The sequence below is a fragment of the Cherax quadricarinatus genome, unplaced genomic scaffold (assembly GCF_038502225.1).
Source record: "Cherax quadricarinatus isolate ZL_2023a unplaced genomic scaffold, ASM3850222v1 Contig1866, whole genome shotgun sequence".
Taxonomy (NCBI): domain Eukaryota; kingdom Metazoa; phylum Arthropoda; class Malacostraca; order Decapoda; family Parastacidae; genus Cherax; species Cherax quadricarinatus.
Window position 1 is genome coordinate 13,908 of NW_027196892.1, and position 61,079 is coordinate 74,986.

The 61,079-nt window shown below is 42.5% G+C and overlaps 1 protein-coding gene across 1 annotated transcript; it reads left to right on the forward strand.

Annotated features, from left to right (window-relative positions):
• Positions 1 to 29,020: 29,020 nt before the first annotated feature.
• LOC138851737 (uncharacterized) lies at positions 29,021 to 59,068 on the forward strand (the record flags this gene model as incomplete). Its single annotated transcript, XM_070081164.1, has 3 exons — positions 29,021 to 29,042; positions 47,256 to 47,405; positions 58,796 to 59,068. Coding segments are annotated over exons 2-3 (423 nt in total), but the record flags the coding sequence as incomplete, so codon positions are not given.
• Positions 59,069 to 61,079: the final 2,011 nt, after the last annotated feature.

Sequence of the window (61,079 nt, forward strand, 5' to 3'; positions counted from 1 at the left end):
TGTAACATTGTCCATTGACCTGCCAGGTAATAAAATAGTCCGTGTAACATTGTCCATTGACCAGCCAGGTAATAAAATAGTCCGTGTAACATTGTCCATTGACCTGCCAGGTAATAAAATAGTCCGTGTAACATTGTCCATTGACCTGCCAGGTAATAAAATAGTCCGTGTAACATTGTCCATTGACCTGCCAGGTAATAAAATAGTCCGTGTAACATTGTCCATTGACCAGCCAGGTAATGAAATAGTCCGTGTAACATTGTCCATTGACCTGCCAGGTAATAAAATAGTCCGTGTAACATTGTCCATTGACCAGCCAGGTAATGAAATAGTCCGTGTAACATTGTCCATTGATCTGCCAGGTAATAAAATAGTCCGTGTAACATTGTCCATTGACCAGCCAGGTAATAAAATAGTCCGTGTAACATTGTCCATTGACCTGCCAGGTAATAAAATAGTCCGTGTAACATTGTCCATTGACCAGCCAGGTAATGAAATAGTCCGTGTAACATTGTCCATTGACCTGCCAGGTAATGAAATAGTCCGTGTAACATTGTCCATTGACCTGCCAGGTAATAAAATAGTCCGTGTAACATTGTCCATTGACCTGCCAGGTAATAAAATAGTCCGTGTAACATTGTCCATTGACCTGCCAGGTAATAAAATAGTCCGTGTAACATTGTCCATTGACCTGCCAGGTAATAAAATAGTCCGTGTAACATTGTCCATTGACCTGCCAGGTAATGAAATAGTCCGTGTAACATTGTCCATTGACTTGCCAGGTAATAAAATAGTCCGTGTAACATTGTCCATTGACCTGCCAGGTAATGAAATAGTCCGTGTAACATTGTCCATTGACCAGCCAGGTAATAAAATAGTCCGTGTAACATTGTCCATTGACCAGCCAGTTGATTGTCCATTGACCTGCTAGGTAATAAAATAGTCCGTGTAACATTGTCCATTGACCTGCCAGGTAATAAAATAGTCCGTGTAACATTGTCCATTGACCTGCCAGGTAATAAAATAGTCCGTGTAACATTGTCCATTGACCAGCCAGGTAATAAAATAGTCCGTGTAACATTGTCCATTGATTGACCTGCCAGGTAATAAAATAGTCCGTGTAACATTGTCCATTGACCTGCCAGGTAATAAAATAGTCCCATTGTCCATTGACCAGCCAGGTAATCAAATAGTCCGTGTAACATTGTCCACTGACCAGCCAGGTAATAAAATAGTCCGTGTAACATTGTCCACTGACCAGCCAGGTAATGAAATAGTCCGTGTGTAACATTGTCCATTGACCAGCCAGGTAATAAAATAGTCCGTGTAACATTGTCCAGTCCGTGACATTGACCTGCCAGGTAATGAAATAGTCCGTGTAACATTGTCCATTGACCTGCCAGGTAATGAAATAGTCCGTGTAACATTGTCCATTGACCTGCCAGGTAATGAAATAGTCCGTGTAACATTGTCCATTGACCTGCCAGGTAATGAAATAGTCCGTGTAACATTGTCCATTGACCTGCCAGGTAATAAAATAGTCCGTGTAACATTGTCCATTGACCTGCCAGGTAATAAAATAGTCCGTGTAACATTGTCCATTGACCTGCCAGGTAATGAAATAGTCCGTGTAACATTGTCCATTGACCTGCCAGGTAATGAAATAGTCCGTGTAACATTGTCCATTGACCTGCCAGGTAATAAAATAGTCCGTGTAACATTGTCCATTGACCTGCCAGGTAATGAAATAGTCCGTGTAACATTGTCCATTGACCTGCCAGGTAATGAAATAGTCCGTGTAACATTGTCCATTGACCTGCCAGGTAATGAAATAGTCCGTGTAACATTGTCCATTGACCTGCCAGGTAATGAAATAGTCCGTGTAACATTGTCCATTGACCTGCCAGGTAATGAAATAGTCCGTGTAACATTGTCCATTGACCTGCCAGGTAATAAAATAGTCCGTGTAACATTGTCCATTGACCTGCCAGGTAATGAAATAGTCCGTGTAACATTGTCCATTGACCTGCCAGGTAATGAAATAGTCCGTGTAACATTGTCCATTGACTTGCCAGGTAATAAAATAGTCCGTGTAACATTGTCCACTGACTTGCCAGGTAATAAAATAGTCCGTGTAACATTGTCCACTGACCAACCAGGTAATGAAATAGTCCGTGTAACATTGTCCACTGACCTGCCAGGTAATAAAATAGTCCGTGTAACATTGTCCATTGACCAGCCAGGTAATAAAATAGTCCGTGTAACATTGTCCATTGACCAACCAGGTAATAAAATAGTCCGTGTAACATTGTCCATTGACCTGCCAGGTAATAAAATAGTCCGTGTAACATTGTCCACTGACTTGCCAGGTAATAAAATAGTCCGTGTAACATTGTCCACTGACTTGCCAGGTAATGAAATAGTCCGTGTAACATTGTCCACTGACTTGCCAGGTAATCAAATAGTCCGTGTAACATTGTCCACTGACTTGCCAGGTAATCAAATAGTCCGTGTAACATTGTCCACTGACTTGCCAGGTAATCAAATAGTCTGTGCAACATTGTCCATTGACTAACCAGGTAATCAAACAGTCCGTGTAACATTGACCATTAACTAGTCAGGTAATGAAACAGCACCGTGAATCTCGCCCCAGACACACTGGCTCCAGCGTTAAAAATTTCCAGCTAATCAATTAAGACAAACTTCACTTATAAATTAAAATTATGGAGAAAGAAATTTTTTATTAGAAAAGTTCTGAAAATAAGGAAGCGCTGTCTCGTAAAATTTAAAACCCCACTAAATCTGAGAAATATTTTTCATGTATTTTTTTATATTTATTAATTTGGTTTTAAGAAAATTAGCAAATTACCAGCCATACTGGTCGAAATTAGTGTAAAAATACTTCCAATTAATATATAACAGTGTTTAGGGTTTGAAGTCGATCAGCAGAGCCATTCTCTAGTTATTACATGGAAAGCAATTTAATAAAATTAGCAAATTTAAATTTACACAGCTCAAAGTTAACGCCAAGTTATCTTTTAATAAAGTAAAACAACGGTCAAAGTTTCAAGTCTATCAGAAAAGAAATTCTCCAGTGTCTGACTTCAACAATACCAAACTTTTTTAAGCTTTTTTTAATCATTTCAGTAAAATTTCAACGTTACAGCACACATTCATACAGCAGCGTCGTAATTAATATTTTGATCACACTGTATAACAGTGTGATCTGTGTATCTCTTTTGATATTGTGTACAACAGTGTGATCTTTGCAATTGTTGGTATTGTGTACCTTTATCTGTTGTGTACAACGGTGTGATCTCTGTGTTTTATTGTGTATAACAGTGTGATCTTTCTATCTCTGTTATTTTGTATTCTAGTGTGATCTTTCTATTGTGTACATCAGTGTGATATTTCTGTTATTGTGTACACTAGTATGATATTTCTGTTGTATAAATCAGTGTGATATTTCTGTTAGGTTACTGTGTACACTAGTCTGATCTGTGTATCTTTGTTGGTATTGTGTATAACAGCGTGACATTTGCATTTGAGGTGTTGCTGTGTATATCAATGTGATCTTTGTATCTGTTGTTGCAGTGAATAACAATGTGATATATGTGTGATATATATATATATATATATATATATATATATATATATATATATATATATATATATATATATATATATATATATATATATATATATATATATATATATAGTATAAAAAGGCTTCAAGGAAGTATATTTGGATTTCTTCCTGAAGCCATTTGAATATTCCACTTCCCCTACCACCCCATCTTTTAAACTATTTTTTTTTACCAATAGGAATATTTTATTACATAATATGGTACAGAAGATTTAAGAGATACATTGTTGATATAAAGGTGGCATATACGGTACATGTTGTTACGTGTGTATCACCGATTATAAGGCGAAAATCTCATCCAGCTCCTCAGAGCTGGGGCGTGTGCCCAAAATGCAGCATGCATTACCCCTTTGAACAGCCGCACTGAGCCGCTGGAACAGAAAACTAGCTGCCCTGGGATCCCTAGTTACCCTGATGAGTCTTTTTCCCAGCTCCTTAAGGAAATTAGATGCACTCTTTCCCCATGAGCCAAGGGTCTCTGAGCCTATGGGAACAAACATATAATGATGGGCAAGTTCTCCATATTTTCTAGACTTTTGGGACTCCCTAAAGCTGGCAGCTGCCCCTCCTTCCTCCCTGGTGTATTGGAGATAGGTATCAGCCAAGGTAGATGCACATGTATAGTCCCACACCACCTGCTTCCCATCTGTCCAGGCTTGAAGGGTGATACCATCTGGACGCTTCTGGCTGCCATCAGATCTGCATAGTTGGGGTGGCTCCCTTACTGCTGGGCATCCAGCTGTTGTGAGGCTCCTCTTGATAATGTTATTAACCTCCTCATGTCTTGCAATCTTTCCCTCGGATTTACGGCACACAAGACCATGGTACCCGAATCGGTCTGCTGCTTCACTGCCACAAATACACCTGTGTTCGGCGAGAATAGGGGCGGCAAGTCGAAGGGCAACACCGATGCGGATGGTCTGTGGGTCGAGGCGTGTGCCAAGGCTGGAGTTGGGAACAGCCAACAGAAAGTCCCCAGCATGAGGGGCTCTCACTGCCAGCAGGCGGGCTCTATCCTTCCCTGACACACTCTGAAGCATCGTTGAGGCTATATTTTCCACTATTGGACCATCCCAGTGCGATTGTTTGTAGTTGTTGGGGGGAGCAGGTCTGGTTTCTGAGCCCGTTAGATTATCCCAGATCATTGCTCCGTCAATGAATTTTTGGTCCTGGACTCCAATCTTGTCCCTAAGATGTTCAGGGAGAATCGCTGCTACAAGCTCTCTGGATGCAATACACGAGGACAGAAAAGCAGGTAACGCAATCTGTGATGACTTGCGGACACCAATGCCTCCTAGTCTGACTGGAAGTGTAGCTTGGTTCCACTGCCCGTCTTCTAGAGTAAGGTTAAGTACTTTCGTAAAAATCTGCCTCAGAATACTGTCATATTCGTGCAGTATAGGGTTATCATATGAAGGTGCACATCTTAGGAAATATGTCAACCTGGGCAGACTCAAGCACTTTGTGAGAAGGTACAAGGCATCGTGGGTGTCCAGATTGCCTATTCGTTGTTCCATTCTCCTTAACTCTTCCAATTTCTTCCTGAGAATTGTGTCAATGGCATTGCTTCCCAGAGGTGCTCCTAGCAAGACACTATTTGTGGGGGCAATGACTGCTGCTCCTGGTAGTTTTGATCTCACTGCATTTATCACTTGTTGACTGACTGAGATGATTTCACATTTGGATGGATTCAGGATGAGACCCATTTCCTGTCCCCGTGTCATTACCTGTGTAAGGTCATGTAGGAGGGACTCTTTTGTACCTGCTAGTGTGCCATCATCTAGGAACCAGATGTTTAGCTCGCTGGTCAGTCTGACTGTGATTTCCCTAACTGCTATACAGAAGAGAAATGGTGCAAGAGGATCTCCTTGTTGGACACCCTCCGATGATGTGATTTCATGCTCTCCAAAGAGAAGCATTGATTCCTTGCTATACCCAGCTGAAACAAAAGGGAAGAGACCAGGGAAATGTTCTTGTACTGCTGCTAATACCACGTCTCTTTTCAGGAGATTGAACGCATTCTTGAAATCTAATTTTACCACTGCATTGTCCTCAGGCAGGTTGTTGATATATGCCCTTGTTGCATGAACCGCTGCTTCACTTCCTTGAGAGACCCCAAAGCCAAGCTGGTTTGGTTGAAGCATCATGGCTGCCTGTGCACGAATACTTCGGACAGCAGCTTTGGATACGAGGCGGCGTAAGGTGTTGCCTACTGCAATTGGCCGAATTCCTCCATCCTTCTTTTTAAGTGCACAAAGTGTTGCACCAAAAAAGAAAGGTCTAATTTCATCAGGAATCAGACCAGCCAAGGAATTGTTGACGAACCTTGTGATCTCTGAAAGCAGTGTCTCTGCAATTTCCCCAATAACTGGATTAACCATTTCCTTTAAATGCTGTGGCCTTATTCCAGTGTAACCCCCAGCAGAGCCAGATGGGAACGACATTATTGCTTTGTAAATGTCTGAGTCTTCCACAATCAATGGTTCCATAGTGGGGACAGAGGTGTTGGAACTGTTGGTGCCACTGGTTTCCCTGGCAGGGTGCTTTCCTGTAAGTGCTTCAGCCGTGTCAGCATCCCTGGGAGCAACTGTATCTTCACTGGTAATAATTCTGATTGCCCCCACTGTGTTGCCCTCTTCAATTTTCTTGCTCACCTGGACTCTGACTTTTTCACTATCAGTAGAGTGAGTGGGGGTTCTGCCTCTCCCTTTTTTGTGTTGACGGGGAAGGTGAATGAGGTTATCAACTCTAGGAAAATCTCTTAAGGATTTAATTATCATTGAGGCTAGCCTCTTTCCCCTTCTTTCCGGCACAGCTAAGCAGACATTGCCAAAAAGTAGCAAGTTGTGCCATGCCTTGATGGTTGGTGGAGCATTTAAGATAGTGGAACCATCGTTTACTTTTTTCAGGAGGTCTGTAAGTTTCCCAGCTGCGTGTGGACGGGCTGCTTTGGGAATATGTGTGAGTGTCCTCGTACCTGTTGCTTTAATTGCTTCCAAGAGATTGTCTGATGAGATAAAATCTGTTGGAGTAGGTTCAGGTACCTCAGGTGGCTCTGGATCATCACTTTCCACAGGAGGACATCCTGAACCAGGGCAACTACCGTGTTTGCGGAGGAAACCATTAGAGTTGAGACAACGAAGCTGTAAGCATGACCGACACTTGCCTCTCCTAGTATTGCCAGCCGTGCCATTTCCCTGGCTGCTTGCTTCCTCCTGGTTGGCATCCATCTGCTAGACTAGACAATAGGAGTGGAATATGACATGCTGGGTGGGTATGGTGCGTGGAAGGTAGTGAACTTGACCGTGGTGGCCTGGTGGAGTTTGGTTCTCCCTTACCATGAAAACTTGGTTGATATGCCTTCTCTTCTTAAGACTTTTAATATTAAAGTTGTATTCAAAAATCTTGATACAGTAAAAAAACTTTTGATTAAGAATTCCCCCCAAAATGCTGATGGATGTGTCTATAAGATTCCTTGTAAAATTTGCGATAAAGTTTATTACGGTCAAACTGGTAAAAATCTCGAACTAAGATTAAAACAACATAAATATAGCATTAGAACTGGACAAGATTCCAATGCTCTATTTATTCATGTAAGAGATTTTAACCATCCAATTGATTTTCAAAAAGTTGAGAAAGTAGTATCAAGCAAGTCCATGGTCGACAGGAATATAATTGAATCTTGTTTCATAAAAAGCAGTTTTGACAATAATATGAATATTTCCTTTGGTTTATATAAATTAGATCCATTTATAATTAATAGAATTTGGATAGAATTTAATAATACACTGGGCAAATAAATAGCTTGGGGGTGAGTTTTGCAAAGGACCTGTCCAAGTTGGCTCGCCGCGCGTCACGTGTTTAACCGTTGTGGGATCTGATAGTGAGGTGCTGGCCGACCACTTATATAGCTTCCTTGGATGCTTCACTTTCATAGTTCCTTGATAATGTGAGTAGTCACGAAAGCGCTTGGAATTTCTCTATTCTTTCAGAGTGGTTGTTTTGCATATATATATATTATTTTTTTTTTTATTATCACACCGGCCATTTCCCACCAAGGCAGGGTGGCCCGAAAAAGAAAAACTTTCACCATCATTCACTCCATCACTGTCTTGCCAGAAGGGTGCTTTACACTACAGTTTTTAAACTGCAACATTAACACCCCTCCTTCAGAGTGCAGGCACTGTACTTCCCATCTCCAGGACTCAAGTCCGGCCTGCCGGTTTCCCTGAATCCCTTCATAAATGTTACTTTGCTCACACTCCAACAGCACGTCAAGTATTAAAAACCATTTGTCTCCATTCACTCCTATCAAACACGCTCACGCATGCCTGCTGGAAGTCCAAGCCCCTCGCACACAAAACCTCCTTTACCCCCTCCCTCCAACCCTTCCTAGGCCGACCCCTACCCCGCCTTCCTTCCACTACAGACTGATACACTCTTGATGTCATTCTGTTTCGCTCCATTCTCTCTACATGTCCGAACCACCTCAACAACCCTTCCTCAGTGAATAATAATGTGATACATGGATCTCTGTTGTTACAGTGAATTACAACGCTATTTTTACAGTGAATATTTTTTTTATTAACACCAAGGCAGGGTGGCCCGAAAAAGAAAAACTTTCACCATCATTCACTCCATCATTGTCTTGCCAGAAGGGTGCTTTACACTACAGTTTTTAAACTGCAACATTAACACCCCTCCTTCAGAGTGCAGGCACTGTACTTCCCATCTCCAGGACTCAAGTCCGGCCTGCCGGTTTCCCTGAACCCCTTCATAAATGTTACTTTGCTCACACTCCAACAGCACGTCAAGTATTAAAAACCATTTGTCTCCATTCACTCCTATCAAACACGCTCACGCATGCCTGCTGGAAGTCCAAGCCCCTCGCACACAAAGCCTCCTTTACCCCCTCCCTCCAACCTTTCCTAGGCCGACCCCTACCCCGCCTTCCTTCCACTACAGACTGATACACTCTTGAAGTCATTCTGTTTCGCTCCATTCTCTCTACATGTCCGAACCACCTCAACAACCCTTCCTCAGCCCTCTGGACAACAGTTTTGGTAATCCCGCACCTCCTCCTAACTTCCAAACTACGAATTCTCTGCATTATATTCACACCACACATTGCCCTCAGACATGACATCTCCACTGCCTCCAGCCTTCTCCTTGCTGCAACATTCATCACCCATGCTTCACACCCATATAAGAGCGTTGGTAAAACTATACTCTCATACATTCCCCTCTTTGCCTCCAAGGACAAAGTTCTTTGTCTCCACAGACTCCTAAGTGCACCGCTCACCCTTTTCCCCTCATCAATTCTATGATTCACCTCATCTTTCATAGACCCATCCGCTGACACGTCCACTCCCAAATATCTGAATACATTCACCTCCTCCATACTCTCTCCCTCCAATCTGATATCCAATCTTTCATCACCTAATCTTTTTGTTATCCTCATAACCTTACTCTTTCCTGTATTCACTTTTAATTTTCTTCTTTTGCATACCCTACCAAATTCATCCACCAAACTCTGCAACTTCTCTTCAGAATCTCCCAAGAGCACAGTGTCATCAGCAAAGAGCAACTGTGACAACTCCCACTTTATGTGTGATTCTTTATCTTTTAACTCCACACCTCTTGCCAAGACCCTCGCATTTACTTCTCTTACAACCCCATCTATAAATATATTAAACAACCACGGTGACATCACACATCCTTGTCTAAGGCCTACTTTTACTGGGAAATAATCTCCCTCTTTCCTACATACTCTAACTTGAGCCTCACTATCCTCGTAAAAACTCTTCACTGCTTTCAGTAACCTACCTCCTACACCATACACCTGCAACATCTGCCACATTGCCCCCCTATCCACCCTGTCATACGCCTTTTCCAAATCCATAAATGCCACAAAAACCTCTTTAGCCTTATCTAAATACTGTTCAATTATATGTTTCACTGTAAACACCTGGTCCACACACCCCCTACCTTTCCTAAAGCCTCCTTGTTCATCTGCTATCCTATTCTCCGTCTTACTCTTAATTCTTTCAATAATAACTCTACCATACACTTTACCAAGTATACTCAACAGACTTATCCCCCTATAATTTTTGCACTCTCTTTTGCCTTTATACAAAGGAACTATGCATGCTCTCTGCCAATCCCTAGGTACCTTACCCTCTTCCATACATTTATTAAATAATTGCACCAACCACTCCAAAACTATATCCCCACCTGCTTTTAACATTTCTATCTTTATCCCATCAATCCCGGCTGCCTTACCCCCTTTCATTTTACCTACTGCCTCACGAACTTCCCCCACACTCACAACTGGCTCTTCCTCACTCCTACAAGATATTATTCTTCCTTGCCCTATACACGAAATCACAGCTTCCCTATCTTCATCAACATTTAACAATTCCTCAAAATATTCCTTCCATCTTCCCAATACCTCTAACTCTCCATTTAATAACTCTCCTCTCCTATTTTTAACTGACAAATCCATTTGTTCTCTAGGCTTCCTTAACTTGTTAATCTCACTTCAAAACTTTTTCTTATTTTCAACAAAATTTGTTGATAACATCTCACCCACTCTCTCATTTGCTCTCTTTTTACATTGCTTCACCACTCTCTTAACCTCTCTCTTTTTCTCCATATACTCTTCCCTCCTTGCATCACTTCTACTTTGTAAAAACTTCTCATATGCTAACTTTTTCTCCCTTACTACTCTCTTTACATCATCATTCCACCAATCGCTCCTCTTCCCTCCTGCACCCACTTTCCTGTAACCACAAACTTCTGCTGAACACTCTAACACTACATTTTTAAACCTACCCCATACCTCTTCGACCCCATTGCCTATGCTCTCATCAGCCCATCTATCGTTCAGTAGCTGTTTATATCTTACCCTAACTGCCTCCTCTTTTAGGTTATAAACCTTCACCTCTCTCTTCCCTGATGCTTCTATTCTCCTTGTATCCCATCTACCTTTTACTCTCAGTGTAGCTACAACTAGAAAGTGATCTGATATATCTGTGGCCCCTCTATAAACATGTACATCCTGAAGTCTACTCAACAGTCTTTTATCTACCAATACATAATCCAACAAACTACTGTCATTTCGGCCTACATCATATCTTGTATACTGTAATTTAAAAGTTATGAACTCTGTATTTAAACACTCTGAACACTGTTATTTAGACACTGTCAATACTGTTTTTTAAACAATCTGAATACTTGTTTTTATACATTCTGACCACTGTTCGTTAGATATTGTGAACACTGTTATTTAAACACTCTGAACACTGTTATTTAAACACTCTGAACACTGTTATTTAAACACTCTGAACACTGTTATTTAAACACTCTGAACACTGTTATTTAAACACTCTGAACACTGTTATTTAAACACTCTGAACACTGTTATTTAAACACTCTGAACACTGTTATTTAAACACTCTGAACACTGTTATTTAAACACTCTGAACACTGTTATTTAAACACTCTGAACACTGTTATTTAAACACTCTGAACACTGTTTTTTTAAATCATGTTAAAGTCCGACAACTCTATGGAAATCATCGTCTGTATCTCGCTCGCGCGCGTGTACACATGTATACACACACACAAACACACACACACACACACACACACACACACACACACACACACACACACACACACACACACACAGCAACAAAGGGACACAGTTGGAAGTTAAAGACACAGATGAATGACAGGGATGTTAGGAAGTATTTCTTCAGCCACAGAGTAGTCAGGAAGTGGAATAGTTTGGGAAGCGATGTAGTGGAGGCAGGATCCATACATAGCTTTAAGCAAAGGTATGATAAAGCTCACGGTTCAGGAAGAGTGACCTAGTAGCGACCAGTGAAGAGGCTTGGCCAGGAGCTTGGACTCGACCCTTGCAACCTCAACTAGGTGAGTACAACTTGTTGAGTACATACACACACACACACACTCATACACACACTCACACACACACTCACACACACACACACAGGCTGCAGACCTGGTCCAGCAATTGGCTCCTGGAGTTCAATCCCACCAAGTGCAAAGTCATGAAGATTGGGAAAGGGCAAAGAAGACCGCAGACGGAGTACAGTCTAGGGGCCAGAGACTACAAACCTCACTCAAGGAAAAAGATCTTGGGGTGAGTATAACACCAGGCACATCTCCTGAAGCGCACATCAACCAAATAACTGCTGCAGCATATGGGCGCCTAGCAAACCTCAGAACAGCATTCCGACATCTTAATAAGGAATCGTTCAGGACCCTGTACACCGTGTACGTTAGGCCCGTATTGGAGTATGCGGTTGAAGAAGTTGAAGACACAGATGAATCACAGGGATGTTAAGAAGTATTTCTTCAGCCACAGAGTAGTCAGTAAGTGGAATAGTTTGGGAAGCGATGTAGTGGAGGCAGGATCCATACATAGCTTTAAGCAGAGGTATAATAAATCTCACGGTTCAGGGAGAGTGACCTAGTAGCGATCAGTGAAGAGGCGGGGCCAGGAGCTCGGACTCGACCCCCTCAACCTCAACTAGGTGAGTACAACTAGGTGAGTACACACACACACACACACACACACAGTACCACACAAGAGATTAGTGCAAAAACTGGAGGACAAAGCAGGGATAACAGGGAAGGCACTACAATGGATCAGGGAATACTTGTCAGGAAGACAGCAGCGAGTAATGGTACGTGGCGAGGTGTCAGAGTGGGCACCTGTGACCAGCGGGGTCCCACAGGGGTCAGTCCCAGGACCAGTGCTGTTTCTGGTATTTGTGAACATGACGGAAGGGATAAACTCCGAGGTGTCCCTGTTTGCAGATGACGTGAAGTTGATGAGAAGAATTCATTCGATCGAAGACCAGGCAGAACTACAAAGGGATCTGGACAGGCTGCAGACCTGGTCCAGCAATTGGCTCCTGGAGTTCAATCCCGCCAAGTGCAAAGTCATGAAGATTGGGGATGGGCAAAGAAGACCGCAGACGGAGTACAGTCTAGGGGGCCAGAAACTACAAACGTCACTCAAGGAAAAAGATCTTGGGGTGAGTATAACACCATGCACATCTGAAGCTCACATCACCCAAATAACTGCTGCAGCATATGGGCGCCTGGCAAACCTCAGAACAGCATTCCGATATCTTAGTAAGGAATCGTTCAGGACCCTGTACACCGTGTACGTTAGGCCCATATTGGAGTATGCGGCACTAGTTTGGAACCCACACCTAGCCAAGCATGTAAAGAAACTAGAGAAAGTGCAAAGGTTTGCAACAAGACTAGTCCCAGAGCTAAGAGGTATGTCCTACGAGGAGAGGTTAAGGGAAATCAACCTGATGACACTGGAGGACAGGAGAGATAGGGGGGACATGATAACGACATACAAAATACTGAGGGGAATTGACAAGGTGGACAAAGACAGGACGTTCCAGAGACTGGACACAACAACACGGGGACACAGTTGGAAGCTGAAGACACAGATGAATCACAGGGATGTTAGGAAGTATTTCTCCAGCCACAGAGTAGTCAGGAAGTGGAATAGTTTGGGAAGCGATGTAGTGGAGGCAGGATTCATACATAGCTTTAAGCAGAGGTACGATAAAGCTCATGGTTCAGGGAGAGTGACCTAGTAGCGACCAGTGAATAGGCGGGGCCAGGAGCTTGGAGTCGACCCCTGCAACCTCAACTAGGTTAGTACAACTAGGCGAGTACACACACACACATACATACACACACAGTAATCCTAGTAGCGACAAGAAAAGAGGTGGGGCTAGGAGCTGTGACTCGACCCCTGCAACCACACACATACACATGTATATACACACACAAACATGTAATAAGATCACAGTAAATAGCTCCTCGGTAATGTGATAAATCAAGACAACGCTTGAAATTTCACAATTTTTCAGTGTATGTTCTGCATACACAACCAATTATACTTGCATAACATGAATACGTTTATGAATACATAAACATATGCGCTCATGCACAGGTACATACATAAGCTAACCAGCTCATACATGACGACATACATAATTATGTCTTTATTTAATAATAGTTAACTAGGGTTGAAAATTTTAAGCTGATCGAAAAGGGCGTTCTGAAGTGATAAATGAAAGCTTCAAGGAAGTTAACAACAACAACTGTAACAACAGTAACAATAACAACGGTAAAAACAACAATGGAAACAATGGTAAAAACAACAGTAACAATATCAACAGTAAAAACTACAACCATAACCATCACCCCAACAAGCACGACACTAAGAACGTCAACAACCATCATAAACCAGACCCAGCTAACTATCCAGGCTCGCTGCTACATCATTCCCAGAACGTCACTCATAGTGTCAAGTTAATTTAGAGGTGTGGTACGCGGACGGTATGTTAGAGATGAAATACTGACGAGTTCTCCGTCTCTCCAGGGAGGCTGCTGAGCCAACCAGTGTACACTGTGCATAGCGATCTCTCGTTAATGTGTGAGCCTGAAGGGAAGAGAGGAATTGTTTCAATGCTGCTATGGTTACTAGCTTTCAGTTTTTGCTGCAACCTCTTACAGGGTGAGGAAGTGCGTGGAGAGTAATATTACGAGAGTGGTGGAAGATGAGAAAAGGTGGTGCGTGGTATGCTGTGTGTTGTGGTGGTGTGTCTGCGTTGTGTGTATTGTGTGTTGTGGTGTGTCTGGTGTGTTCTCTGTGTTCTGTGTTGTGGTATATTGTGGTGGTGTGTTTTGGTATATTGTTGTGGTGTGCTTTGTGTTGTGCTGTGTCTTGTGGTGTGTTGTATGGTGTGTTGTAGTGTTATATTGCAGTGGTGTGTTGTGGTGTGTTGTGTGTTGTGGTGTCTAATGAGTTGTGGTGTGTAGTGTGTTGTGGTTTATGCCGTGTATTGCAGTGCTGTGGTGTGTTTGTATTGTGGTGGTGTGTTGGTACCCCCCAACTACCAAACTATCCATGCAATAGTTTTTCCTCCACTGACCTCTACATCTTTTCCAACAATGACATATTCATATTCAAAAAGCCATTTCTCAATAACCTCCAAGACAATGACCATTTTTGAGCTATGACAGAGACCGCTGATGATCTAATATTCATCTGCTAAGCAATGCTGAAACCTGAGGTAATTAATTACTGGATTCTTAAAATTAAAGTTTTGGTTAATCTGGGAACAGTGACTTTCCTGGTGTTGAGGAGGCACAAGATTATAGTTGCGGGAAATGTTTTAAATGCAACAAAAACCTGTTTTACGACATTAAATGGGAAAATCAACTAATCACACTTTCCATAATGGAACGTTTGTGTCTGAAACTACCTAGCAGACGTTCCATGCTGAAATTCATCGAGGGAACCACTTTCACCAACACGATTGTTGCAACCCCTGAATGGGCTGCAATGATTATTATGTATATATATAATTATTACCTTTTCATATAATTTTATACTGCTTATATTTGCGATAATAGCTAAATCGTAAATGTATTGCTTTATATTATTATTATTTGACTTAGCTTCTTTTGTTAGGTAGGATGTAACATATTATGTGCTCAGTTCAAGTCTTGATTGTCTAACTACTGTAATTATCGCTTGTGGCTCGTTAGACTGCCGGCTTCTGAGCTGCAGTTGTCCACGGTGCTATCACGTGATCGAGGGGGGGGGGTGTCCTCACCTCGCCTGAAGTATTCAGTCTGGTCTAGACTCTTTTGGTGGTCGGACAGATTGTCTGTCTCATTATTCTTGTTAGTTCTGTAGAACTCTGTTCACAGAACATTGTATAGACTTAGTGATTTTCGACGTTGTACTGAGGTTGTGTGTCACATAGACACTCGAAACATCTCAGGTCTTGAGCTGTAACTTCTCAGTTAACTTGTACTGGTATCTGTGTATTATCACAGTCGGTGATTTTCTTATGCTGAACTTAGATTCAGTTGTATGGGAGTTGTGTGACTCTTGTGGAGGATCTGCAGATGGTCCCTACTTAGTGTCGTTATATTATCTCCTTGTTCCTGATTCTGTGTCGCAGTTGCTTGTTATATTGCTATTGGGATTAGCATTCTTTTTTGTTCAAGCAGACTGTTCTGATTGCCAGTTGGTCAAGAAGTTAGTTTATTTGAGGACTTTGTCAGTCACTTGTTTAAGTCTAGTCGAGTCGTGAGACATAGCGAACTACTTAGAGCACTTACACACATACACACAAACTTACTTATACATATTTGTAATATCTTATTTAATGTTAATGTACCAGACGGTACTTAAGAATTATAAATGTGACATGTGCTTTCAGCACAATACTATTGTTTACGAGAGAAGTGATATTATTTTGATTACTGTGATTAATTTAATTTAATTTAATTTGATAATATACCTCAAGACTTAATAAATTTATTAAATTTTAATTTCTCTAGTTAGTAGCCTACCAGTTATAATCCTGAAGCACTATTGAATCATACTGAATTCTAATGGATAATTGTACAAGGATACTGACTACTTGTTACGAAAACCCAGTAACAGGCTGGATGCTAGAAGGGCAGTCCTTTCTAGTATTCACTGGAGATCTCTAAGCTTTTAGAATCGCGTTTTTTGTAACAACGAATCACCTGAGAACTTTTATGGGTCAAAACTCACACCCAAATGTTCCAGGGTGTGAGTTTTGCAACATAAACGTGAGATTATTCAGTCGGCGATGGTTCTCATAAAAATAGTCTTTAATTATTAAATTGATTTACCGAAGAATATTTGTCAAAAAATATACAGTTTTATTCTTACAAATGTAAATATAATTAGAAATATGCATGCATGTAATAATACAGGCAGAGAAACAGAAAGAAAACAGATACTGGAGCCTCAGGATAAAATACCTACCTGCAGTTCCTGGCACCACACATAAGCGTATTGTTTTCAACTCCTCCCGCTAATGCTTGCTCATCTTCACATTATGTAATCTCATTATTTGTGCCTCATTCAAATTTAATTAGGAGCAATCTAGGTTAAACGTTAAATAATGAATATATAATTCCTGGTATTGCTTGCGATCGTATAGAAACGGACTTGTAAACATGGTAGAAAACGATGTGAAGGAGAAAGCACCGACACAGTCTACGGATAACACCCGCCGCATTTCAATGCTCGGGAGAATTACGCTCACTGTTATTGTTGTCACTTGTCCTGTCTTTTTAAATTTTTTCTCCTCTGTCTCCAGTTGTCTTCTGATTTTCTTCCAGTTCTCTTGGTTCAGAGGTTCTTGGCATGATAATGGTTCAGAGGTTCTTGGCATGATAATGGTTCAGAAGTTCTTGGCATGATAATGGTTCAGAGGTTCTTGGCATGATAATGGTTCAGAGGTTCTTGGCATGATAATGGTTCAGAGGTTCTTGGCATGATAATGGTTCAGAGGTTCTTGGCATGATAATGGTTCAGAGGTTCTTCTCATGATAATGGTTCAGAGGTTCTTGGCATGATAATGGGTCAGAGGTTCTTGGCATGATAATGGTTCAAAGGTTCTTGGCATGATAATGGTTCAGAGGTTCTTGGCATGATAATGGTTCAGAGGTTCTTGGCATGATAATGGTATCAGAGGTTCTTGGCATGATAATGGTTCAGAGGTTCTAGGCATGATAATGGTTCAGAGGTTCTTGGCATGATAATGGTTCAGAGGTTCTTGGCATGATAATGGTTCAGAGGTTCTTGGCATGATAATGGTTCAGAGGTTCTTGGCATGATAATGGTTCAGAGGTTCTTGGCATGATAATGGTTCAGAGGTTCTTGGCATGATAATGGTTCAGAGGTTCTTGGCATGATAATGGTTCAGAGGTTCTTGGCATGATAATGGTTCAGAGGTTCTTGGCATGATAATGGTTCAGAGGTTCTTGGCATGATAATGGTTCAGAGGTTCTTGGCATGATAATGGTTCAGAGGTTCTTGGCATGATAATGGTTCAGAGGTTCTTGGCATGATAATGGTTCAGAGGTTCTTGGCATGATAATGGTTCAGAGGTTCTTGGCATGATAATGGTTCAGAGGTTCTTGGCATGATAATGGTTCAGAGGTTCTTGGCATGATAATGGTTCAGAGGTTCTTGGCATGATAATGGTTCAGAGGTTCTTGGCATGATAATGGTTCAGAGGTTCTTGGCATGATAATGGTTCAGAGGTTCTTGGCATGATAATGGTTCAGAGGTTCTTGGCATGATAATGGTTCAGAGGTTCTTGGCATGATAATGGTTCAGAGGTTCTTGGCATGATAATGGTTCAGAGGTTCTTGGCATGATAATGGTTCAGAGGTTCTTGGCATGATAATGGTTCAGAGGTTCTTGGCATGATAATGGTTCAGAGGTTCTTGGCATGATAATGGTTCAGAGGTTCTTGGCATGATAATGGTTCAGAGGTTCTTGGCATGATAATGGTTCAGAGGTTCTTGGCATGATAATGGTTCAGAGGTTCTTGGCATGATAATGGTTCAGAGGTTCTTGGCATGATAATGGTTCAGAGGTTCTTGGCATGATAATGGTTCAGAGGTTCTTGGCATGATAATGGTTCAGAGGTTCTTGGCATGATAATGGTTCAGAGGTTCTTGGCATGATAATGGTTCAGAGGTTCTTGGCATGATAATGGTTCAGAGGTTCTTGGCACGATAATGGTTCAGAGGTTCTTGGCACGATAATGGTTCAGAGATTCTTGGCACGATAATGGTTCAGAGGTTCTTGGCATGATAATGGTTCAGAGGTTCTTGGCATGATAATCGTTAAGAGATTCTTGGCACGATAATGGTTCAGAGGTTCTTGGCATGATAATGGTTCAGAGGTTCTTGGCATGATAATGGTTCAGAGGTTCTTGGCATGATAATGGTTCAGAGGTTCTTGGCATGATAATGGTTCAGAGGTTCTTGGCATGATAATGGTTCAGAGGTTCTTGGCATGATAATGGTTCAGAGGTTCTTGGCATGATAATGGTTCAGAGGTTCTTGGCATAATGGTTCAGAGGTTCTTGGCACGATAATGGTTCAGAGGTTCTTGGCATGATAATGGTTCAGAGGTTCTTGGCATGATAATGGTTCAGAGGTTCTTGGCATGATAATGGTTCAGAGGTTCTTGGCATGATAATGGTTCAGAGGTTCTTGGCATGATAATGGTTCAGAGGTTCTTGGCATGATAATGGTTCAGAGGTTCTTGGCATGATAATGGTTCAGAGGTTCTTGGCATGATAATGGTTCAGAGGTTCTTGGCATGATAATGGTTCAGAGGTTCTTGGCATGATAATGGTTCAGAGGTTCTTGGCATGATAATGGTTCAGAGGTTCTTGGCATGATAATGGTTCAGAGGTTCTTGGCATGATAATCAGAGGTTCTTGGCATGATAATGGTTCAGAGGTTCTTGGCATGATAATGGTTCAGAGGTTCTTGGCATGATAATGGTTCAGAGGTTCTTGGCATGATAATGGTTCAGAGGTTCTTGGCATGATAATGGTTCAGAGGTTCTTGGCATGATAATGGTTCAGAGGTTCTTGGCATGATAATGGTTCAGAGGTTCTTGGCATGATAATGGTTCAGAGGTTCTTGGCATGATAATGGTTCAGAGGTTCTCCCTCAAGTTGAATACAAATATGAACTGTCACGCTAAAGTGCTAAACAGACATTGAATTGTATCTTCACACCGTGTGGAGCTGCATAACCCACATGGGTTTAGCACTTCACGTGCCAGGACCTGAGTCTCGACCCCTGCAACCACAATCAGGTGAGTCAACTAGGTGAGTACACACACACACACACACACACACACACACACACACACACACACACATGCACACACAAACACACACAAACACACATAAACACACACACACACACACACACACACACACACACACACACACACACACACACACACACATACACACACACACACACACACACACACACACACATACACACACACACACACACACACACACACACACACACACACACACATACACACACACACACACACATACACACACACACACACACACACACACACACACACACACACACACACACATGTCAGGGACACTACCAGATTATTATTATTAAAATCAAGGGGAAAGCGCTAAACGCGGAGGATTATACAGCGCCTGGGGGGGGGGGATGTGGAAGGCATTCAGGCTTAATTCGGGGAACTGGAGCACAGATCCAATTTCCTAAATCAAGAGCCCCTCACCAACATCAAGGAACCTTCCTTGAGGGGAACACTACCAGAGAGAGAGGAGGATGAGCCAGCAAGACTGGATCTTGTGTTCACCCTGAGCAGTTCAAACATTGAGGACATCACTTACGAGAGGCCCCTTGGAGCTAGCGTTCACGTGGTTCTGAGTTTTGATTATATAGTAGAGTTACAAGTGGAGAAGGTAACAGGAATTGAATGGGAAAAGCCAAACTATAAAAGGGGGGGACTACACAGGAATGAGGAACTTCCTGCAGAAGGTTCAGTGGGACAGAGAACTGGTAGGAAAATCAGTAAACGAGATGATGGAATATGTAACAACAAAGTGCAAGGAGGCAGAGGAAAGGTTTGTTCCCAAGGGAAATAGAAATAATAGGAAGACCAAAGCGAGTCCTTGGTTTACCCGAAGGTGTAGGGAGGCAAAAACTAAGTGCACCAGAGAATGGAAAAGGTACAGAAGCAAAGGACTCAGGAAAATAAGGAGATTAGTAGAAGAGCCAGAAACGAATATGCACAGATAAGGAGGGAGGCCCAGCGACAGTACAAAAACGACATAGTATCGAAAGTGAAGCCTGACCAGAAACTGTTGTATAGCCACATTGGGAGGAAGACGACAGTCAAAGACCAGGTGATAAGGCTGAGGAAAGAAGGTGGTGAACTCACAAGAAACGATCAAGAAGTATGTGAGGAGCACAACATGAGATTTAAGGAAGTATTTACAATGGAGACAGGAAGGCCTCTGGGGGGACAGAACAGAGGGGGACACCAGCAAGGAATATACCAACAAGTGTTGGATGACATACATACAAATGAGAAGGAGGTGAAGAAGCTGCTAAGGGACAGTGATACCTCAAAGGCAATGGGACCGGACATCTCCCCGTGGGTCCTTAGAGAGGGAGTGGATATGCTGTGTGTGCCGCTTACCACAATCTTCAACACATCTCTGGAAACTGGGCAACTACTTAAGGTATGGAAGACGGCAAATGTAGTTCCCATTTTTAAAAAAGGAGACAGAAAAGAGGCACTAAACTATAGACTTGTGTCACTGACATGTATAGTATGCAAAGTTATGGAGAAGATTATCAGGAGGAGAGTGGTGGAGCACCTGGAACGGAACAAGAGTATAAACGCCAACCAGCACGGATTCATGGAAGGCAAATCCTGTGTCACAAACCTTCTGAAGTTTTATGATAAAGTAACAAAAGTAAGACACGAGGGAGAGGGGTGGGTTGGCTGCATCTTCTTGGACTGCAAGAAGGCCTTCGACACAGTTCCTCACAAGAGATTAGTGCAGAAGCTAGAGGATCAGGCTCGTATACCAGGAAGGGCACTGCAATGGATCAGAGAATACCTGACAGGCAGGCAACAACGAGTCATGGTACGTGATGAGGTATCACAGTGGGTACCTGTGACAAGCGGGGTCCCACAGGGGTCGGTGCTAGGACCAGTGCTATTTTTGGTATATGTGAACGACATGATGGAAGGGTTAGACTCAGAAGTGTCCCTGCTCGCAGATGATGTGAAGTTAATGTGGAGAATTTAATCAGATGAGGATCAGGCAGGACTTCAAAGAGACCTGGACAGACTGGACACCTGGTCCAGCAACTGGCTTTTCGAAATTAACCCCGCCAAATGCAAAGTCATTAAGATCGGGGAAGGGCACAGAAGACCGCAAACGGAGTATAGGCTAGGTGGCCAAAGACTGCAAACCTCGCTCAAGGAGAAAGATCTTGGGATGAGTATAACACCGAGCATGTCTCCGGAAGCACATATCAACCAGATAACTGCTGGAGCATATGGGCGCCTGGCAAACCTGAGAACAGCGTTCCGATACCTTAGTAAGGAATCGTTCAAGACACTGTACACCATGTACGTCAGGCCCATACTGGAGTATGCAGCACTAGTTTGGAACCCTCAAGCACTTGATCAAGCACGTGAAGAAATTAGAGAAAGTGCAAAGGTTTGCGACAAGATTAGTTGCTTAGTATAGAGCTAAGGGAAATGTCCTATGAAGAAAGGTTAAGGGAAATCGGCCTGACGACACTGGAGGACAGGAGGGTCATGGGAGACATGATAACAGCATATAAAATACTGCGCGGAATAGACAACGTGGACAAAGACAGGATGTTCCAGGGAGAGGACACAGAAACAAGAGGTCGCAATTGGAAGTTGAAGACTCAGATGAGTCAAAGGGATGTTAGGAAGTAGGGGGCAGTCATCCAATTTTCCGCGCGCCTAGAAATTTGAATACAAAATCCTTTTATAAGAATTTACGGTCGTTTTCATTATGAAACTCACATAAGAGTTTTGCCACATCTCCAAATATATTCATATATATTTGTATTCCTTGTGACACATAATTTATATAAATTAGAAGTATTATTGGGGCAAGTAAAGAACCACGTAACAAAGCCCCATGAAAGATATTTTTTTCTCTTATAATTGTTTGTATATTTCCTCTGAGGCAAATTTATTTTTTCGACAGTAATAATTTACCTTTATGGGAGGAGGAAGAGACAAAAAAATTTTTTTTATCCTTTTACCAATTTCAATGAAAATTTTATTGTGTTTGTAGACCTTTTGCCGAATAGATTGATAGAAAAAATAAATAATGCCCCATTTTATAGGACCTACAACTGGCTACACTTTGTAGAATTAGTAAGATGTACAATGAGATGAAAGATAAAGGTCTAAATAATTACGTAACAATACAACTTTGCAAAATGTCAGTAGATTGCAAAATAAAAAAAAATGTTGAAGTTATTTTTTTTGGGGGGGGAGGGGGTAAATTAATAACAAAGAAAACGGTAAGAAATATCGCAATTCCCTATTGCCATTCTGTAGAACCATCATTCCTCAATAATGTGTGCAACAATCAGTCCAGTAGATGTAACAAAATTTCACTTTAGTCGTGTTCCTGGGAAATAAGCATCATTTCCTAATTCTTTATAACTAAACAAAATTTAAAAAAAAAATAATCCTAGAACTTTGCTCTTGTGGTCAGGACACTTCTGGAACACTTTCAAGTAAAACTGATGTAAAACTATTATGTTCTAGGGTTTTGCTTGGCAAATATAAAAACAGGGGCTCACAAACCAGCATTCAGTTCAGCTCTGGCTACCTGAGAAGACACATCAGAAGAAGTGAAATGGCATCAAGAGGCTGCAATCATTCTCCAGATGCATTCTGCTACATATGTGGTCAATTCATTAAGACAAGAGCAAAGAAGTTCTCTGTAACAGCATCTAAAAAAATGTGTGAAGCTTACAAAGCATATTTTGGCATGCCAGTTGTGGACCAAGACAAGACCTGGGCGCCTCATGTTGCTTGTGAACATTGTAAGAAAACATTGGAAGGTAAGAAAGTCATTAGTTATATGAAGGGTAAAATCTTGAATAGGAACATTTTTAAATGAAATGTATGTAACAGAAACTAATTCTTTTGTTCTTTTACAGGATGGTATAGAGGAGAAAAAAGAGCCATGAAGTTTGGTGTTCGTAGAATATGACATGAACCCACTGATCACTAAACCAACTGCTACTTCTGCCTGGTAGATTCTTCCAAACACCGAACTGGGAAAAATGCATCTGCTGTTTCTTATCCAGACCTTCCCTCTTCTATTGCACCAGTACCACACAGTGCTCATCTTCCCCCAGAAAGATGTCAACCATCAGAAGAAGAAAGCAACAAATCAGAAAAGGAAGAGTACAGTGAACAATATTACGACCTCACAGATGCAACTGTTGGGAGGAATCCTTGCTACCCAAACCAAACAGACCTCAATGACCTTACCAGAAATCTTGGTTTGACAAAGTCAAATGCTGAGCTTTTGATTTCAAGGCTCAAGGAGTGGGACTTGGTGGATGAAAGTGTGCAAGTGACAAGCCAAAGAAAACGTCACCAACATTTCTCAAGCTTCTTCACTAATGAAGACAGGTTGTGCTACTGTAATGATGTATCAGGCCTGTTTGATGCAATTGGAATTGCATGCAATCCAGATGAGTGGAGACTCTTCATTAACAGCTCCTCCAGAAGCCTAAAAACTGTACTTCTGCACAATGGGAACAAGTATCTATCCCTTCCCTAGGCCCATTCAGTGCATCTTAAGGAGGACTACAACAGTGTCAAACTTCTACTGGAAGCTTTGAACTATGATAAGTATGGCTGGGAGGTTATTGGAGACTTCAAAATGGTGGCATTTTTGATGGGACTCCAAGGAGGTTTTACCAAGTTTCCCTGTTATCTCTGTCATTGGGATAGTAGAGACAGAGCAGCACATTACCAGAGGAAGCACTGGCCTCAAAGGACTGAGTTCTCAGTAGGAAGACATAATATCAAACATAAACCATTGGTGGATCCTCAAAAGGTTCTGTTCCCTCCATTACACATCAAACTAGGGCTAATGAAACAGTTTGTTACAGCTCTTGACAAAGAGTCTACTGCCTTCAAGTATCTTCAAGACTTCTTTCCCAAGCTATCAGAGGCAAAGGTGCATGCTGGCATCTTCACTGGACCACTAGTCAGGAAAATCATGGAGTGCTCAAAATATCCAAAGAAGCTCACAGAGAAGGAAAGAGAAGCCTGGGAGAGTTTTGTTGCTGTAGCACAGGGCTTTCTGGGCAACAACAAGGCTGACAAATATGTGGAACTTGTTGAGACCTTGGTAAAAAACTATGGTCAGATGGGCTGTAGGATGTCCCTTAAGGTCCATATCCTTGATGCTCATCTTGACAATTTCAAGGAGAATATGGGAGCATACTCAGAGGAGCAAGGGGAGCGCTTCCACCAAGATATAATGGACTTTAATGACAGATATCAGGGATCTTATAATGAAAACATGATGGGAGACTACATTTGGTTGCTTAAACGGGAAAGTGATTTGTTGCTGCTCACAAATCTAGAAAAACTGCTCATTTTTAACTTTGTAAATACGTTTCAGAAAGTTTAAAATAAAATTTGTGTAAATTTGATTTTATTTATGTAAATTTTATTATTTTATTATATGTTTTTGTTTTACATCCAAAACTAGCAAAAAATATTGAAATTTAGCCATTTTTTGTCAAAAATTCATCCTGTAAGCCACAAAAGCAAAGTTTAAAAGGAATAATGGGCATTTTCTATTGTTTTGCAATAAATGAAGTTGAAAAATAACACTTACCAGGAACAAAAATTTATATTGATCAGTTACTATCAGCGTTGACCTCTCTACTGTAGCCTTGAACGAGATATAATGATCAGTTACTATCAGCGTTGACCTCTCTACTGTAGCCTTGAACGAGATATATTGATCAGTTACTATCAGCGTTGACCTCTCTACTGTAGCCTTGAACGAGATATATTGATCAGTTACTATCAGCGTTGACCTCTCTACTGTAGCCTTGAACGAGATATATTGATCAGTTACTATCAGCGTTGACCTCTCTACTGTAGCCTTGAACGAGATATATTGATCAGTTACTATCAGCGTTGACCTCTCTACTGTAGCCTTGAACGAGATATATTGATCAGTTACTATCAGCGTTGACCTCTCTACTGTAGCCTTGAACGAGATATATTGATCAGTTACTATCAGCGTTGACCTCTCTACTGTAGCCTTGAACGAGATATATTGATCAGTTACTATCAGCGTTGACCTCTCTACTGTAGCCTTGAACGAGATATATTGATCAGTTACTATCAGCGTTGACCTCTCTACTGTAGCCTTGAACGAGATATATTGATCAGTTACTATCAGCGTTGACCTCTCTACTGTAGCCTTGAACGAGATATATTGATCAGTTACTATCAGCGTTGACCTCTCTACTGTAGCCTTGAACGAGATATATTGATCAGTTACTATCAGCGTTGACCTCTCTACTGTAGCCTTGAACGAGATATATTGATCAGTTACTATCAGCGTTGACCTCTGTACTGTAGCCTTGAACGAGATATATTGATCAGTTACTATCAGCGTTGACCTCTCTACTGTAGCCTTGAACGAGATATATTGATCAGTTACTATCAGCGTTGACCTCTCTACTGTAGCCTTGAACGAGATATATTGATCAGTTACTATCAGCGTTGACCTCTCTACTGTAGCCTTGAACGAGATATATTGATCAATTACTATCAGCATTGACCTCTCTACTGTAGCCTTGAACGAGATATATTGATCAGATACTATCAGCGTTGACCTCTCTACTGTAGCCTTGAACGAGATATATTGATCAGTTACTATCAGCGTTGACCTCTCTACTGTAGCCTTGAACGAGATATATTGATCAGTTACTATCAGCGTTGACCTCTCTACTGTAGCCTTGAAGGAGATATATTGATCAGTTACTATCAGCGTTGACCTCTCTACTGTAGCCTTGAACGAGATATATTGATCAATTACTATCAGCGTTGACCTCTCTACTGTAGCCTTGAACGAGATATATTGATCAGTTACTATCAGCGTTGACCTCTCTACAGCCTTGAACGAGATATATTGATCAGTTACTATCAGCGTTGACCTCTCTACTGTAGCCTTGAACGAGATATATTGATCAGTTACTATCAGCGTTGTTGACCTCAGTTCTACTGTAGCCTTGAACGAGATATATTGATCAGTTACTATCAGCGTTGACCTCTCTACTGTAGCCTTGAACGAGATATATTGATCAGTTACTATCAGCGTTGACCTCTCTACTGTAGCCTTGAACGAGATATATTGATCAGTTACTATCAGTGTTGACCTCTCTACTGTAGCCTTGAACGAGATATATTGATCAGTTACTATCAGCGTTGCCTTGAACGAGATATATTGATCAGTTACTATCAGTGTTGACCTCTCTACTGTAGCCTTGAACGAGATATATTGATCAATTACTATCAGCGTTGACCTCTCTACTGTAGCCTTGAACGAGATATATTGATCAGTTACTATCAGCGTTGACCTCTCTACTGTAGCCTTGAACGAGATATATTGATCAGTTACTATCAGCGTTGACCTCTCTACTGTAGCCTTGAACGAGATATATTGATCAGTTACTATCAGCGTTGACCTCTCTACTGTAGCCTTGAACGAGATATATTGATCAGTTACTATCAGCGTTGACCTCTCTACTGTAGCCTTGAACGAGATATATTGATCAGTTACTATCAGCGTTGACCTCTCTACTGTAGCCTTGAACGAGATATATTGATCAGTTACTATCAGCGTTGTCCTCTCTACTGTAGCCTTGAACGAGATATATTGATCAGTTACTATCAGCGTTGACCTCTCTACTGTAGCCTTGAACGAGATATATTGATCAGTTACTATCAGCGTTGACCTCTCTGTAGCCTTGAACGAGATATACTGACCTCTCTACTGTAGCCTTGAACGAGATATATTGATCAGTTACTATCAGCGTTGACCTCTCTACTGTAGCCTTGAACGAGATATATTGATCAGTTACTATCAGCGTTGACCTCTCTACTGTAGCCTTGAACGAGATATATTGATCAGTTACTATCAGCGTTGACCTCTCTACTGTAGCCTTGAACGAGATATATTGATCAGTTACTATCAGCGTTGACCTCTCTACTGTAGCCTTGAACGAGATATATTGATCAGTTACTATCAGCGTTGACCTCTCTACTGTAGCCTTGAACGAGATATATTGATCAGTTACTATCAGCGTTGACCTCTCTACTGTAGCCTTGAACGAGATATATTGATCAGTTACTATCAGCGTTGACCTCTCTACTGTAGCCTTGAACGAGATATATTGATCAGTTACTATCAGCGTTGACCTCTCTACTGTAGCCTTGAACGAGATATATTGATCAGTTACTATCAGCGTTGACCTCTCTACTGTAGCCTTGAACGAGATATATTGATCAGTTACTATCAGCGTTGACCTCTCTACTGTAGCCTTGAACGAGATATATTGATCAGTTACTATCAGCGTTGACCTCTCTACTGTAGCCTTGAACGAGATATATTGATCAGTTACTATCAACGTTGACCTCTCTACTGTAGCCTTGAACGAGATATATTGATCAGTTACTATCAGCGTTGACCTCTCTACTGTAGCCTTGAACGAGATATATTGATCAGTTACTATCAGCGTTGACCTCTCTACTGTAGCCTTGAACGAGATATATTGATCAGTTACTATCAGCGTTGACCTCTCTACTGTAGCCTTGAACGAGATATATTGATCAGTTACTATCAGCGTTGACCTCTCTACTGTAGCCTTGAACGAGATATATTGATCAGTTACTATCAGCGTTGACCTCTCTACTGTAGCCTTGAACGAGATATATTGATCAGTTACTATCAGCGTTGACCTCTCTACTGTAGCCTTGAACGAGATATATTGATCAGTTACTATCAGCGTTGACCTCTCTACTGTAGCCTTGAACGAGATATATTGATCAGTTACTATCAGCGTTGACCTCTCTACTGTAGCGAGATATATTGATCTTACTATCAGCGTTGACCTCTCTACTGTAGCCTTATATATTGATCAGTTACTATCAGCGTTGACCTCTCTACTGTAGCCTTGAACGAGATATATTGATCAGTTACTATCAGCGTTGACCTCTCTACTGTAGCCTTGAACGAGATATATTGATCAGTTACTATCAGCGTTGACCTCTCTACTGTAGCCTTGAACGAGATATATTGATCAGTTACTATCAGCGTTGACCTCTCTACTGTAGCCTTGAACGAGATATATTGATCAGTTACTATCAGCGTTGACCTCTCTACTGTAGCCTTGAACGAGATATATTGATCAGTTACTATCAGCGTTGACCTCTCTACTGTAGCCTTGAACGAGATATATTGATCAGTTACTATCAGCGTTGACCTCTCTACTGTAGCCTTGAACGAGATATACTGATCAGTTACTATCAGCGTTGACCTCTCTACTGTAGCCTTGAACGAGATATATTGATCAGTTACTATCAGCGTTGACCTCTCTACTGTAGCCTTGAACGAGATATATTGATCAGTTACTATCAGCGTTGACCTCTCTACTGTAGCCTTGAACGAGATATATTGATCAGTTACTATCAGCGTTGACCTCTCTACTGTAGCCTTGAACGAGATATATTGATCAGTTACTATCAGCGTTGACCTCTCTACTGTAGCCTTGAACGAGATATATTGATCAGTTACTATCAGCGTTGACCTCTCTACTGTTCAGTAAGCAACATTCCTGGCTCCTGGTACGTTCAGTAAGCAACATTTCTGGCTCCCGGTACGTTCAGTAAGCAACATTCCTGGCTCCCGGTACGTTCAGTAAGCAACATTCCTGGCTCCCGGTACGTTCAGTAAGCAACATTCCTGGCTCCCGGTACGTTCAGTAAGCAACATTCCTGGCTCCCGGTACGTTCAGTAAGTAACATTCCTGGCTCCCGGTACGTTCAGTAAGCAACATTCCTGGCTCCCGGTACGTTCAGTAAGCAACATTCCTGGCTCCCGGTACGTTCAGTAAGCAACATTCCTGGCTCCCGGTACGTTCAGTAAGCAACATTCCTGGCTCCCGGTACGTTCAGTAAGCAACATTCCTGGCTCCCGGTACGTTCAGTAAGCAACATTCCTGGCTCCCGGTACGTTCAGTAAGCAACATTCCTGGCTCCCGGTACGTTCAGTAAGCAACATTCCTGGCTCCCGGTACGTTCAGTAAGCAACATTCCTGGCTCCCGGTACGTTCAGTAAGCAACATTCCTGGCTCCCGGTACGTTCAGTAAGCAACATTCCTGGCTCCCGGTACGTTCAGTAAGCAACATTCCTGGCTCCCGGTACGTTCAGTAAGCAACATTCCTGGCTCCCGGTACGTTCAGTAAGCAACATTCCTGGCTCCCGGTACGTTCAGTAAGCAACATTCCTGGCTCCCGGTACGTTCAGTAAGCAACATTCCTGGCTCCCGGTACGTTCAGTAAGCAACATTCCTGGCTCCCGGTACGTTCAGTAAGCAACATTCCTGGCTCCCGGTACGTTCAGTAAGCAACATTCCTGGCTCCCGGTACGTTCAGTAAGCAACATTCCTGGCTCCCGGTACGTTCAGTAAGCAACATTCCTGGCTCCCGGTACGTTCAGTAAGCAACATTCCTGGCTCCCGGTACGTTCAGTAAGCAACATTCCTGGCTCCCGGTACGTTCAGTAAGCAACATTCCTGGCTCCCGGTACAGTAAGTGGCTCCCAGTAAGCAACATTCCTGGCTCCCGGTACGTTCAGTAAGCAACATTCCTGGCTCCCGGTACGTTCAGTAAGCAACATTCCTGGCTCCCGGTACGTTCAGTAAGCAACATTCCTGGCTCCCGGTACGTTCAGTAAGCAACATTCCTGGCTCCCGGTACGTTCAGTAAGCAACATTCATGGCACCAGCTCCGTTCAGTACGCAACATTCCTGGCTCCCGGTACGTTCAGTAAGCAACATTCCTGGCTCCCGGTACGTTCAGTAAGCAACATTCCTGGCTCCCGGTACGTTCAGTAAGCAACATTCCTGGCTCCCGGTACGTTCAGTAAGCAACATTCCTGGCTCCCGGTACGTTCAGTAAGCAACATTCCTGGCTCCCGGTACGTTCAGTAAGCAACATTCCTGGCTCCCGGTACGTTCAGTAAGCAACATTCCTGGCTCCCGGTACGTTCAGTAAGCAACATTCCTGGCTCCCGGTACGTTCAGTAAGCAACATTCCTGGCTCCCGGTACGTTCAGTAAGCAACATTCCTGGCTCCCGGTACGTTCAGTAAGCAACATTCCTGGCTCCCGGTACGTTCAGTAAGCAACATTCCTGGCTCCCGGTACGTTCAGTAAGCAACATTCCTGGCTCCCGGTACGTTCAGTAAGCAACATTCCTGGCTCCCGGTACGTTCAGTAAGCAACATTCCTGGCTCCCGGTACGTTCAGTAAGCAACATTCCTGGCTCCCGGTACGTTCAGTAAGCAACATTCCTGGCTCCCGGTACGTTCAGTAAGCAACATTCCTGGCTCCCGGTACGTTCAGTAAGCAACATTCCTGGCTCCCGGTACGTTCAGTAAGGAACATTCCTGGCTCCCGGTACGTTCAGTAAGCAACATTCCTGGCTCCCGGTACGTTCAGTAAGCAACATTCCTGGCTCCCGGTACGTTCAGTAAGTAACATTCCTGGCTCCCGGTACGTTCAGTAAGCAACATTCCTGGCTCCCGGTACGTTCAGTAAGCAACATTCCTGGCTCCCGGTACGTTCAGTAAGCAACATTCCTGGCTCCCGGTACGTTCAGTAAGCAACATTCCTGGCTTCCGGTACGTTCAGTAAGCAACATTCCTAGGTCCCGGTACGTTCAGTAAGCAACTTTCCTGGCTCCCGGTACGTTCAGTAAGCAACATTCCTGGCTCCCGGTACGTTCAGTAAGGAACATTCCTGGCTCCCGGTACGTTCAGTAAGCAACATTCCTGGCTCCCGGTACGTTCAGTAAGCAACATTCCTGGCTCCCGGTACGTTCAGTAAGCAACATTCCTGGCTCCCGGTACGTTCAGTAAGCAACATTCCTGGCTCCCGGTACGTTCAGTAAGCAACATTCCTGGCTCCCGGTACGTTCAGTAACATTCCTGGCTCCCGGTACGTTCAGTAAGCAACATTCCTGGCTCCCGGTACGTTCAGTAAGCAACATTCCTGGCTCCCGGTACGTTCAGTAAGCAACATTCCTGGCTCCCGGTACGTTCAGTAAGCAACATTCCTGGCTTCCGGTACGTTCAGTAAGCAACATTCCTGGCTCCCGGTACGTTCAGTAAGCAACATTCCTGGCTCCCGGTACGTTCAGTAAGCAACATTCCTGGCTCCCGGTACGTTCAGTAAGCAACATTCCTGGCTCCCGGTACGTTCAGTAAGCAACATTCCTGGCTCCCGGTACGTTCAGTAAGCAACATTCCTGGCTCCCGGTACGTTCAGTAAGGAACATTCCTGGCTCCCGGTACGTTCAGTAAGCAACATTCCTGGCTCCCGGTACGTTCAGTAAGCAACATTCCTGGCTCCCGGTACGTTCAGTAAGCAACATTCCTGGCTCCCGGTACGTTCAGTAAGCAACATTCCTGGCTCCCGGTACGTTCAGTAAGGAACATTCCTGGCTCCCGGTACGTTCAGTAAGCAACATTCCTGGCTCCCGGTACGTTCAGTAAGGAACATTCCTGGCTCCCGGTACGTTCAGTAAGCAACATTCCTGGCTCCCGGTACGTTCAGTAAGCAACATTCCTGGCTCCCGGTACGTTCAGTAAGCAACATTCCTGGCTCCCGGTACGTTCAACATTCCTGGCTCCCGGTACGTTCAGTAAGCAACATTCCTGGCTCCCGGTACGTTCAGTAAGCAACATTCCTGGCTCCCGGTACGTTCAGTAAGCAACATTCCTGGCTCCCGGTACGTTCAGTAAGCAACATTCCTGGCTCCCGGTACGTTCAGTAAGGAACATTCCTGGCTCCCGGTACGTTCAGTAAGCAACATTCCTGGCTTCCGGTACGTTCATGTTGTGCCACTCAACCAACAGAGGAACATTTTGAGTCGCTGTTGACGTAGCTTTTACGAGAGTCTTTTACGTAAGTAAGTTCATATATTGTGTTTTCATCAAAACTTGAGAAACTAAAAAGTAAATATATGATTGAATGAATATTTGTATTTCAAAGAAAATATGCTAAGTAATTTTTTGCATCCTCTAAATGAGAAATGACATACTAATCTGTAGTGGAGGAAAGGTGGACTTCCAGCAAGCGTGCGTGAGCGTGTTAGACACGAGCGAAGGGAGACTAATGGCTTTTAGGACATGACGTGCAGTTGGAGTATAAGAAAGGTATCATTTATGAAGGGATTCATGGAAACCGACAGGCCAGACTTGATTCCTGGAGATGGGAAGTACAGTGTCTGCACTCTGAAGGAGGGGTGTTAATGCTACAGTTTTATAACTGTAGTGTACCCTTGCCTCTGACAAGACAGTGATATACTGAATGATGATGAAAGCTGGTGGGAAACGGCCGATGTGTTAATAAAAAATAGAAAAATACTAATCAAAAATATAGAATTTTCAATTTTCTATTTCCAATTAACTATGTTCTTTATAAACTCTGTGGGAAACTATTCATTATTTCAACCTACTCCTGTACTGTACATGATGAGGCATCAAAAGTGTTAAGACAGATTTGTATGAACATTCCTTCTAACAAATTGCTAGAAATCTTCACGTACGTCAGGTGAGTAAAGTGATCGTCAAATTTACTCTTAATCTTTCTCACCTAGAAATTGTCTTCAAGAGTCTGTACTTTTCTGAGTTTCGCTTTTCATCAATTTTAAAACAAGTTCTGATTCAGTTCCCAGCAGCCCACTAATTGAAGATGACAGGTTCATTATCTTCCATTGTATCCCACTAATTGAAGATGACAGGTTCATTATCTTCCATTGTATCCCACTAATTGAAGATGACAGGTTCATTATCTTCCACTGTATCCCACTAATTGAAGATGACAGGTTCATTATCTTCCACTGTATCCCACTAATTGAAGATGACAGGTTCATTATCTTCCACTGTATCCCACTAATTGAAGATGACAGGTTCATTATCTTCCACTGTATCCCACTAATTGAAGATGACAGGTTCATTATCTTCCATTGTATCCCACTAATTGAAGATGACAGGTTCATTATCTTCCACTGTATCCCACTAATTGAAGATGACAGGTTCATTATCTTCCACTGTATCCCGCTAACTGAAGATGACAGGTTCATTATCTTCCACTGTATCCCACTAATTGAAGATGACAGGTTCATTATCTTCCACTGTATCCCACTAATTGAAGATGACAGGTTCATTATCTTCCACTGTATCCCACTAATTGAAGATGACAGGTTCATTATCTCCCACTGTATCCTACTAATTGAAGATCACAGATTCATTATCTTCCACTGTATCCCACTAATTGAAGATGACAGGTTCATTATCTTCCACTGTATCCCACTAATTGAAGATGACAGGTTCATTATCTTCCACTGTATCCCACTAATTGAAGATGACAGGTTCATTATCTCCCACTGTATCCCACTAATTGAAGATGACAGGCTCATTATCTTCCACTGTATCCCACTAATTGAAGATGACAGGTTCATTATCTTCCACTGTATCCCACTAATTGAAGATGACAGGTTCATTATCTTCCACTATATCCCACTAATTGAAGATGACAGGTTCATTATCTTTCACTGTATCCCACTAATTGAAGATGATAGGTTCATTATCTCCCACTGTATCCCACTAACTGAAGATGACAGGTTCATTATCTTCCACTGTATCCCACTAATTGAAGATGACAGGTTCATTATCTTCCACTGTATCCCGCTAACTGAAGATCACAGGTTCATTATCTTCCACTGTATCCCACTAATTGAAGATGACAGGTTCATTATCTCCCACTGTATCCCACTAACTGAAGATGACAGGTTCATTATCTTCCATTGTATCCCACTAATTGAAGATGACAGGTTCATTATCTTCCACTGTATCCCACTAATTAAAGATGACAGGTTCATTATCTTCCACTGTATCCCACTAATTGAAGATGACAGGTTCATTATCTTCCACTGTATCCCACTAATTGAAGATGACAGGTTCATTATCTTCCACTGTATCCCACTAACTGAAGATGACAGGTTCATTATCTTCCACTGTATCCCACTAATTGAAGATGACAGGTTCATTATCTTCCACTGTATCCCACTAATTGAAGATGACAGGTTCATTATCTCCCACTGTATCCCACTAATTGAAGATGACAGGTTCATTATCTTCCACTGTATCCCACTAATTGAAGATGACAGGTTCATTATCTTCCACTGTATCCCACTAATTGAAGATGACAGGTTCATTATCTTCCACTGTATCCTGCTAACTGAAGATGACTTTTATACCATTTTAATGTTCACACTGCCTGTACAAAGAACCCAACTAAGGAAAACTTCTTCTCCGAAGTCTATTCACTCACCAATACCAGTCTTATAACCAAACTTCGTTTATACATAGATTAATAGTGGAAGATGAGGAGTTTGAGGTAGCCTGGAGTCGATGTTTCTAGTCCAGCAATCTTGAGAAAAATACAGTATATACATGGAGAAGTGACTTATATACTGCAGACAGTGAGATGAAGCAGCAGTAGGAGGAGTCACCAGTGAAGACTTCCACACGGTCATACTTGTAGGTTAGACTACCACTTAAGAATTCCTATATCAAGATCCCACGATGCTGTCTGACAGATATGATGTAAGTGATTTAGAAAACCAATAAGTTCAAGAATTGCAACCCTCTTGCTACAGTTGGGAATCTCTTTTGTGCAAAAAGTTTCCACAACAGAGATTCCCAAATATTACAAAAGTGTCAAATTCTTCAACTCGTCGGTTTTGTAAGCCATTTACATAACACTTTTGAACCATTCAGATACCCAAGAGTTGCACATGTGTCTAATTTATCAACATGTCGGTTCTCTGAACCATTCATCTACAAACCTGTCAGACACTGCAACTTCTTGGGATCTTAATACTTGGGAATTCTTCGCTTGCCTAATTCTTGGGCACGACCTACTTCCACATTGAACAAATGTGACACCACCTATGACTGCTGCACCTCTCCTGCCATACGGTTTATAAGCTGCTTCTCCGCTCATATGCCGTATTCTATTCAAGATTGATGGACTGAACACATCGACTCAAGGTTGAGGGACTGATTACCTCATTCTCCTCCTGATCTTCAAGTTTCTCCTACGTATGGACTGATGAAGCCACTGTGTGGCGAAACGTTTCCTCAATAAAGATACCCAAGAGTTGCACATGTGTCTAATTTATCAATATACAAATAACCTGTACATAGGAGAAAGAAACTTATGACGATGTTTCAGTTAAGAAAATAAGAACATAAGAATGGAAAAACACTGCAGAAGGCCTACTGGCCCATACAAAGCAGGTCCTTATCAAAATGACCTCAACCCAAAGCTACCCAAGATTAACTCCTGCACCCAATGACACCTAACAAACCCAGCCCCTCCCACATCATATATTTGTCCAATCTCTTTTTAAAGTTACCCAAGGTCCTAGCCTCTATCACCCTACTGGGAAGACTGTTCCACACATTCACAACTCTTAGAAAACCAGTACTTACCTATGTCCTTTCTAAATGTAAATTTATCCAACATAAATCCATTATTTCTGATTCTTACCTTGTTCGACACCCTCAGTACTGGGTACTTTGAAGTAGCACTGATTCTGATACAGGCTGGTATGTGTTGGCATCGTTGAGAAGATTTAAAACTTTATTGTTGTAATCGACAGTGTTGAGTAACACCACACCACCTCCTTTGTCAGCGGTTGTAATGACGATATCACCGTTTTTGGCCAAGTCCCTGAGTGCTTGGATGTATCTTCTGGGAATGACCGGTCTTGAAGGCTCAGTAGCTGCAGCAGTGATAATTCCTTGAACAAAACCTTTTTGAAACTCGGAGTCTCCAAAAGGTTGGAGACTCCGAGTTTCAAAACATCCAACATCCAACAGAAATTGAAGCTATCACGAAAACTACAAGACCTGTGCTCCCACAGCAAATGGAGCGAAATGGGACGACCAGAAATCATAAACAACTTATCTTCCTATACACTAACCGTCACCGAGACAGAAGCCCTCAGCCTAGGGCTCAAGTTTACTACTGGCATCAACAAGAAACATAATCTGGTGGATATGGTAACCAAGAACCAACCTTTTGGAGACTCCGAGTTTCAAAAAGGTTTTGTTCAAGGAATTATCACAGCTGCAGCTACTGAGCCTTTAAGACCCGCTGACAAAGGAGGTGGTGTGGTGTTACTCAACACTGTCGACTACAACAATAAAGTTTTAAATCTTCTCAACGATGCCAACACATACCAGCCTGTATCAGAATCAGTGCTACTTCAAAGTACCCAGACTTTTCTTCAAAAGGCTCGTAGCATCTTACGAAAATCAGAACAAGGCAAAAAACTACTTTTACCAGGTCAACCGAAACCAGCACGCCTGTATGGCCTTCCTAAGACACACAAACCTGGCATCCCACTACGGCCTATCACTTCGGGCATAGGGAGTGCACCACACAGACTAGCCGGCCACCTTGCCAAATACCTTTCAGCGCTTCTGAGCACCATCAGTCAAGCCCACCTCAAACACTCATGTGACCTTCTCTCTCGAATTTCCAACCTGAATGTCAAAAACAAAAGCATGGCTTCCTTCGATGTCACAGCCCTCTTTACCAACGTTCCTACTGACGCTGCAATCAACATTCTGAGACAGAGGCTAACTGAAAACCACGACCTCCCTTTACCTCTTCTAGATTTCATCAGTCAAGTGGAACTTTGTGTTAATTTCAACTTCTTCAAGTATCAGGACAACTGTTACAAACAGTGCTTTAGTATAGCAATGGGCAGCCCGCTCAGTGCTGTGCTTGCCAACCTCTTCAAGGAAAACCTTGAGACAGAGAAATTCAGCACCCTCATTCCCAACACCGTTACCTGGCTAAGATACGTTGATGATATATTGGTTTTCTATCCGAGACGTCTCAATATCCAGGCCCTTCTCAACAAGATCAATGCAGTTGAACCATCAATAAAGTTTACACTTGAACTCGAAAATGATGGCAAACTTCCTTTCCTCGACGTTCTACTGTGCAGATCTCCCGACAGTGACAAACTTCTCTTCAAAGTGTATAGAAAACCTACCAACAAGGACGATCTTATACACTTTTATTCACACCAAGACACCCGCACTAAGAGAATGCAGTATAATGTGATCCTTTATTGACTACGTTTCGCCCACACAGTGGGCTTTTTCAAGTCACAAACAGAACTACCTGGGGTGGAAGGAACGCGAGTATTTATAGTCAGAATGCTGAGGTCAGGTGAAGAATGCTGCATCTGATGATGTACCGAGTGGGGTTATAGAGTCTAAAAACTTGGGTAGCTTGGAAAGGAGATTGGATAAGTTTGTGAGCAGACCTTCTACAGTGTTCTTATGTGGGATAGCGATGAAGAAGTTTCTTGGCAAGTGGTTCAGCTATGTTATAGAAGCCACTATTCTGGTTGAAGTTGTCGGATATAGAAATAAGTGATGATTCCAGGATTCTTCGGTATTGAGTGTTGTCTTCTGTGGCGATAAGTCTTGAGTTTCTGTAGTTTATCAAGTGGTTGTGTGAATTACGGTGTTGTACGCAGGCATTCCTTGTGTCGTCAGACCTGCTTGCGTATTGGTGTTCTGAAATACGTGTTTGGAGGTCCCTTGATGTTTCGCCCACGTATAACTTGTTGCAGTCATTACAAGGGATTATGTATACCCCTGCAGAGGATGGAGGCTTGTCCTGCCTACTACTGGTGATGTCCTTGATGGTCGTGGTTGTGGAGGTAGATACTTGGAATGATGTTTTGGCAAAGATGTTGGAAACATGTTTGGCAATGGAGTTGGTGGGAAGGACTATGTATCTCTTCTCGGCAGTGTCTTCTCTGGGTGTGTTGAAGATGTTTAATGCTCGCCGTCTGCAGTCTCTGATGAAGTGACGAGGATAGTGGAGTTTAGAAAATATTTGTTCAATTATAGTGCATTCTTCCTCAAGGAACTCGTTGCTGCAGATTCTGAGTGCACGCAGGAAGAAGCCTATAATTACACCACGTTTGGTTTTGGTGTCGTGGTGAGAGTAGAAGTGGAGAAGATCGTTTTGGTTGGTGGGTTTTCGATAGACTTTAAAACGAAGTTCGTGGTCAGCTTTGCAGAGCAGAACATCAAGGAAAGGAAGAGTGTTGTCGACTTCTTCTTCAAGTGTGAACTGGATTGAAGGCTCGACCTGGTTGAGCTTGTCTTGGAGAGCTTGAACGTTGAAGCGTTTAGGAGTTATGAGGAGAATGTCGTCAACATAACGGAGCCAGGTGACAGACGAAGGAATAATGGTGGAGAAACGTTCGGCTTCTAGATGTTCCATGTATAGGTTCGCCAGGACTGCACTGAGTGGCGAACCCATGGGTAGTCCAAAAGTCTGCTGAAAGAGGTGATTTTCGAAAGAGAAACACGTAAAGCCAACACATAGTTCAACAAGGTCGATGAAATCGCTGGCTGGAATGGGAAGATCAAGTGAATCGTCAATTTTCCTGCGCAAGAGATCGATGGCTTGTGTAGTAGGTACTTTGGTGAATAGGGAAGTCACGTCAAGGCTGGAAAGTTTCTTGTTCCTGATGTTGATGTTGCGAATGCGATTGAGAAGATCACCTGAGTGTTTGAGATGTGCTGGACTGATAGTGCCCAAGAGTTTAGAGAGGTGTTTGGCGAGAATTCCTGAGAGCTGGTGGGGAGCACTGCCTATTCCCGAGGATATGGGCCTCAGTGGGATACCAGGCTTGTGAGTCTTTGGCAGGCCGTACATTCTGGCAGGTCTGGGGTTGCTGGGCATGGTGTGCAGAAGTTTCTTCCCTTGTTCTGAGCCCCTCAGAATGCGGCGAGTCCTTTGAAGAAAAGTTTTAGTAAGGTTGTCCACTTGGTTAGTTGTGAGAGGTTTGTAGGTATCTGGGTCATTAAGTAGATTGAGCATTTTGTTCCTGTAATCGTCAGTGTTCATGATAACAACACCACCTCCTTTATCAGCGGTGGTGACCCTGATGGTCGTGTCTTCTGCTAAACCTTTGAGTGCATTGATGTAACGTCGAGGTATGACTGGGGAGCTGCGTGTTGAGATGGCTGCTGAGATGATGCCTTGAAGATAGCCTTTTTGGAAGTCGGAGTCATTGTGTCTGTAGTTTTTGGCGATGAAATTGAGGTCTTGTTTTGGTTTCGTTGCCACTCAGTGCAGTCCTGGCGAACCTATACATGGACTACCCATGGGTTCGCCATCTGCAGACAGAACATCGAACGTTTCTCCACCATTATTCCTTCGTCTGTCACCTGGCTCCGTTATGTTGACGACATTCTCCTCATAACTCCTAAACGCTTCAACGTTCAAGCTCTCCAAGACAAGCTCAACCAGGTCGAGCCTTCAATCCAGTTCACACTTGAAGAAGAAGTCGACAACACTCTTCCTTTCCTTGATGTTCTGCTCTGCAAAGCTGACCACGAACTTCGTTTTAAAGTCTATCGAAAACCCACCAACCAAAACGATCTTCTCCACTTCTACTCTCACCACGACACCAAAACCAAACGTGGTGTAATTATAGGCTTCTTCCTGCGTGCACTCAGAATCTGCAGCAACGAGTTCCTTGAGGAAGAATGCACTATAATTGAACAAGTATTTTCTAAACTCCACTATCCTCGTCACTTCATCAGAGACTGCAGACGGCGAGCATTAAACATCTTCAACACACCCAGAGAAGACACTGCCGAGAAGAGATACATAGTCCTTCCCACCAACTCCATTGCCAAACATGTTTCCAACATCTTTGCCAAAACATCATTCCAAGTATCTACCTCCACAACCACGACCATCAAGGACATCACCAGTAGTAGGCAGGACAAGCCTCCATCCTCTGCAGGGGTATACATAATCCCTTGTAATGACTGCAACAAGTTATACGTGGGCGAAACATCAAGGGACCTCCAAACACGTATTTCAGAACACCAATACGCAAGCAGGTCTGACGACACAAGGAATGCCTGCGTACAACACCGTAATTCACACAACCACTTGATAAACTACAGAAACTCAAGACTTATCGCCACAGAAGACAACACTCAATACCGAAGAATCCTGGAATCATCACTTATTTCTATATCCGACAACTTCAACCAGAATAGTGGCTTCTATAACATAGCTGAACCACTTGCCAAGAAACTTCTTCATCGCTATCCCACATAAGAACACTGTAGAAGGTCTGCTCACAAACTTATCCAATCTCCTTTCCAAGCTACCCAAGTTTTTAGACTCTATAACCCCACTCGGTACATCATCAGATGCAGCATTCTTCACCTGACCTCAGCCGGACTATAAATACTCGCGTTCCTTCCACCCCAGGTAGTTCTGTTTGTGACTTGAAAAAGCCCACTGTGTGGGCGAAACGTAGTCAATAAAGGATCACATTATACTGCATTTGTGTTTATATTTCCATTGTGTCGGTATTTTATACCATTTATTTCCGGCTTTAGATTTCTGCTTACCACGATTCCCAAATCTTTTTCACATTCTGTATGATCAAGCTCTACTTCACCTAGATTATAGCTTCGAGGGTTATTTTCATTACCATGGACTAGTACCTTACACTCATCGACATTGAACCTCATCTGCCATTTTTTAGACCAAGACATTAATTTGTCGAAATCCTCCTGGAGTTCACTGCTATCCTCCTCAGAATGTATTATACGGCCTATCTTTATATCATCAGCAAATTTACTCATGTCACTCGTAATCCCTTCATCAAGATCATTAATGTCATTAATGGGTAGCTTTAGGTAGAGGTCGTTTTGATAAGGACCTGCCTCGTATGGGCCAGTAGGCCTTCTGCAGTGTTCCTACACTCTTATGTTCTTATGTTCTTATGAACAAGAGAGGGCCTAATACTGATCCTTGTGGAACACCACTAGTGACTAATCCCCATTCAGATTTGACCGCATTAATGGCAACTCTCTGCTTTCTATTGGTAAGCCATGCCTCTATCCATGCTAGAACTTTACTTCCTATACCATGAGCTGCCACTTTCTTAAGAGTCTCTTGTGAGGTACTCTATCGAAAGCTTTACTAAAATCTAAATAAACAATATCATATTTTTTATCGCTGTCTACTGCCTCAAATGTTCTATTGAAGAACGTCAGTAAATTTGTCAGGCAGGAACGACCTCTCGTGAACCCATGCTGAGATTCATTAATTAAATTGTGTTCTTCAAGGTAACTTCTAATAATATCAGCTATAATTGATTCTAATAACTTGCCCACTATAGACTAATAACTTGCCCACTATTAACTAAATACACAGAAACGCAAAGGGAAGGGAGCCAGTATATATACGAGAGGAGGGAGCGGTTGTGTGAACGAGAGAAAGAGGTATGACGGTAGTGGTGGAAGAGGTATTGGTGGTAGCAGTAGTAGTCGTCACAGACCAGGCCGCGGGGGCGTTGACCCCAGGAACTCTCTCCAGGTAAACTCTCTCTCCAGGTATTAAGAAGTATAATAGTGGAAAAGGTAGTGGTGGTAGCAGTGGCAATAAGAAGGGAGCAGTAGTCGTAGTAGTAGTGACACAAGAGTCAGTGAAAGAAGTGTAATAGTAGCGGAAGTAGTATTAGCAGTACTAGTGGAGGTAATCTAATGAGAGGAGAAAAAAAGAAGAAAAAGTAGCACTGCAGAAGAGCTAATGCTCCACAAGGGTGGAACCAACAACACGGAAAAATTCATACGACAGATCTTACCTAGGCAGAAGAAAGAAAAGGCAAAGAAAATATAGGAAAAGAGAAGAGGTAAGGTGAGGGGGAGGTAAACATTAGGTCAAGTCATGAATGTTCTGAAGATTGGGATATCTGGCTATGTAATAAGAAAGAGCATCTATAGAGACAGAGCCAGGACTAAAATTCATATTAGGAATTTTAGAAATACAATTACTTTGCTCTCTTTTTGCTGGTTCCTAAGCGGTTATGGTTCTGCAGCCAGGCGTGCAAGCTTAGACCAATCGCCTACCCAGTCAGGTCACCTCCACTTAAGGAAGGAGCACGGCATCTGGCCCAGTAGCACGAGCTAGTCAGGTCCAACTCACACCCACCCACACCCACTCACGTATTTATCTAACCTATTTTTAAAACTATACAACGTCTTAGCTTCTATGACAGTACTCGGAAGTTTGTTCCACTTATCCATAACTCTATTACCAAACCAGTGCTTTCCTATATCCTTCTTAAATCTGAATTTTTGTAGCTTAAAACCATTGCTGCAAGTCTTGTATAGGCTAGATATTTTTAGCACTATTTACATCCACTTTATTCATTCCTGTTTTCCATTTATACACCTCAACCATATCCCTCCTAATTCTACGTCTGTCTAGAGAGTGCAGATTCAGGTCCTCAGTCTATCCTCATAGGGAAGATTTCTGATACATGGGATCAACTTTGTTATCCTCCTATGTACGTTTCCCAGTGCATTTACATAGATTCTGTAATACGGTGACCAGAACTGTGCAGCATAATCTAAATGAGGCCTAACCAAGGATATATAGAGTAGAAGAACAATCTGAGGATTTCTATTATTTATGCTTCTTCATATGAAGCCACGAATTCTGTTAGCTTTATTGCGAACGCTTATGCACTGTTGTCTTGGTTTCAGATTACTGCTAACCAGAACTCCTAAATCCTTTTCGCAAGCAGTAATATTAAGATCTACATTATTTAGTTTATATGTGGCATGGTTATTTTACATTTAGAACTTTGCAATTGTCTATATTAAACTGCATCTGCTACTTCTCCGACCATTGCGTCAAATCATCCTTGAGTGCTCTAATGTCCTCATTAGAATGAATTGGACGGCCTATTTTGGGGTCATCAGCAAATTTCCTTATGTCGCTATTTATTCTCATATCTATGTAGCTTATGTAAATTGTGAACAACAAGGGGCCGAACACTGACCCCTGTGGAACACCACTTGTGACGAGCCCCCATTCTGATTTCTCCCCATTTATGTAAACTTTCTGCTGCCTATTTGCCAACCATTCCTCTACCTAGGAAAATATTTCTCCTATTCTGTGTGCCTTAAGTTTCCTCAGTAGCCTCTGATGTGGAACTCAATCAAAAGCCTTACTGAAGTCCATATACACAATATCATATTCCATACAATGATCTACCTCCTCATATACTTAGTGAAAAAAGTTAGTAAATTCGCAAGACAGGAACGCCCCTTTGTAAAGCCGTGTTGAGATTCATTAATTAATTTATGCCTTTCAAGATGGCTACGAATTGTTTCGGCAATTGATTCCATAAATTTTCCCACTTTGGAGGTAAGGCTTATTGGTCTATAGTTCGAAGCTAAGTACCTGTCACCTACCTTGTAAATAGGTATTACATTTGTCATTTTCCACTTATCTGGCACTATGCCAGTTTGTAGTGATATGTTAAAAAGATTAGCCAATGGTTTGCAAAGTTCCTCTTTACATTCCTTTAACACCCTTGCAAACAGTTCATTAGGGCCTGGGGATTGTTAGGTTTTAATTTCTCTATTTGTCTCAGGACCATGTCACTATTTACTGCAATCGCGCATAGTTTATTATCGTCCTGTTCTACATAATTTATTATTTCAGGAATTTTGGTAGTATTTTCTTAAGTAAAAACTGAGAGGAAGTAAGTATTGAACATTTCACACATATCCTTATCACTGTCAGTGATCTGACATGAGTTACTCTTAAGTAGGCCTATCTTGTCCTAATCTTACTTCTGTATACCTGAAAGAACCCTTTTGGGTGTTAGTCTTCGAATCCCTTGTGACCTTAGCCTCATAATCCCTTTTTGCTTTTCTTATTTTTTTTTCTCTCTTTTTAATTAAATATATTTTTTTCTTAACTGCCCATCCCCTCTTTTGATACGCCTATATATGCTTGCTTCTCTTTTGACCAATGAGATGTTTTAATCTATTGTTCATCCATTTCAGATCATTTTTGTTAGATCTAATTTCCTTACTAGGAACAAAAGTTGTCTGGGGAGCTAGAACTATGCTCTGAAAAACAACATATTGGCAACGAACACCACCTACCTGACCCATAGTCAGATCATCCCAATTTAGCCCAAACAGGTAATTTTTCAGTCCTATGAAATCGGCCAAGCGAAAGTCAGGGACAGAGATTTGATTGCAGTCATCTGGGTAATTCCATGATATATCGAAACTAAGTGATTTGTGATCACTTTTCCCAAGTTCATCATTAACCTTAAGATTATTAGTGATTCTGTGTTGGCAAGAACCAAGTCAAGCAATTTGTTTCCTCTAGTTGGTTCTGTCATAATCTGTTCTAAAAAGCAATCCTGAACTGTATCAAGAAAGCACTAGACTCCAGATTTCCTGTCACATTGTTCCAATCAATTTGTCTAAAGTAAAAATCTCCCATTAACACAACATTTTCATGTCTAGATGCCTTATGAATTTCGTCCCAAAACAGCTTACTGCACTCTCTGTGAAGGTTTGGGGGCCTATAAATCACACCCGAAATTAACTTTTTACGACCCTCGAGAAACTGTAGCCAAACAGATTCTGTGTCCGATGTTTCTAATCTTATATCTTGTCTAACACAGCAATTTAAATTATCTCTGACGTACATCACCACTCCACCACCCTTCCTAGTGACCCTATCAGTGTGGAATAGTTTATAATCCTGTATGTTCCATTCTGAAGGTATTTCTCTTTTTCAGGTTGAACCAGGTCTCTGTTATTCCAATCATATCTATATTACCTGCACTTGCAAGTAATCTTAGCTCATCTATCTTATTTCTTAGACTCCTACTATTTGTTTAGTAAACTTTAAGGGAGCTAGTCACTCGTTGCCCTCTACTGTTTGTCTTTGTTTGTTGATCAATTACTATGACTTTACTAGCAACTTTATTTTGAATAATGTCATTTAAACATGTCCCTGAGGTATCCTGGTTATATCTGCTGTTTTCAACCCTAATGCTGCAGCCTGATTGTTTCCCACAAACACCTATACCTCTATAATCGATCAGTTTAAAGTCCTAGACAAGTCATCAATTACCCCCTCATTCGAATTGGCTAATGCAACCACTCCAACCCCAGAGAGATGAACCCCATCCTTTGCATACATATCACGTTGCCATAAAATATGTCCCAGTTATCAATGAATGGGATTGCAAGTTCCTTGCAGTACCTGTCTAGCCAGCAGTTTATACCAATTACATTCATTGCCCACTCCCCTTCTAGGCAAGATGCTACACATGATTGGTATCCCTCCCTTAGACCTGACTACAACTATGGCTGACCTGTACTTATCCAGCAGCTTCTGTCTCCTGTCTCCACCAGCACTAAGACAGATAATGGGCTTGTTGTCATTCCCTGACATAATGTTGTCCAACCTGCTGACTATGCGGCACATTTTCCTGTCGTGGCATTTTCCTGAGTACATATGATTCTGCCTGCCCGAATGGTGCCTTCAAACACTTTAAATATAACTCTCAGATTCTTGATTCCTATATCACCTACTCGTTCGTGCCTCGCTATTTCGACACACAACTTCTTTACCGGGGAGCACTGGCCGGTATCAGCAAGTGATCACCTTCTGAGTGTTTGTCAACTTGACGATCAAGTTTTCCAGTTGTGTGTTTCCTTATAACTCGGTCAACATGAAGGACAGTGCGAGCAAATTTTGTAACAGGCTTCCTAGTACCCAAGAAAAGGTTTTAGGTAAGACGGATATCCATAACTATTATTAAGCGGAGGGATCCCTTTCAAGTGCACATTTTTTTTGCTTGCATTATGCTGAGTGACATCATTTTAAAGTTCTTTTTAAAGTGAATTAAAAAAATATACGAGATTCCAAAACATTAATTCAGGGGCACAGCTTCTTATTGGAGTTTTTTTGTTGTTGTTGTTGTTGTTGCCCAGTGTTGAGTTGCACGTCAGATTAAAGTTAATTTTTTACTGATTTTAAAAACATGTACGATATCTCAAGACTCTTATTTAGAAGGCTGATGTCTTTCGGTACATAATCTACTCCCATCTCCTGACAAGGAGGGTGCTGGGGAGTGAGTTTTCCACACCTAATTACGTAATGACAAGGTGAGTGTATGGTCCCACACTTGCCTCATCATAAGTCGGGTGTGGGTTGTGGGTCTGCTCCCTGCAGGTGCTTCATGTCAAATTTTAGTGGGGAAAGTTGACTAAGAATACAGAATTTTCCTCTCGCTTATAGCAAATAGAGGATCGACCCAACACAAATCTTGGTGTTGAATGATTAGAATGGGTTGAGAGATTTATGTTGAATAATAATAATAATAATAATAATAATAATAATAATAATAATAATAATAATAATAATAACTGAACTCCCAGAATGTTCCTCTGCGCATTCTCACTAAGACCTTCATTTAGGACAAAAGGTGTTACCCCTCGTGGGATGCACTAGCTGCTTCTTCCTCCAATCTCTCGTGGGATGCCCCGGCTGCTTCTCCCTCCAACCCTTCAAGTAGGAAGGGGAATTCTATTGATCCTTGTGAAGGGCTCTGTATCCTCCCTCGAATCAAAGCCGATTTTCTCTTATTTCCCAAATGCTGAATGACCACCTATAGGGCGAACACTTTCCGAAGATAATGTGAAAGCCTCTCTTGCACAATGTTTTCCCTTCACCGCAGTGTTCTTCTCTTCGGCTCAGCTCAAGAAAAGGAAATTGGAAGTTTTCTCTCTTAGAGCTGCAATATTTTGGAATTTATTTTATTTTTATTTATTATCTGCAGCATTGATTTAATCCTTCTATTTTAGATGCAGTGGTGGATACTAGTGTTGGTATGTGCTGCAGTACTGCAGTCAGTGCTGACCACCAAAGTGCTCTTCCTGGGGCCTATCTCTTCAAAAAGTCACAAGAACTTTTATATGGGCATTGTTAATGCCTTGGCGGACGATAACATCCAGGTTAGTCATATCTGACTGTTTGACAGAGAGAGAGAGAGAGAGAGAGAGAGAGAGAGAGAGAGAGAGAGAGAGAGAGAGAGAGAGAGAGAGTGTTACATCCAAGCGGCTGCCACGGTATCCTACCTGTCTCGAGAGCAAGCACCTTACATACCCATCAACTCAGGCTGAACACAATCCATCAGGATCCTGTCGGCTAACATTACATTAAAGGCTTCATAACCAGTGTTGGAGAGCTCACACACAGTTTCGTCAACACTCATCGGCCCGAATGATCACTGTCGCTTAGATATTTTTGGACGACGGGACTCAGGAAATTTTTGCTGGAATTGCTGGCTACACCTCATGGATGAAAAGCAAGGACGTGGAGGCGGTGTTGCTGTGTGCTTATCTAAAAGTGTACATATCCAGCCCATTGATGTTGTCATCCCTACTTACCTAGAAATGATGTTCTTTAAGCTTTGCATAAACACTAGTACCTTTGTACGAGCATGTGTAATGTATAGACCTCGGTTGCAACATGCAGACCCCGTCAACTTCCTGATGGAAAATGTGGACTCCTGTCTCAACATGAATGACAGCATATTATAATTGTTGCAGACCTCAACCAACATCTTATATAAACAAAGGAACTTTGATGAGCTTCTTTACAGTGTTTGACATGAGAATTTTTGTTGATTTCCCTACTCACATCTCTGGCTCCTCCCTTGACCCAGTAGTGGTGAGTCATCTACATGAAGGCATCGTCACTTGTCAACCACTATGGTTACGTTGGATCTTCTGACCGCAAGGCTGTCTTTACGACATAGAAGATTCCAACAGAACGAGATGAAGAGTCTACACGCATAACCTGGCTGTGGGAAAGAGGAAAGTGGCTAGCCCTTTGCTGTGAGGTCACCACCTCCGATTGGAATACTCTTTTTCAAGGTGATGTTAACAACAAAGTGAATGCCTTCACTTAACATACATGTAATCTCCAACAAGAACACATCCTTCACGGGCAGTATGTGACGAAGCCTACAGATCAGCCTTCGTTCGGCTTTCGTTGTGAAGCTGTTACTGCTAAATACAAGGCTTGGAGAAGGTATAAGAGCCATCCCAATATCTATAACAGGAACCTGCAAGCCAGTGAGCAAGTAGGATAAGTCCAAAAGTGGGCCATCTCTATATGGGAAGTTGACACACACACACACACACACACACACACACACACACACACACACACACACACACACACACACACACACACACGTAGTGTAGTGGGTCACAAGCGCGAGGCTCCGAGAATTTTAGTGTTTTTAGGGCGTGTTTAGCAGCTAGAAGCAACCAGTGTTAGTGACAACGTCAGTGAACAACCCTACAAGTGATAACCAAAGTATTAGCAAAAAAAAATAAAGTAAAGGCGAGAGAAAGCCTGAAAATATACAACAAAATTTCAAAGTGCCAGTTCGTTGAGGCCTAGTTGGCACTTGTTACCACACTGTTACAAATATACAAAGTACAAAGCGAGTGACTAAAGACAAAAGATCAAATAGAATTAAGAGAGGTTGGCTAACGAGAAACTGTGATGTAGCACACAGCCAGCGTGAACAAGCTAGCCAGAAAGGGGAAATATAAATATATATATATATATATATATATATATATATATATATATATATGTAGGTAGTACGTTGGTAGACAGCAACCGCCCAGGGAGGTACTACTGTCCTGCCAAGTGAGTGTAAAACGAAAGCCTGTAATCGTTTTACATGATGGTAGGATTGCTGGTGTCTTTTGTCTGTCTCATAAATATATATATATATATATATATATATATATATATATATATATATATATATATAAATATATAAATATAAATATATATAAATATATATAAGCAGAGAAGGTGGCAGCAGTAGGCCTGAGGAAGTAGCGCCGCCATAACAGGTTGGGTGTCATCACAAATAAGAAGTGTACTTACCAAAAGTGAAGTGTAAATTATAAAAGTAGCAATATACAAGTGATAAGTGTGGTAAATGAGGACTCAAAAGGGCAACGAGAAAAGAATAGTTGAAGAAGTCAGAGGCGGAAGGGCGAGGTGCACGAGTCATCGTACAGCGAGCATCGTACATCAGGCATCTGGATGGACGTCCCCTCTGAGGAGTAACGTACAAATCACCTGTTTGTGGTTGGCGGGAAGTTTTGAGTGGTAGAGCCGGCCCTACGATCACTGGTAGCTGGCTATCACAAACCCTGCTCCAGAGCGATTATCATACACACAACACCTAGCAGTAGTAGGAAGATAAAATTTGTAGGAGCAAGGAATAGGCAGGAGGATTAAGTCGTGGCTAATGTGACTACAGCCCTGACAACAGTTTCGAGAGATAATGTTTTAGGACACAAAGACAGTACAATCTGAGAAGCAAGTATTGGGTACACATGTAGGAAAAGGTAGTACATAACTGGGTGAAAGAAAGACTCGTTAACACACGCTAGTATTATAATTATTAGAATTACTCTCAGTGTTAATGGTATCTTATTAGTATTACGGATACACAGGGGTGAATTGTATTTCTGGGACATATGAACAACTGACGTGCTCACACACACACGCGCACACACACATACACACTTGGGGCCAGGAGCTGAGTCTCGACCCCTGAAACCACAACTAGGTGAGTACACACACCCACTCATCCACACAGCTGATCCTTGGAATCTGACCGCGTCCCCTCACCCCCCCACACACCTTTCCCTCCCCCACAGACCTTTCCCCTCCCCCGCTCTTGCCTTCACTCCCTCCTCCCTCCTATCTTTCTCTCTCCACCCCCTCACGTTTCTCTCTGTCATAGGCTTTTTCCCTCCCCTTCCCCCTACTCTCTCTCTCTCTCTCTCACTCCCATAACCCTATCCCTCACCCTCCTCTCTCTTATAGGCTTCTCTCTCCATCTTCCTTTTTCTATATTTCTACCCCTCCCTCGCATTTCTCTCTCTCATAGCCTTTTTCCTCACCCTCCTTTCTCTCTCTCTCTCTCTCTCTCTCTCTCTCTCTCTCTCTCTCTCTCTCTCTCTCTCTCTCTCTCTCTCTCTCCCTCTCTCCACCCTTTCTCTCCCCCCTCACATTTCTCTCTCCCCCCTTGGTCTTATCCCTCACCCCCATACTCTCTCCTCTCTCTCCCTTTTTCTACCCTTTCTCTCTACCCCTCTCACTCCTCTAGTCTTCTGTCTGTGGTAAAATTAAAAAAAAAAATGGGTGGCCCTAGAGGACGGAAAACCAGAGATCTGGTGGACAAACCAGGGAGGAAAGACTGGGAGTTAGAGCTCCAAAAAAGGGAGGAAGAGTGGGGAAGGAAGATAGTAGAACTTGGTAAGAAAATGGAGGAGCAGATAGCTGAAGAGTGCAGGAAGTGGGAAGTACAGGTCTTAGCAGCAGAAGCTAGGATACAGTGCTTAGAAGAGAAACTGCAAAGCCTGAAACAGATTAGAGAGACAAATGACAATTCAGATGTGACATCAGGAAATTCAATGTCAGGCGCAGACAAGGGGATGGTAAGCAACAAAGGAGACATGCCGCATGCGAAGGCCCTATCAGACCCACGTGGGGCAAGGGAAAAGACGAGGAGCACACTAAGATCAAATGACAGGTCCGAAGACAATGAAGGTATGCTATATGCAGAGATTCTAACAGCCAACTGCAGTAGCAAGGGACAGCTGGTCATGAAAGACAGTTCACTGAGAATAGAAGTTTCAGATATGACAGGGACTGAAGGCAAGAACATGTCAATGGAAGGAAATAAAATGCCTCAGAGGAAGCAGATGGAGACTCAGTGGGAGGAGGAAAGGGCGAGGTCAGTTTTTGTGTACGGGCTCCAAGAAGCCAAGGGGGACAACTTTGAAGAAATAAAACAGGAGGAGAAAAAAATGATTGAAGGCATCATGAAAACAATAGGTGAGGGCGATATGACCCAGGTGACAAATTTTCAGAGAATTGGGTGGTTTGCGAGTGGAAGGATACGGCCTGTCAAAGTAATTTTCAAGGAAGAATCAGTTCGAACCAGGATTCTGCAAGAGAAAGCAAGACTGAGGGACAAACAGGGGTACCAGAGAGTATACCTCGACCGCGACAGAACACAAGAAGAAAGGACTACACTGAAAGAGAGGGTACAGAGACGCAAGGAGGAACGAGAGGCAATGACGAAGATGAGCAGGACCCAGACACAGGAGGAAGGGCAAACACACCCCACAGAATCTCCCACCAAAAGACTCCAACCGCGACATTCCCAACGCAACTGAGCAACCTATACTACAACCCACTCACTGTTCCCTCTGCCACCAACCCCCATATCACAAACCTCACCCCAACAGCTGTCCCTTATGGGCATTCTGACCCCACCCCCATCATCACAAACCCCACCTACACCACAGCCCCATATAGGCCCCCACCAAGGCTCTCGCTCCCCCAACCCCAATATTCTTGCATGACCACAGTGATAGAAAAGAAACTGAAAGTTTGGTACACAAACGCGGATGGAATAACGAATAAACATGAGGAGTGGAACGAAAGAATCAGTGAGAAATCCCCAGACATCATAGCAGTCACAGAAACAAAACTCGCTGAGACAATAACAGACACAATCTTCCCAACGGGATATCAGATCCTGAGGAAAGATAGAAGGAGTAGAGGGGGAGGAGGGGTTGCACTGCTCATAAAACACCGATGGGGATTTGAGGAAATGGAAGGCATGGACATGATTGGAGAAAGAGACTACATTGTAGGTACAATTCAGTCCGGAGAACATAAAGTAGTCATTGGAGTGATGTATAACCCACCACAGAACTGCAGGAGGCCAAGAGAGGAGTACGAAGAAAACAACAGGGTGATGGTGGACACACTGGCTGAGGTGGCAAGAAGAGCTCACTCGAGCAGAGCAAAGTTACTGGTAATGGGCGATTTCAACCACAGGGAGATCGACTGGGAAAACCTGGAGCCACATGGGGGTCCCGAAACATGGAGAGCCAAGATGATGGATGTGGTACTTGAAAACCTCATGCATCAACATGTCAGGGACACAACCAGAGAGAGAGGGGAGGATGAGCCAGCAAGACTGGATCTTGTGTTCACCCTGAGCAGTTCAGACATTGAGGACATCACTTACGAGAGGCCCCTTGGAGCTAGCGATCACGTGGTTCTGAGTTTTGATTATATAGTAGAGTTACAAGTGGAGAAGGTAACAGGAACTGAAGGGGACAGGCCAAACTATAAAAGGGGGGACTACACAGGTATGAGAAACTTCCTGCAGGAGGTTCAGTGGGACAGAGAAATGGTAGGAAAATCAGTAAACGAGATGATGGAATATGTGGCAACAAAGTGCAAGGAGGCAGAGGAAAGGTTTGTTCCCAAGGGAAACAGAAATAATAGGAAGACCAAAACGAGTCCTTGGTTTACCCGAAGGTGTAGGGAGGCAAAAACTAAGTGCAACAGAGAATGGAAAAGGTACAGGAGGCATAGGACCCAGGAAAACAAGGAGATTAGTAGAAGAGCCAGAAACGAGTATGCACAGATAAGGAGGGAGGCCCAGCGACAGTATGAAAACGACATAGCATCGAAAGTCAAATCTGACCCGAAACTGCTGTATAGCCACATTAGGAGGAAGACAACAGTCAAGGACCAGGTGATAAGGCTGAGGAAAGAAGGTGGAGAACTCACAAGAAACGATCAAGAGGTATGTGAGGAGCTCAACACGAGATTTAAGGAAGTATTTACAGTAGAGACAGGAAGGACTCTGGGGGGACAGACCAGATGGGGACACCAGCAAGGAATACACCAACAAGTGTTGGACGACATACATACAGATGAGGAGGAGGTGAAGAAACTGCTAAGGGACATCGATACCTCAAAGGCAATGGGACCGGACAACATCTCCCCGTGGGTCCTTAGAGAGGGAGCAGATATGTTGTGCGTGCCACTTACCACAATCTTCAACACGTCCCTGGAAACTGGGCAACTACCTGAGGTATGGAAGACGGCAAATGTAGTTCCCATTTTTAAAAAAGGAGACAGAAAAGAGGCACTAAACTATAGACCTGTGTCATTGACGTGTATAGTATGCAAAGTTATGGAGAAGATTATCAGGAGGAGAGTGGTGGAGCACCTGGAACGGAACAAGAGTATAAATGCCAACCAGCACGGATTCATGGAAGGCAAATCCTGTGTCACAAACCTTCTGGAGTTTTATGATAAAATAACAGAAGTAAGACACGAGAGAGAGGGGTGGGTTGATTGCATCTTCTTGGACTGCAAGAAGGCCTTTGACACAGTTCCTCACAAGAGATTAGTGCAGAAGCTAGAGCATCAGGCGCATATAACAGGAAGGGCACTGCAATGGATCAGAGAATACCTGACAGGGAGGCAACAACGAGTCATGGTACGTAATGATGTATCACAGTGGGCACCTGTGACGAGCGGGGTCCCACAGGGGTCGGTCCTAGGACCAGTGCTATTTTTGGTATATGTGAACGACATGATGGAAGGGTTAGACTCAGAAGTGTCCCTGTTTGCAGATGATGTGAAGTTAATGAGGAGAATTAAATCAGATGAGGACCAGGCAGGACTTCAAAGAGACCTGGACAGACTGGACACCTGGTCCAGCAAATGGCTTCTCGAATTTAATCCTGCCAAATGCAAAGTCATGAAGATAGGGGAAGGGCACAGAAGACCACAGACAGAGTATAGGCTAGGTGGCCAAAGACTGCAAACCTCACTCAAGGAGAAAGATCTTGGGGTGAGTATAACACCGAGCATGTCTCCGGAAGCACACATCAATCAGATAACTGCTGCAGCATATGGGCGCCTGGCAAACCTGAGAACAGCATTCCGATACCTTAGTAAGGAATCGTTCAAGACACTGTACACCGTGTATGTCAGGCCCATACTGGAGTATGCAGCACCTGTTTGGAACCCGCACTTGATAAAGCACGTCAAGAAACTAGAGAAAGTACAAAGGTTTGCGACAAGGTTAGTTCCAGAGCTAAGGGGAATGTCCTATGAAGAAAGATTAAGGGAAATCGGCCTGACGACACTGGAGGACAGGAGGGTCAGGGGAGACATGATAACGACATATAAAATACTGCGTGGAATAGACAAGGTGGACAAAGACAGGATGTTCCAGGGAGGGGACACAGAAACAAGAGGCCACAATTGGAAGTTGAAGACACAAATGAGTCAGAGAGATATTAGGAAGTATTTCTTCAGTCATAGAGTTGTCAGGCAGTGGAATAGCCTAGAAAATGACGTAGTGGAGGCAGGAACCATACACAGTTTTAAGACGAGGTTTGATAAAGCTCATGGAGCGGGGAGAGAGAGGGCCCAGTAGCAACCGGTGAAGAGGCGGGGCCAGGAGCTAAGACTCGACCCCTGCAACCACAAATAGGTGAGTACACACACGTTGAGCCCAAGATTGCTGAGTACATGTGCAGACCAGCTAGAAGCAACGCTTACTCGCATCTATAAGCATTGCCTAGCACAATGTGAATGGCCTTCTCTGCTGAAAGAGACAAATGTAGTCCCTGTTCACAAAAAGAAGAGTAGAACAGAAATAGGAACTACAGACTAGTGTCACTCCTGTCAATCACTCGCGTTTTTCAACTACAACTCACTTTTTTGTGACAGTCAATCCGTCTTCAGGAAACGTCACTCTGCTGTTGATTTGATGTTAAATCTCTTCCCTATATGGTATCAGTAACTACATGAATCCAAATTCAACTGTGTAGTGGCTCTAGACATTGGTGAAGCTTTTGACCGTGTATGGTACCAGGGACACTTGGCAAAACTACAAGTACTGGGAATCGCTGGTTTTCTCAGTACCTTTAAGATAGATCTATAAGCGTAGTTCTCAACGGAACAGTGTTAGCAAGACACTATTGGAGCACTCGGGCCTGCTTGGCCCATTGCTATGGAATGTGTACTTCAATAACCTTCATCTCATCCCATAATCCTAGGCATATACAGACGACTGTACTCAGACTTTTGCTTATCCAAGACAGGAAATGCCAGTTGCTCAAAATTACATCAATCACCAGCTTACAGCTATATTAGCGTTGAGAAAACAATGGCAGGACAAATTTGCCCCCGAGAAAACACAAATGATGGTCTGGTCATCACAAATGACAGCCTGGATGAAGCTGATATCCTTGGGGGAAATTTTGACTCCAAACGAACTGTGAAGAACCACTTCATAAATCTTGGAAACAAAGTGCCTAGGAAGCTTCCAGCACTTCGACGTATCACATCTGCTCGACAATAGAGGTTACAAGATTCCGTATGAGGCATAAGTACGGTCACACCTTTAGTGTGCTACGCTCTCTTGAGTTGCTTGCACCCTGTCTCATCTGCAAATCCTTGACAGAACAGAAAACAGAGAAAGGCGGCGCATCTCTCGGCTGGACCCAGCCTGGATAGATCTGCCATTTCAGCAGAGCCTTCAACACAGGAGGGATGTGGGGAGGCCTTACTGCTATGTATAAGGCCAACATTGTCAAAGTACCACATTTGCCTCTACTCCGAGGACAGCGAGAAGGGAACTTCTACACAACAAGACGGGCAGCAAGCATCAAGGCTCTGGAGAAGGTACCCTTCTCCGGAACATCGCTTCATCTGAGATCATTCATTCCTAGGATGTCACCTAGGATGTCACAGAATAATGACATCAACGAAATGAAGTCAATTGACCAAATGAAATCGCTGGTCCACAGATAACTCGGAAATCATTCTGCTCCCTATATGTATATTTCATAACAATTAAAAGGCTTTCAAATGAGCTGATGTAGGTAACAGCTTTTAGCTTGTAAATAAAGTTAGGAACCTTAACGCAATCTTTAATTAAAACCCTGCATATATATATATATATATATATATATATATATATATATATATATATATATATATATATATATATATATATATATATACATATATATATATAGAGAGAGAGAGAGAGATATAGATAGATAGATAGATAGATAGATAGATAGATAGATAGATAGATAGATAGATAGATTTGGCACAACCGCTGACAAATATTGGTTGCTGTAAAATCCCTCATATTCTAGAGTCGCAGATTTTCAAGATAATAAGTCTTCTTGTACAGACAAATAAGACATTGGATGCAGCTGGTTGTCCTGATAACAACGTATCCCTTTTTTTACACAGGGTTTGACAAGGTTAAGGATCCCTAGCTTTAATGACAAGCTATTTACAGGTTAAAGATCCCTAACTTTATTGGCAAGCTAAGAGATGTTACCTACATCAGCTCATTTGAAAGCATTTTTATTGTTATGAGACATACAAGTAAGGAACAGGATGAAGTTGGAGCCATCTGTGGGCCAGCATTTTCATTTGATCAACTGACTTTATCTCATTGACATCATTATGCTGTACGAATGTGTTCCATACTCGAGTCATCCTGGGTATATATGATCTCAGATGGAGTGATGTTCTGGAGAAGGGTACAGCCAGAGTGAAGTTGCTGCTTTCTGCCCGTCTTGTGGCCTAAAAGCTTGTTTCACGCTGTCCTCGAAGTGGATCCAAGTGTGGTACTTTGACAATATTGGCCTTGTACATAACAGTAAGGCCACCCACATCCCTCCTGTGTTGAAGGCTCTGCTGAAATGACAGATCTATCCAGGATGGGTCCAGGCGAGAGATGAGACGTCTTGCTCTGTTCTCTACTCTGTCAAGCAGTCGTAGATGAGAGGGGGTGGGGGAGGCAAACCAAGAAAGTGGAGCATACTCAAGGTGTGAGCGTACTTGTGCCTCGTACAGAATCTTGCAACCCCTACTGTCAAGCAGATGCGAGATACGGCGAAGTGCTGTAAGCTTCCTAGCTGCCTTGTTTGCAAGATTTACATGGTTCTTCATGGTCAGTTTGGAGTCAAATTTCACCCCAAGGATATCAACTTCTTCTCCAGGTGCCATCACCCTCCCATTCATCCTTACTACTGCACCAGCATTACCATCATGCTGCCTAGAGACCATCATCATCTGCGTTTTCTCAGGTGCAAATGTTACTTGTCATCTATTTCCCCAAACTGATTTAGCTCTTAGCTGGTGAGTGATGTAGCTTAGAGCAGCTGGCATTTCTTCTCTTGGATAAGTGAATGTCAGTGTACAGGCGTCTGCATATGCATGGGATTCTGGGATGAGATGAAGAAGGTCATTGAAGTAGACATTCCATAACAATGGTCCCAGCACGCTTCCTTGTGTAACACTTGCCCCAATAGGATGTCTTGGTGATTCCGTTCCATTGAGAACTACCCTTAGAGATCTACCATGAAGATGATCACTGAGGAGACATAGCGTAGAGCCTGCAATTCCCAGTGCTTGAAGTTTTGCTAAGAGGCCCTGGTGCCACACCCGGTCGAAAGCACCAGCAATGTCCAGTGCTACCACACAGCTGACTTTGGATTCATCCAGTGACTGGTGCCACTTAGTGGAGAGGTTTAGCAACAGATCAGCAGCAGAGTAACCTTTCCTGAAGCCATATTGACGGTCACAAAGTAGTGAGTGGTAGTCAAAAAACTCTGTCATTTGTCTTGAGATTATTGTCTCAATAATCTTACCAGTGATTGACAGGAGTGATACTGGTCTGTAGTTGCTGATTTCTGCTCTGCTCTTCTTTTTGTGAACAGGGACTACATTTGCCTCTTTCCACAGAGAAGGCCATTTACACTGTACTAGGCAGTGCTGAAAGATGCGAGTTAGAGGTGCTGCTAGCTGGTCTGCACATCTTCTCAGCAATCTTGGGCTCAACTTGTCTGGGCCCACAGCCTTTTCTTGGTCAAGCGATTTAAGAAGGAAATGCACCTCCTCCTGCCTTATTGTCACTACTGACAGTTTTGACACAGTTCTTGCAGCTAGCCAAGGAGGGTCCCTTGCTGGATCAGGAATTTGCATTTTCGTAGCAAAGTATTCGGCAAAGAGGTCCGCTTTCTCTTGACTACTAGTAGAGGTGGTCCCATCCTGTCGATTTAGAGGTGGAATGAGTTCATCAGGCAGATAAACTTGTCTGTCCTTGACCAGGGACCACCAGGTTTTGGAACCTACCCTACCTGATGCTAGCTTTCTTTTTGTGTCCACCTCCCATTTCGTATCGAAATCTTCATGTTTATCCATAACAGACGAATATTAATTAAAGATTTGTATTTTAGACTAATATGAATACAACGCTTGAAAAAAAAACCAATGATATCATATGTCGTACGATATTATATAATAATAAGGGTATTTTTAGTCGTGCTAAATTATGGTTTCCGCTTGATGCTTAAACTCAGAGTCAATGATATGTCAAAGTCTCGAGTCGGGAGAAATTTCCCCTTTTTTCTGAGAACTAAAAATCAGATTTTTTTTTTTACAGGTTACAATGGTGTCGCCATTTAAGCCATCAAAGGTGCGGGAAATTGTTCATGAGGTAGTCTTCTCAGGCGGGGATCTTTCTCGTCAAGTTCCAAATTTGTTTACTGGAAATAAAATGACAACCCCTACGGCAATGATGACGATTTTGCCAGACCTTTGTGTTGATGCTCTAGGAACGAAAGAAGTTCAAAATTTACTGAAGGAAGATTTTGACTTGGTTCTCCTCAGCGTGTTCGTGTCTGAGTGTTTCTTCTCAGCAGTTCATCAGATGAAGGTACGTCATGTACTACGCCATCTTTTATGCTACTTTTTTTACTGTTTTTGTATTAAAATACTATGAATTTAATTATCAGGCGTAAGTAAAAATATAGGCGTAAGTAAAATATAGACAAGAGTGAAGGCCTCTCAATTATTATTATTAAGTTATTTTTAAAACATTATTATTATATTTATGGGATAGTTTTTAACCAAGATGAGTCATACAGCAGCTGGGAATGAGAAACTATCAGGTTTGTTATCAAGAGTTTCAGCAGCATGACGGCATCTTCCCACCGCCATCATCGTAGCCACAGAGAATCCTAGACGCGCTGAATATTCCACCACATATGAATACTTAAGAACATAAGAAAGAAGGAACACTGCAACAGACCTACTGTCCCATGAGAAGCAAGACCATGTGTCCCCCCCCCCGAATTAGCCCAATGACCCACCTAGTCAGGTTACTTCCACTTAAGGAAGGAACAAGGCATCAGACCTAATAGCACAAGCTAGTCAGGTCCAACTCACACCCACCCACACCCACTCATGTATTTATCTAACCTATTTTCAAAACTACACAATGTTATAGCCTCTATAACTGTACTCGGGAGTTTGTTCCACTCATCCACAACTCTATTACCAAACCAGTGCTTTTCTATATCCTTCATGAATCTGAATTTTTCCAACTTGAAACCATTGCTGCGAGTTCTGTCTTGGCTGGATATTTTCAGCACGCTATTTACATCCCCTTTATTTATTTCTGTTTTCCATTTATACACCTCCATCATATCCCCCTAAATCTACGCCTTTCGAGAGTGCGCAGATTCAGGGCCCTCAGTCTATCCACATAGGGAAGATTTCTGATTCATGGGATCAACTTTGTCATTCTCCTCTGTACGTTTTCCAATGCATTTATATCCATTCTGTAATACGGTGACCAAAACTGTGCAGCATAATCTAAATGAGGCCTAACCAATAAATGATGCCTGGAGAGATAGAGTGTGACAAGTTGAACAACGTGAGGATTTGTATTATTTATACTTCTAAATATGAAGCCAAGGATTCTGTTAGCTTTATTGCGAACACTAATGCACTGTTGTCTTGGTTTCAGATTATTGCTAACCAGAGCTCCTAAATACTTTTCGCAATCAGTAGTATTAGGATATACGTTATTTAGTTTATAAGTGGCATGGTTATTTTCCTGTCCAAACATTTAGAACTTTGCATTTGTCTACAATAAACTGCATCTGCCACTTCTCCGACCATTGCATCAGTCTATTCAAATCATCCTGGAGTGCTCTAGTGTCCTCATTAGAATGAACTGGATGACCTATTTTGGTGACATCAGCAAATTTGCTTATGTCGCTATTTATTCCCTCATCTATGTCGTTTATGTAAATTGTGAACAACAACGGGCCCAACACTGACCACTGTGGAACCCTGCTTGTGACGTGCCCCCATTCTGATTTCTCCCCATTTATGCAAGCTCTTTGCTACCTATTTGTCAGCCATGCCTCTACCCAGGGAAACATTTCTCCTCCTATTCAGTGTGCCTTAAGTTTCCTCAATAGCTTCTGATGTGGAACTCTATCGAAAGCCTTACTGAAGTCCATATACACAATATCATATTCATTACCATGATCTACCTCCTGAAACACCTTTGTGAAAAAAGTTAGTAAATTCGTAAGACAGGAACGCCCCTTTGTAAAACCGTGTTGAGATTCATTAATCAATTAATGCCTTTCAAGATGGCTACAAATTGCCTCGGCAATTATTGATTCCATAAATTTTCCCACTATGGAGGTAAGGCTTATTAATCTATAGTTCGAAGCTAAGGACCTGTCACCTGCCTTGTAAATAGGTATTACATTTGCCATTTTCCACTTATCACCACAAACTATGCATAGTGCCTGATATGTTGAAGAGATTAGCCAAAGGTATGCTAAGTTTCTCTTTACATTCCTTTAAATGCCAGTCCAAAGCCAGTATTCCCCCTGCATTACCCTTCCCGCTTTCGTCAATAAACC